Here is a 72,089-nt window from a genome sequence, read left to right as displayed (position 1 = left end):
GTGAAACTTAGCAAACAAGATTGTCCTGTGTCTGAGGAAGAACATGCTGAAATGGATAAGATTCCATATGCGTCTGCAGTGGGTAGTTTGATGTATGCAATGATTGCTACTCGCCCAGACATTGCATTTGCAGTGGGAGTAGTAAGTCGATACATGTCAAACCCAGGTAAGAAACATCGGGAGGCAGTAAAGGAATATTAAAATACCTGAAAGCTACAAAGAGTATGCGTATATGCTATGGGAGTCAGGAGCTAAGTGTAAAGGGTTTTACAGACTCAGATTATGCAGGTGACTTAGACAACCGAAGGTCTACATCAGGGTATGTCTTTACATTGGCTGGTGGAGCAATATCATGGCGTTCTAGATTACAAGATTGTGTTACTTAGTCTACTACAGAGGCTGAATATGTTGCAGCATCACAGGCATGCAAAGAATCAATTTGGCTTAATCGACTAGTAACAGATTTGGGAATCAAAGAAGAGATGCCTGTGTTATATTGTGATAGTCAAAGTGCTATACAATTGGCTCGCAATCCAGTTTATCACTCAAAGACAAAGCATGTGGATGTGAAGTATCATTTCATCAGGGAAATGCTCGAGGATAAGCAACTTCAGCTTGTCAAAGTTCACACCATAGAAAATCCTGTTGATCTACTTACAAAAGGACTTCCCTCAGAGAGCTTTGCGCATTTTCGCAAGCAGTTGGGTGTAGGGTAGTACATCACTTCTCTACATATCTTGTATATTAGCTTGTATATTAGCTTCTCTCACACTTAAAGTACCACATTGGACTTTGGCAGGGGAAGTTTGTCTAAGTCTTGGATTAGCATGAGGGAGCTTTGTAGGTGTTGCTTTTGGCAAAGTAGGATTGGATAGAGCTCAAAATGGAGCCAAATAGAGGATAATATAAACCTTGTCAATGCTTAAAATGATACCTTAAAGTAGATGCATTTTAAATGAACAATCTTTTTGTCTTATAAGACTCGTTCTCTTTCTTTTATTGTACACAAAATTTAAGAAGTATGCATGCTTAGGATCATGTTTGTGGTGACGACGTCTCCCAAACACCAAGTAGAACTTGTCACTCTACTTTGGAAGTATGATATAGACTAAAGAGCAGACATGCTTGCTGCAACTACGTCTCCCAAGTACCAAATGGATTAGTCATCCATCTTGGAATGATGTCATAGGGTAAAAATGGATCCTCTACCCGCTAAGAAACATGGACTAATGACTAGGCTTTATCTTCTCTACCTCATAGTCGATGACGAGTATGATTTCAAGAGAGAGGTAATGTCATAAAATCTAATATCTAGCTAACCGAAATGATTTTCTCATATTAAACTGATTATTTAATATAGGAGAATAAACATGAACAAGAGTTAGAATAGAGACATGTGCTTTTAGACCTATCTCAACAAGGGACCAAAATGAGAGATCTTTGTATATCAATAGGGGTCCAAAAGGAGATTGTCTACCACAGAACAATGTGTAATAAGTGCTTCTAGACTTATCTCAGTACGGGACCAAGAGGAGAGATGGTTACATCTCAATAGGGGTCCAAAAGGAGATTGTCTACCAAAGAGCAATGTAATAAGTGCTTCTAAACTTATCTCAGCGGGGGACCAAGAGGAGAGATGGTTACATCTCAATAGGGGTCCAAAAGGAGATAATCTATCAAAGAGCAACGTGCATCTAATGGAGCTTAAAAGACCTTAGGGTTAGCTTCATTAAAGACCTCCAAAGGTTAGTGTTAAAAGTCCTTAGACCTTAGGCAAGCTAGGGTTGTGCTTGAGGTGGGAACCCAGTGCAAGCTTGAGGTGCTTGTCATGCTTGATGAATAAGGTGCTTGAGGTGCTTGTCATGCTTGATGAATAAGGTACTTGAGGTGCTTGTCATGCTTGTTGACTAAGGTGCTTGAGGTGCTTGTCATGCTTGCTGAATAAGGTGCTTGTCATGCTTGATGAGGAAGGTGCTTGAGAAGTTTCCCATGCATGGGGGGTAAGGTGCTTAAGTCAAAAAGAGACCCTGCAAACGAGGGGAAAAGCCCCAAAGTTAGGGGAATCTTTGACTTAACCTCTCACTCACTCAAAGGGCACCCCCTTTCTCAAGGGGCACATGGACACGTGTCAAGATCTCCCTATGCTTAGCCACATGGTGTGCTTGAATCCTATTGGCTTGGCTAAAGAAGGGTCCAATGAGCTTCTAGTTCAATTCAGCAAATGTCTAGATATTTTCAAGCTCTCTCTCAAAGGGGTAAGGAGGATACTTGTCCAAAGGCTACCCATGCTGCTTGAAATGCATTGTGCATGTGATTGGCTAGGCTTAGAGGGGTCCAATGAGCTTCAAGCTTGAGCTACAAGGAGGGTTCAACCAAAGCAAGCAAGGGGTGTGCTTGGGGGTATACACTCTCTCACACATTCATTTTTCACACATTCTCACTCAGTGAAAGTGCAAGAACTCCATCTCCTTCTCCAAGCTTGTTGAGAAGTTGAGATCCTACACCAACACTCTTGGCTATGGAATGCAAATCCAACCAAGACCCATGCTTCAATGCTTCAGCTTGCCATCTTCTCCATCTTCATTACTATGCTATTTATGTATGCTAGCAAGAAGAGTGATGATAAGTGAGGAAATATTTCTTTCTCCTATGAATGATTCTTCTTCCTCTTCCCTACCCTCATTCCCCGCCGCTAGCTCTCTCCACCTTCAAAGGTGTTTGAGGCCTTGGGACTGAGGCCAGGGATGGTTAATTCTTTTACAAAGTTTATGTTATGCTCGTGATGCATGAAGCTTTCCATCTTCATAGCATCACCAAGGTCACAAGGAACACAAAGATTGTATTATACCAAGTTTCTCTTTATGGGAGAATCTATATTACAAAAGCCTATTAGAGGGGGGACCAACTCCACATAAATCTGGTCCTCAATTGTTGTCAAGTTCTCTAATTCTCTCTCTCTTACAAAAGTATTTTTCATGCCAAGTTAATTAAGTAATAATGGTTATGTTGTTACCTCTAATTAAATTCACCCTCTATGTTATCAAAGTAGTCTCACAAAAACGCTCTCTTTAATTCTCTTAATTCCGCTATTCTCGAAGTTCATTGGCCATTTCCATTACATAATTATAGTTTTAAGTTAATTTGATGTTAATTTGAAGTGCTTTTAAAAAGTGACATTGAGTATAAAAGAGACTTTCTAGGTTTTAAACTTCATTCTCACATTCACAAAACACTAGCTTTCAGCTCTCTTCCCATCTTCTTCGCGAACAAACCCATGGCAACATCTTCTGATGCACTTCTCACACAACTACAAAAGATAGGACTTGCAAATCGTGCACATGAACTAGTCAGTGTGTTTGAGGGGACGATCACATGCATGCCATTGTTAACCTTCATGTAGAGGGATTCCAAAGCTTTCTTGACTACATCATGGAGCACATGGAAGAATATGCAATAGTCTTTGAAGGATCCAACATGGCGTGGTTGCCAGTGGATTTTCTCAAACACCTCTATGCGGCCAACAAAAACTTTTGATATCGCTTGTTGAGGTTTATAAAAGGGCTTACTGAGCAGGATTGCAAAACAGAGGATGTGGATGACCTCATAGACTTGGGCATGGGGTGCATAGGCACCCAATTCATCTCTTGGGACATGGTTCTAATCTTGCTTATGCTCGAGGGGCATGGAGAAGGGAAAATCAAAGGAAAAGGCCACTCAAAAACCTCATGTGATCATCATGGAGGAATCCAATGAAGTTATTGAAGAGGTTGATGAGCAGGCTAAAGCATCTATGGAACTCGTCCTCCTGCAAGATCCCAGCTCCACTAGGGAGGAAGATCTGATGATAGAGGGAGACGAGGTGTTGGAGGAAGTTCCTGACCTCCAGATTCTAACTTTGCATGCAGTGGTGGTTGATGGTCGTCACTTTTTGTTCCTTGATGACATTGCAAGGACATTAGGACGCAGAGAAGATGAGTTGCTCTCAGTGCTTGCTATCTATGCGGGCATGAAAGATCTCAGTGGAAAGCAAGAGAAGGTCAACTTTCAAATTGACTTTGAAGACCAAGGTCTCCCAACAAGCCTCTTTCCTCCCTGGTGAAAACGGATAGAATTTGGTACAAACCATAGCAAATAAACTTATAGAAATCATTTTATAAAAGCATCCCGAAAAGCGCTTTTCATCCACACAAACCGCTGATCACTATAGGTGGAGAAGATCAGTCTAGCATCGACCTTACAAGGAAAACTCTTGAGGAGAGATGGATGAAGAAACTAAGGTAAGAACTTTTTAACATTGTCGATAGTCTATTGTACCCTATAGCAAGTATTGAAGTTGTTTAAAATGTTTTGCAGACCACATACCATGTTGATAAGTTTGCAATGCGTACTGGAGGTTTGCGCAACGTTCCTATTGTTAGAGATGGCGCTCTGTGGCACTACCTTGGCCATCTAGGGCCATCCATTCTTTGAGTTTCTCACACAGAGTTCTCCAAGCATGGTTCTACGGAGCTACTCAAGTGAAAACCATTAAGTGCCATCCTTGTTGAAGATTCGCTTACCCTTAATGCTCACAAGTGTATCTTGGTGGGCCGGCGGGAGGCGGCATTGTATGCCTTTACACAAGAAAGCACCATGGGTGAGTCCTCTCCCATGAGTCCTCTCCCATTGTGCCTTAAGCCTAGGTCAAGGGGTGACAAACCCAGAGGATATTGTAAAAACCCTTGGTGTCAAGTCTGTCATTCTTCTTATACCCACAGATGTAATTTACAAGAAAACCAACCAGCCATGATGTAATCTCCAAAGGAATATACAATAATTTTGTCCTTTGTTTTTTTTTTCACTTCTTGTACTTTCTTTTTATATTGCACATATTGGCCAATGATTTTTTTTTTTGCAATGCATCCACACCTCCTCGACCATCCAAGCACCCACCGGATATGGGACGCCTACCGGTGAACATTTTGTGAAACAGAGCCATTTTCGGTGCTCACGGAGGCCGTGGGACTACCAAAATGTACGACGACGCCCGATGGCGTCGCACTAGCCGTGCAGCATCGTCGGGCGTCGTCATGAAATTTGGTAGGCCCATGGCCCCCGTGCGCACCTGAAATGGCTCTATTTCGCAAAATGTTCACCAGTGGTTAACTATTACAGTTACACCGAATGGTAGAAAATCGACTCATTCATATTATATGGAAAGATTACAAACCTCATAAATAGAAGTTACATGGGGAAACTAATTCTTGTGGAAGCACCCTTCATTTCTCAGATTGATTGCTAGAGCTAGATTTGTATTTTTTAGTGTAGCTCGCTTAGCATAACCATACAAGAAATGTCATCTTGGAACAATTGCACCAAAATGTCATCGGCAGCATCCTGTAAGGCCAATAGAGTTGTACGCTTGATACGTGTAGAATCTGATGAATATTCATCCACTATTTCTCTCACCACCCGAGAGAAGGCTGCTTTTGGTATTATTGGCTCGGTGCTCTTCTGATATTTTTGGATCTCACGTAAAGCAACCGTGCCTGGCTTCCATCGTCGTTTCTTCTGCGCTGTTGGCGATGGTGGAGGAGCCGCTTGTCTAGCCCATTGAGGTGTGTCATTTTTACACTTTTTCCTCCTCTCCTCTTGGGCTTGTTGCTCTTCGGGTGTGAGCTTGTTCTTTTTCTTTTTTGCACATTGTTTTGCTCTCTAAGGAATTTTTGAAGATCTGGAGCTCCTAGCCTTTGCTTGTTGGGCGGCATGAGCTCTATCCTCTTCCGTTCTCCTCTCTGCCTCTGCTCGTGCTTGTAAATTAGCCAAGTGAGCTCTCTCAACCTCGGCTCTCTGCCATTCTTCTTGCTCTCTCTGCCTTCTTTGTTCTTCATGCAATCTCTGTGCTTCTCTATCATCTGTCTGTTTCTTTTCTATCTCTCTCATTCTCTTCCTCCTCTTGGCATCTCGTGCTTCTGAAACAGGATCACATGGTATTACTTTGATCACCCTTTGTTTAACCTGTGGGGGGAATTTTTGCGGCGTAGTCGTGGTTGCTTGAGCTTCAGGTGCAGTCGTTGTTTGAGCTCCAGGTGCTATCGTTGCTGGAGCTCCAGGTCTTGTCTCTTGTGTGGGTTTGTTTAGAGCTGACATTGGTTCGAGATCCGGTAGAGGTGTGTGATTCGTATGATGTAGTCGTTGGAGATCACCAAAAATCTGCTGCATGGTGTTCTGATCCTCTGGAGTCGAAGGCTGGGGGAGCGATTAGGTGTTTGGAGCTGGTTGTTGTGTTGGGTTATCCACTTGTGGTTGAGGATGTGGATTTGAAATGGTGGATTCTGTATGAGGTGTTGGTTTGCGGATTTTCAGTGTTACCAGTGGTAGTGGTGTCATTGTTGTGCGTAGTGGTGTGCTCTTGTGTATCGTCCATGTTGTGCAAGATATGAGTGTGTGTACGTTTGGACTCGAGTGGATCTTCTAAAATGTGCAAACAAGAAATGAACTTTAAGTTGTGAGTTTTGACTTATATAGTACTTAAAGTTTTTTTTTAAAATGAAAAACTCAATAAAATCATTCAAAATAAAAAAAAGACTCCAAAATAGACCAAACTTGACCCATGGGATTTATAATTGTGGCCTTAACAAATCACTTCGCATGAAAATGCATGTTTACAATAGAAATGGTTAGTGTCAAAAAAATAATAATTCAACCAACGTCTGTCATCACACTGCCTTGTCTCCAACCAGTGCCGTAATCGATCTTTTGCACTCAAAGCATGATATGATTGTGATCGCCTCAAGCTAACCGCTTTCCCTATTCTACATTTCAAACACCTTTGTTCTCTAGTCTTCTTTCTCTCTCTCCCTGCTAAAACTCTATAGAACCAATTGAACATCTCGTGAAGGGCACTCCTCTTTTTTCTTCCACCTCCATGTCGTGTATTTTTAAAATACATTGTTTTTGCTTGATAGTGTGAGCGCTCCATTCCTTGGCTGCTCTAGATGCCTAATGAACCATAAGTGTGAAGAAAAATACACTATGTGCAAAAAGAATGTATTGAAAAAAAAACCCAAACTTTATTTTCGCATACATATGTATTTTGTTTACAAAAATCAAATGTTCGACACACCATGTAATGTCTTATGTGTGTCTCCCCCCAAGTATCCACCATTTGTGTTGTAAAACTATTGATTACAAAATTTAAGGTGTATATCTCATCATCGGTTAGCTTTGCCTTTTTGAGAAGACAAAAAATATCATCAGTAGACTGCCACACACGAGCACGCTTAATTTCTAGGACTGCTTCATTACCTTTGTAGATGGTGATGTCACACACCTTTTTTTACAACTGAAACTCATTGAGACTTTGGGAGCCAGAATAGTTTGAAAGCAAATACCTAGCTTTACTACCACCCATACATACTTTATTAGGGCGATCCTGTGTACTTCCATACACCTTCTTGTCCTTTGATAGCTCAACTGCACCCCCATGTAGACCAACGCATGATAGAATAGATTTGAGTTCTCATATACACTCTTCTCTTCTTTCTACAGGCTCCATATTCGAAGCATAATTAATATGGAGCACAAGCAACTTGTCAAGAATTCGTAAACAGGCATGAAGGGTGCACACATACACATTTATCAGTGGTATTAGAAGAATAGGATCCCAATTTGGATCATCCATGTTTCGATTAGGGGGTACTTGCTGGTCAAAATTGAGGATACCTTGAAGCCATTGTTATAGTTCTTTACCCACTGCTTGTGTAGTGGGTACACCATTCGCAGAGTTGACTATAACTTTGCCACCCTTACCCTTCCCATCTTTCGACTTGCTAGACTTTGCACCCTTGCCCTCAGCTCCCATTGAGACTTTACTGTGGCAGCAATAAATGCATGGAAAGAGGGTCATTGCACCTTGCTTGCACCCTAACATACACTTGAGTGTTTTCAAGTCTCCTGCCAAATGCCACTCAACTTGGAACGTTACAAGACTTGAAACATGGAATCTTTGTCCTTCTTGTTGTTGTCGAATGACGTCAACGATTGCGATGTGATTGAAATACCATTTCAGAGGCTCGTGTGTCTCATGTGGGAGATGAAAAGCTACCAGCCACCAAATATTCTTTTTTGATTGAACACCTAAACATGTTTTCCCTTATCATTGGAATTTAGCTCGACATGAACACCCACCAAGGCCCTATTCATCAATGTAACGCTTACCCTCTCGAGCCGTTGACCTTTAACAACTTGGCACTCATCAAGCTTCATAACAAATATCACTTTGCCATCGCACTCTTCTTGTGTCAACCCATAATATCTTATCATTGACTCTTGGAGCTTCAACAAGTTAACATACACACTGTTGAACTCGTTGTAGTAGAAGAATTTGTTGTCTTCTAATAGCATGTCATCCTCCACATATTGAAATCCTCCCAACAAGCTTGCAACATCATTATTGGCGCACTTTTTTGCAACATTGACATTGTAAGGCATTGGCAGAAACCTAAACAAACCTTTTGTCCAATGACCAAGTGTGACACTTCTATACAAAGCTTCATAGGCCTTGAAACTTATTCATGCGTTGTCACACACCTCCATCATCTCTTGAGGCGACAGAATTCTCTTTAGCTCACTAAAATACTTCTGTCGCAAAACATTAGCAATGCTAGAATTGAACGGATCATCTAGTAGCTCAACCAACTCCTTTGGCTTGATTGCAGCAGAGCACGTCTTGTTGTTTGAGCGTCAGAATCGATTCCCGTCATCATTCGAGCCAAGTTTTTGCATATTGAATTAGCATTACACCAACCTGCAGAACATATAGGAAATCAGAATCTCGCATCCTTATTCTTACCGAGTTTTACGGACACGTTTCTTCGAGCTCCACCACTTGAGGATAGCAAGGACATCGCGTGTCTCTTGCGCTTACGAATGTGGTAGCCCAGGGAAACGTGTGTGAGATGATCGATTTGTCGATGCATATTCCGTGAAGTGTGTTGTAGTTTAACATGATCCTGCTCCTTTTTTTGTACTTTTTCATTGAGATTTGCCATCTCATCCTTCAGTTACTTTGTCTTCTTGTTGGCTTCCTCTCTAACTTGCTATAGATCTTTCGCGGACTTCTCTTGCAATGATGAATAGGCAACAAAGAGATGTTTACTTGCTTCCCTTTCATTGACAAAAGCTGAATACAATCTCCAACAGTAGCCAAATTGTCTGTCTCTTTCATCTCCAATAAAACGCAGAAGCTCAGTGACACTACGAAAGGGTAGTGGTGCATTGGTCATTGGATTACCAGGGTAAATGTGGCAATCAATCCATAAGTTGATTACCTTGCACCCAATGCTTCGTAGATGATCTGCAGCATTGGGATTCGATGTGCCAAGTCGCACCGTAGCATACTCCTGCTCCAAATCAACGTTTAATCGATATCGATTTGGCCTATTAGTAATGTCTTGCAATGGAGGGCAATTGAATGACATGTTTTCTAGTTAACCAAGAAAATTAGAGAGAGAATGTGTAATGGTTATTGCTGCAAGCAGGGAAAGTTGGCTATGGAGGGAAAAAGTGGAGAGTACTTAGAGATAGTAGAAAAGGATTATGTTGTGGAGGGAAGAAAGAAAGAGAGTGTAGCTCAATCTTCTTTGAATTCAAAATGTTGATCATAAGAGCTTTAGAAAGAGAAATGTTGTGGCACACAGAGGTAATGGAGTTTTCCATTGCTCTCACCTGGAGCTACAGTGTGAGAAGCATGAGAGAGAGAGAGAGAGAGAGGAGAGGGAGAGAGAAAGACATTAAAGGAAGAGAGTGGGAGAGAGAGTAGATCTGTAACCTTGGAGGATCTGCACTATTTGTCAGATGTAGGCATCATAGAATGTCCTCTTAATGATTGGGAGGTAGAAGTGACAAGAAAGAAAGGGGGGGGGAGGGGGGGGGAGAGGGGGGGGAAGAGAAAGAGCTGGCTCACGTATTAGAGAGAGAATGCAGTAAGAGAATATGCACAATCTGCTTTTTTGGCAGGGAGGAGCTGAAAAGTGCTTCTTTTAATGAGAACTAAGTGAGAAAAGAGTGTTTTATATGTTAGAGAGAGAGGAGAGAGATGGAAAAAAGACATTTTAAAATTCAGTTACCCACCTCTCTTTTGGGTTAAAATAGCCTATTTTCAAATGCAAAATATACAAATGGTATTTTTAAAAATCTCAGCATAGGCCTTTTTGCCCTCTCTTTTAGGCGTGGTAAAACTTGGCTTAAGCTTTAAGCATTTCCTTAAACTGCCAAATCAAGAGGCCCTCCTATATCCCATTCCCTTCCTAATGGAGGTTTTTTTTCCCGTACATTGTATATACTCCCATCATTCTAGGGCTAACTTATCTTTCCATTGTGCACTAAGAAATAAACTCTCTATTGTGTACCTTGACTTTCTTCATCTTCTTCAACAATTGGTATGAGAGCACGTTACGTCTTCCCGAGTATAGTCTCCAGCATCGCCAGCACACGCTGCTCACTTTCTCCGAGCTTTGGTGAGCGTCAACACATGGACAAATACTTTGGGTAAGCTCGAGGAGCTTGGTCTGCATAGAATTTCTATCGGGCTCATTGCAGCCTTCGTTTCCACTACAAGTAGTACTACACAGGTAATTTCGTCCTTTTGTGTATAATTTTTGTCAGTGCAATTTTCTACAGAGCAGGTCCCTTACATTCTTTTTTGGGTTGCGCCAGATAGCATGTGTTCATCCTATTTCATTTTTTCTTTTTCCTGACAGTTTTCACATCAAGTGTAGTCACTTGCATGGCTGACAACAACACAAATGTTTTCAAGATGTTCGCCTGCTGAGGATAACCAGGATGGGCATAATTACCCAGTGTGGGCTTGCATGATGCAACATGTTTTTGTTAAAGGACATTTAGAATGTTGTGCAACGCATTGATGAATGTTCGCCTTCTATGGATACAGGCTCTATTGAGGATGTTGTAGGTTTTGGTGGCAGGATTGTTCTTGCTAGAGTTGTTCTGCCGTAACTCATAACAAACAAAATCTGAAAGGAAATGAATCAGTACGTGTAAGAAGGCATACAATGGCATGTTTGAGCCTATGAAGAGGTCATGCACTTAAGTGCTTCTACTTGGAGAAGAAATATCTATATGTGTTTGAATATTGACTTTATAACATTTTTCTTCTTGGTGACATATTGGCAACCACCTCATTTTTGTTAATCGATGTAAACAAAACAAACAAAGAAGTATGGAATAAAAAAGCCAATAGAAAGTATGGAATAAAAAATAAAGCCATGAATCTATACACAAGCCAATAATTCAACTTATATTTAGCAATGTATTGAAGATACGGTTTGGAGGTGACCTTCATTCTCCGTGTGCTATGTATTTTCTGCTTCACTTTCAATACTCCCATTAGGTGTGAGAACATCATCCTCATGTTCCAAATCTTCCTCAAGATCTTCTTTCTCCTCATGTTTGTTATCCTTATATTTTCTTGATTATAGAGGGATTGAAGCATGCAATAAATCTTAAAATTACAATCTTAAACAAAAGAAACAATTATGAAAACATTGAAGCAAAAAATGAGAAGAGCGTCTTTTACCATCCTCTTGTATCCTTTTGCAATATTTGCTTCCATCTTCGCAATCCTAGATGGCATATTGCTCTCCCTCTTTGCCATTTCCTCTTACACATAATTAAAACATTTTAGCTTGCCTATGAGACCGTGACCCATAGCCAATTTGGGCTTTTGACTACTCTTAGGTCTCCCGCCACTCATTGATGATGAGACCATGATGCTTTTTTGATATGGTGGATAAGGTCAACACGTTTCTACATCTTCTATTCCATTGGAGACACCCTTCATCTACTTGACACTAGCAGATAAGCGCTCCATCTCTTTCCCTCAACTCCTCAATAAAAAGTTGCTTTGCCTACGATATTAACAAGCATTCTCATTTCCTCTCTCTCTCTCTCTCTCTCTCTCTCTCTCTCTCTCACACACACACACACACACACACACACACACACACACACACACACACAAAAAGGATCGATTGAATCACGCCCCATAGTTTTAATTTGCATGAAGTATTTCACTTGTTCTACTCTCTCTCTCTCTCTCTCTCTCTCTCTCTCTCACACACACACACACACACACACACACACACACAAAAAGGATCGATTGAATCACGCCCCATAGTTTTAATTTGCATGAAGTATTTCACTTGTTCTAGTCTCTCTCTCTCTCTCTCTCTCTCTCTCTCTCTCTCCAATGTACCATATATACACCCATACAAAGGTACATTTTTTTAAAAAAAGGAACGAGAGGTATGTTGATCATACCATGATTTTCATTCCTCATGCATCAGCATCTCCTTGTGAATGTGAAGAGGAGGATTCTTCTCTCTTTTTCGCGAGGTTCCATTTTGCTTTACCCCTTAGAACGCATTTTCATAACTCCTCTCATTGCGAACACTGATGCTTTTTGTGAGCCTAACCGTTGGGAAGTTGGCCGTCCAGTCATGTTGGTGCAAATTGCTTCGTCCATTGAGTGTGTGTGGGATGTTGACTCCTCCCTCTTTCTCTATGTTTTGAGGGCGACACGAGCCAAAATCAAGGCTAACCTGCGTGCAAACAGCAACCCTAACCCAATTGCTCTCCTCTCCTCTCTCGCGCACGCAGACCACCTAGTGCTTTGGCCCACAAGTTGAGGATGTTGATGCCTCCTCCGTGCACAAGAGGCTCGGCTCTACGTTGTTGTGCGCGTGCAAGCATGGGCTCGGCTTCCTGTTTCGACGACTCGATGACCCCCCGTTTGCCCTTTTCGGTGTCTCATTTCCAATCAACGGCACTAAAGCCCCCTCACTCTTGATTCCTTCCACAAGCTCATGTGTCATATAGAGACGAGGGGACTGTTGTGTAAGTAGTGTTTGGGAAAAGTATGTCTTAGCTTACATTCGTGCCGTTTTGGAATTCAGAAGTGCCGCTTGAAAGTAAGAGGAAAAGGAAAAGTCCCTCCTAGATTTTGATAAAAAACAAGTGAAAGGATCATGATGGCTTTCTAAAACAATAAGAAAGTGATCAAACCATTAAGTTTAGTTTAACTAGAACTATATGAAGTGAAGCAGTGTTCGAGAATGTCTCTTTTATTAAGTGATCAAGTGTCCTCCTCGCAAAGAAACAAACCAAAAATACTAGCAATTTTTTTGAAATTTGTAGGATTTTTGAATTAAGTTTTGACATCATTGCACCGATTTTTCTTCTCTTTACCATGGTTTGTTCATATATATATATATATATATATATATATATATATATATATATGTGTGTGTGTGTGTGTGTGTGTATGTGTGTATATAAATAGATAAATAAATAAATAAATTTACATATATAATAAAAAAACTCATTAACATATATTATATATTTACTTATTTATATTGTGTGTGTGTGTATGTATGTACATATATGTATGTATAGAAGTTACTAGAATTATGCAAAGTGAAGCTTCACTTTATCATTCTTAAAGAATAGAATGCAAGAGAAGTCAAGCCATGTGAGTAAGTGAAATGAAAGGTGAAATAAAAATATCCATTTAATACTTGAAAACCAAAATAACATTTAAGGTAAGTCTCCGTCATCACTAAAAACATTGAAAGTATGCCTAATCCAATACTTCTCTCAGGCTTCTTTTAAAGAGCCAATAATGTAAAAATAAAAAAAGGGTCAATTTTTCAAAATTTCTTTTAAAAGGAGGAATTGTGTAAGTACTAAGGTTCAAAAAATCCAACACTTGTGTAGACACGTCACTATGTGGCAAGAATCAGTGATGGAGCAAAGAGAGAGAGAGACAGAGAGAGAGAGAGAGATCCCGGTAAATAACCGGTCACCGAGCCCCTGAAACGCCTAAATCAAAGCCAGTCCACGCAAGCTGCAAGGTGGAAGCAGGCATCGAATTGCTTCAATGCCGTGTACGCTTCTTTTTTAGCACAGAGAAGATGTAAGTGAAAACTGTTGAGCATGATAGGGAGCTCTATCTGCTGCCATGGCGCTCGCTTTCCTCAATCCACTAGTATTACAATCGCCCATCCTTGATACTCGTGAGCTCCCATCATTTCAGTCCATACCCCTTCCCAAATCAAAGTTGATTGCATGGGATATCACACAAGAGCATGAACCTGTTGTTCAGTTAAGCATCCCCAGCGCCCCTCATGATGCCCTGGAGGACTCTTCCATGCTGCTGCCTTCCATCGATGACTGCATTTCCATCCTTCAAAAGTGCAGAAAATCAAAGAACTTGCTGCACGCAAGTAGTACACTCATGCACATTTATGGAAGTGGGCTCGATTATCATGAAGACGTCGGGAACTACCTTGTTCCAACGTTTGTAGAATGTGGAAAATTCCGCAATGCTTCGCAGGTTTTTTGCAGATTAGAACATCGGACCGAGCACTCTTGGACTTCTCTCATACAAGGCTCTATTGTGAATAATGAGTTGAATCTCGCGTTCACCCTTTTTGAAGAGATGCAGAAAGATAGTGTTGAGCCCAGCAAGCACACGTTTGTGGCCTTAGTGAATGGCTCTGCTAGATTTAAAAGCCTGGAAAGAGGGCAAGAACTTCATGCAGATATTGCCAGAGAGGGGTTTGACTTGTTTTCCTATGTGGGTAATGCCTTGGTGGACATGTATGCCAAGTGCGGCTCACTAGCAGAAGCTTCTGATGTGCACCAGACGATGGTCGACCGGGATGTAGTCTCTTGGACATCACTAATAAGTGGGTATACTGAGCAAGGTTTTGGTGAGGAGGCCTTGAAGTGCTTGCATGAAATGCAGGTGGAAGGTGTAAATCCGAACGACGTAACATTTCTTTGCAGTTTAAAAGCTTGCAGCACCATAGGGAACTTACACATGGGTCAACAGATTTTCACCAACTTGGTTATAGAAGAGTTTGAAACAAAGCCTTTCATTGAAAGTGCCTTAGTAGACCTGTATGCTAAGTGTGGCTTGCTTGTGGAAGCTCAAGAACTCTTTGATACAGCTGAAGGCCGAGATACAGTTTCTTGGAACACACTCATTGCAGGGTATGCGGAACATGGACTCGGCAAGGAAGCCTTAAAGTGCCTGGAAAAGATGGGATCCGAGGGTTTTCTTCCGGACACTACTACGTATGCATGCGGTTTGAAAGCTTGTGGCAGCATAGGAGCCATAGAAAAGGGTAGAGAATTGCATGCGGGAGCAATTGTTAAGGAGTTAGAGAGTGATGTGTATGTAGGAAGTACACTGGTGGGCATGTATGCCAAATGCGGGGCTATTGCTGAGGCACAAGATGTGCTTCAGGAGCTACCAACACGAGGGGTGGTGACATGGACTGCGCTCATTGCAGGTACTGCTGAGTGTGGGCTGCCAAAAGAGGCTTTAGAGAGCTTGAGGCAGATGCAAGCAGATGGTGTTTCTTCTGATGTCGTGGCTTGGAGTGCTGTAATCCTAAGCTTTGTTGAGCAAGGAGAGAATGAAGAAGCACTTGCATTGTTTTCTCATATGCAAGAGCAAGGCGTGGCACCCAACAGAGTGACCTACCTAAGTATATTGAAGGCAACTGGCAATCTTGCAGCCATACATTTCGGAAAAAGTCTTCATGCTAGAATAAGCAGTGTCCATGGATCTACCTCAAAACTCATGGCAACAGCAGTGATCGACATGTATGGAGACTGTGGAAGCATGGAAGATGCTGACAAGGTCTTCAATGCAATGCTTGTGAAAGACCAAGTGAGCTGGAATGCTTTCATAAGAGGGTACGCCCGCCAAGGAAACAGTAAAGCAGTGTTTTTCCTTACTGAGAGGTTGAAGCATTCAAGAATGAAAGTAGATGGAATAGCAGCAATTAATGTTCTTACTGTATGTGGTCATGCAGGCATGGTAGAGGAGGGGGAGGTCATCTTTGAGTCCCTGATTAACTTTCCAAACGTTCAGCAACAGAATATCATGGTCAATCTTTTCTGCCAAGCAGGCCAATTGGATCTGGTGGTGGCAATGTTGGAAATTGCTCCGTTGGAGCCCGATTTGGTTACTTGGGGAACATTGTTGGGTGCTTGCCAAAAATGGTGTCATATTAACCTGGGTGGTTGCATCTTTGAAGTAGCAATGAAAGCAGTGGGGGAGGAGGCCGTGTCCTTCATATCGCTGTCAAACATCTTTGTGGATGCACGCCATTGGTCTGATGAATAAGTAAGCAAATATCTCTACAAGGTCAAGGGGGTTCCTTGTTAGTATCTCGTCGTATTTATATTCTGATTGAAAAATGCAAAGAACGGTGAAGATTGGTCTGGACAAAAAAATCTTTTGTCATGGAGTCACTAGCGCAGAGCAATGAGGGCTCCAAGGGCAACGGGGATCCATGTCTTACATTCCTTAATGAGAAGACCAAATCCAGAATTACCCAGCGGCACGCTCGATCAAGCAGCTCCTGAATGTATGGCATGCTCAGTTCCACTAGCAAGAAGAGAGGCCTCAAGACAAGGGACTTTGATACTTGTGTAGGCCAAGCAGAGCCATAGATGTTCCACCTTGGGACAGAATTACAAGCCTGCACGTGAATTCATCATTCGGATTTTGTCGTTTGGCTTGTGTGGGAACTGCAAGAGCGTGCTTCTTGTCCTTCACATGGTCAGCATTGTATCGGCCAGATGCTGCTTGACAGATGAGGAACTTTCGAGTGAACAATTGAGGTATGTCACATGTAAATACAAAACATGACAAATACAAAATGGTACAATGTACACTTCAACTGATGACTCATTTAACTTGAGAAATGAAGCATTGATTGCAAGCTCGGTCTTCTTTAAGAGTTATAGTGCAGAGGAGAAGCGTTGGTTCAATGCCCATCTTCTGTGCTGCATAAAACTTGCTTTGTTTTTTTATCCAAGATACACTCATATACATTTGTCAGATGGTCTGAAGACGGGTGTGCAGCATTCATGAGTTTTAACACCTTCGTTCACACAGATATGGACCTTAGAGCTTAGCTTCAGAATGATGTGTTTTTCGGTTGATGTCACTTAAGAGTGAAAAGACGGAGAGCGAGTCAAGACAGAGTAGTAGTAGGCATGGTGGGAGACTGTTCCATCACCTCTGGAGGAGGGCTTTGGTCTCCTTCGAGAAAGAGAGAATGAATGCACAGCATAGTTGTCATCTTACAATCGTGCGGTAAAGTATGGTACAGGAAAATCCATTTAGCATCAACATAGGGACAATTCTGTAACATCACAAGGTGCTTGGGGAGGATATTGTCAAAGCTATAACTCGACCAAATTACAAGGTAGAGTTCTGTGGCTATAACCTTTTTTATCTAGTCATGAGCTACTTGTGCAATTTCAGAAGGTGATTCAATGCATAAGTAAAACAATGTCTAGGAAAATGTATTAGTTTCCCTTTAACTTTTAGCTGAGAGAAAGATGGCACTCCATATGATGGCAAGGTTTGTCAAAGGCAGCCTACAAATAGAGAGTATTCCTATGAGAGTGAGTGTTTGTCATTCATATAGTATGAGAAATAAAATCTTTACCTCTATAAGGTGTCAATTGGAGAGGTAGTCAATCCAAGGACTAGCTATGGCAAGTCCCCCATCCCTTTATGAACCATGGAGTACAAGAAACTGTATTGAACTGAGGGAAGTGGTGGCAGGTCATTTGACTACTACACAAGTAGCTTGGAACATGCTGATCAACTTTTCTATGGGTATTGCATGAATGTATGATCATGCATAGCCAGTCCAGTAAGGCAGAAGTACATAAGCTTACAAAGCAAATGATGGAAGCTGTGAAGTTGCAGTCCGATACACAAATGGAGGCCATTGCAGTCCGATACACAGAAGGAAATAGTTAAGAGGCAATGTGCTGACTTGGAGCACAAGTTGCAGAAGCAAGTGGAGAAGATAGATTAACTTGTAGATGAGAGTAGAATTTTGAATGCTCAATCAGCATGTAGGTGAGAAACTAGGATGATGCTAAAGAATATAAATAGAGGGAAGTGAAGATTATGAAGGATCGATGGAACTTGGACATATCAGAAGGAGAGTGCCAATGAAAACTTTGTTTACCATTATAATGTCAATATCATTGACAAGGATTGACAAACCAGATTCAATAAAAACAATTTAGAAATTTTTAGTAAACTGGCTCAAGTGCTTTTTTTGCCCACCCAAATTGCTGCATTATGAATACTTGAGAAGGAGTAGGGAAAGGTCACTAAAAACCTTTCCCCGTACCGTAATCATTGCGATTGCATGGCGACCGGCAAGAAGCTGGGATCCGTGTGGGAGCAGTGATTATGGAAGGGAAGGAGCAATGGATAAATATCGGCTAGCTAGCCACCGTGTAGGTGATGGTGACCGCCTATGCTTGTCACCTCACTTTTTCGAGGGCCAGCTCTTGCTTTCTGCCTATGTTCACTGCTCGCTACTTGCATTCAACTGCACACACAGGCGTAGTGGTAGAGCGACTGGTTCAAGGACGACCATCTCAAGTCCGTGTTGACATTTTGGTCAACTGCTTCTGGCCGGTTGCAGTTGACTGGAAACCGGCTCGGGTTACTTCACCACGATGGCAAGCAGCCCTATATCTAACCAACACCAAGGAAAGGTCAGTAAAGAACCTTTCCCGGTTGTCAAGGTCCAGGCACAAGAAGATTTAGAAATTTTCTCATGTAGGAAAACGGAGTCTGTTACAATGTTTTTCATACAATGCACAACATCATGAGCTTTTGCTTGAGAGGCACCGCATACCTAGCTAGGTACGATTGAGGGCAGGGGACTGCCGGCCCCCCCTCCGGGCCGGCGATCCCTTGCCCCCCAATCGTACCTAGCTAGGTATGCAGTGCCTCCCTCACCGAAGCTCATGATGTTGAGGTAAAGTCACAATGTGGGAATTATTGTGAGAATTTGTAACTTCTTGTGAGGGGAGGGGCGCCAAAGATTGGTCTTTGAGCACGAAGGTCTTTCTGTAGCAGCGCACAAAACCTCTCATTCAGCACAAGTACAATGCATTTTATTACGGCTGTTGATGTGTCAGCAGCATCGTGGGTGGCGGATTACGGATACTGATGTGTTGCACATCTGTGGACTGTCAGCCTAGATTCTGACAAGTCCAATCCAGTAGATGAAGGGCCAGGGTTTGTTGCCCCTTGATCCTGGAAGAAGGCTCAGCCTGTAGAGGAGTCGGTGAAAGTCTAGCACTGGCCATGCTACAACAAAAATATAAAACGTTTGTATAATCGCAGAGTTATTTTTAATTGGGTCAAATTGGAGGATCAATTCAAACAAAGATGTCAATTGAAGGGCACAGGCAGATCTATAGAGCGTTGATTCAGACAATCTAGAGCCTAAAGCTAGTTATTCTTGAGATAGTCTTGACATTAATACAGACAAACCTTTCTTGCAGTTGAAAGGATGTTTGCTGAGAAAGCTCTGAGAAACATATGTGTGTATGTATTCTGTCATTCAGGACATGCAAGGAGGATTGCAAACCACAGCTATTGCAAGGAGCATTATTAGGTGTAAACTCACCAAGCTATACCCTACCGATGGTCTGGGGGATTCACTAGGGTACTATGGAGGAGCTATAGAGGCATCACCTACATGCATCAAAACTGCCTTATTTACCCCTATATATACTCTCCTTTGTAAAATATACCTTTTTTTCTGTATAAAACCCTGTATTATTCACTCGCATGATACCCATACGATAACCCCTAGTGAATACCCCAAACTGATGGTTCCAAAATCACTTGTAACACAAAACAATGTGTGATTATGGCAAGATCAGACAACTGAAAGATCTATTTCTATCTATTAAAGTTTGGAGAGAATTATTAATGAAAACATTGGTGAACTTATGGAGCTACTTTTCCAGGCTATGATAATGAGCAACTAAGGTTCTATCCAGCTCATTGCCTGTGACTCCTAAACCCTTATTTTGTGCAATTTATGTGGCATTATGTGGGATGCCGAAGACTCGGAAAGATGAAACTATCCATAAACCAATCCTCTATAAAGTAAAATATGTATAAATATGTAGCACATGTATCACTAAGTAGTCTTATCATACCCATTCTTTGAAATATCGTGTGCGATTTTGTGACTGTAATCTCTATAGTCTCAAATCTTTTTCGTTAAGCTGAAAAGTTGAGGCACCAATTTTTTATGATTCCCTTTCATTTGCAACAGTTCTTGCTTAAGGTTGCCACTCCAAGCTGGAGATTGAGCTGCCCTGATCTTGATGAACTTAACTAAGGCCTTTTACCCACACTATCCCATGGACTGAGAGAGAGGCATTCATGCATGTCAATGAGCATATGAGTGGAAATTTACGAAGATCAAACAAATTACACGATCTCTGTTTATGTCTATTGTCTGATTACAGATTTGACCACATTCCTTTCTCAAACACCACATAATGCATAAGAACGTTATACAGGAAAGGTGGTTCAAAGTTAATGTAGGAAGAAGTATCGATAAAATGGGTTGCAAAGACATAATCACTCATAAACAGGGAGCTATACATGCAAACTGGTGGCATCCACCACTTCAAACTAAAGATTTCACTACAGGATTTTTGTAACAGGTTAACTACTTCGAACGTAGACTTCACACGAAATTCTTTCAAAAACGAGGACTTTCCTGAATGTCACAGCCAATCATCTTTTCTGATGGTTTTTTTATAATGTCCCTACAGAACAATCATAAGTCTACAAGGAAGCTTGACAAACCAAGTGCATTCTAAATAGCGACGACTTCGTGGATGACATGTTTCAAGCTAATGCCACCTTTATGCCAGACCCATTGCACCTTCAGGGCATTCAAGTGTGTGGGTGTGTAAAGCCTGATTCCCAGTGGCCATCGTCCTAAGATGATAAGATCAATCAGGTTGGGGGGGGGGGGGGGGGAGAGAGAGAGAGATTAATGAGGGAGAAAAATAAAACACACCTATAAAAATTTCAAGTTGTACAAGTGCTGAAACTCCCTCGGCATACACCCTCCTCCCTTTCCGTCGGGAGGAAGTGCCAACAAACTAATGCAGGCCACAACACAGTTATGTTTCATTTTTTTTCACATTTAGCTCAAAAAAAACCATAGCACAACAGAAACTTGACAAATTTTCTGGCTTATCAAAACACAAAGCGAACATGTTCTCCCCATCGCCCGTGTTGCTCACAAAATCTTGTCGGCTATACCAATATGCCACACAGCTGCTTTACAAAGATCCATCTCATGATTTATAAGAACAGTTGTATGGAAGTGCTCATTTGAATGCGAAGCTAAGATAGTCGAGATCATGGCCATTTTTCTGATCTGGCCGTAAGTAATCCTGTATTTGCTGAAGTCTATTTCAATTTCGACAAATGATGGTAAAATAAAGATGCCATCTCCATCTGTAATACACAACAATGCCTTGACAATTAGGCAAACTGAAGAAGCCTCATGCGTTAAGTATATTTATTCATCTTCTTTCAATCACCCATCAAGGTTCACCTCCAAAATTATGTTTAAGATTCAGCCAAATTGAGAGGCAAATTACTCACCGCTGTCACTGCGGCCTCTGCCCCTTTGTTTCCAGCTTTGCCTCCAGCTCTATGAAGCGCCTGCACACATGAAAATAGAACAACAACAATACCTCTACTTTTTGCAAATATGACACGGTTTGACAACCATGTCAAAAGTACACACTGATGTTTCAAGTAATCCAATGAACAAAAACAGATCATTGTATTCACAAAACAAATAGATTTAAAAGGGTACCAAAAGTGACCGACATGAAGAAACCTGACTAGTCAATCGCTCCAAATTTGGACATGCAATTTCTTTTAACAGCAATACTAGTCAATCACTGCAAATTTGGACATGCAATTTATTCCCATACCATGACACAAACCCTCACACTTAGCTCTCTTAAAGATCAGCCAAAAGATCCTTCAAATGTATAAAATGCTCAGCTACCAAGCAATCATGATCATATGCTCTCCTAGTCCATTTCCTTTATCATCTCCACAGTAAAGAAAGCGCAAGTGCGTGGGCATGCCTCAGGTGCATCTGGCAACGACTGCTGATTTGAGACAACGTAGAGAGTAGCAGCATACTCACCCCATATGTCTATAGATGTGATAGCTCGTGCTGGGGAGTGCTCACGAAACAATCTCCAAGCCTCACCTAAGTCCTAGCTCAAGAATAACCGATATAAATCTGTAATCACTTCCAGCAAGTGATCGGACGGAAACACAGAGATAACTGCAATCTACACAATTGGCGAAACTTAAGCAATTCGAAACACTTTAATAACTAAGAGAGAGAAAGAGAGAGTAGTCGACATGACAAGCAAAGTTCCAAGCCAAGACGCACTGGCCCTTTTCAGTATTTCTTCAATTCGCAGAGTACAACTCCTGAGGGTCCAACTCTCTTCAAGACTCTGCATTCAGATGCCCCTGAGAAGTGGCCCTCTAGGGCCCATAGTTACCGGGGAACACATTCCCTAGGCCTTGGAACGCCGGAACGCCGTTCCCTCCCCCCTTGCAAGGCCGGAACGCCGTTCCCTCCCCCCTTGCAAGGCCGGAACGTCCCGGAACGTTTTGCCGTTCCAGGTGACCAGTTGATACTGGAACGGCCGGCCGGAACGGCCCAGAACGGCCAACTCTCAAATGGGGAGAAATAGGCAGTTTTTTGCAAATTTGTAGTGAACATTAGGTGTTTTTTAGAGTGTGCAAGGACTCAAAATGCACCCCCTCACACCCATTCCCTTCTCAAGAAAATCCACATGCCCTCAACTTTCAAGGTCTAAGGCTTAAGCCTTAAGCTCTCTCGACTCAAGCCCTCCCCCTCTCACTCTCTCAAGCTCTCTCCCTATCTTGAGTCTCCCTCTCACTCTTAAGCACTCTCTCCCTCTCTCTCTCTCTCTCTCTCTCTCTCAAGCTCTCTTCCTCTCCCTCCCTCTTGAGTCTCTCCCTCTCCCTCTCACATCATCCATGGCCTAAGGGTCTTCAAATCGAGTTTTTTGTGAGTACTAGAGTCAAAGGACTCTAATACCACTTGTATTCAAATTTCAAACATGTAGAGCTAAAAATTGCATTATTTGGGAGTTTTTTATGCCTCCCGTTCCGGACCCCTGGCAGTTCCCCCGTTCCGCGGGGGTCCTCGTCGCCGTTCCCGTTCCGCATTCCGGGTAACTCTGCTCTAGGCACTTATAAACTTACAAGGGATGCCCAAGAGCAGAGCCCCAAAAGCATCAAATAAAAAGCACTTAATCCCAAAAGCATCTGCATCCAAAATCTGGCGCTGTAAACTGTTAAAAGCTGCCAGCACAATTTGCGGAAATCGGTATAGCAGTGCTGCATGGCAGGCCAGCGCGATTTGCAAAAATCAGCTCCACAGTTCAAGCTTTCAATTTTTGGGTTCTAGGCGCTTCGGCCAATGCTCCATAAGTTGGTAGAGGTTACGAATATTGATTCCTAACCCCTAAGTTTCTTTGGGCCACTCGGCAAGACTTTTTTAAGTTGGGATTTCTTCTGTTTCTTTGTTTCTTCTAGACCTTGGGCCTCTCAGCCGCTTCCTGCAAAACTCACTCAAGATAGTCCATGACCCGAAGGTCACACAGAAGATCCTAGCATCATGCAGATGTCTTTAGATGCAAATTCCACATAGAGAAAATTGCTCGTGGCACAGAGGATTCCCGCTTTGACCAAGAGATTGGCATGAACCGCTTGTCTAGGGGAAGTGAGTCTGAGGCGAGCCAAACAAATCACAGTAACACGAGACGAAGGGGGAGCCTGGAGACGCGGGACGCCCAATTCCGGGACGGGGACGGGGACGGGTTGGGGACAGGTGGGGACGGCCAAAAAATTGCCTGCCAAGTGGGAACGCAACCAAAACGTCCCAGGGACGGCAGTCACAAACAGTCAGTTTTTTTAAAATTTGAAAAACTGATCGTTTCTAACAGCTAGTTCCTCTCCAACAGCCATAATTTTGAGCTTTGAAGCACCCCAATGGCTATAAAAGCCACCCTTTGGGTCCTCATTTCTCGATGTTTTATTAGCACATTTGCATCTATATGAATCATGTTCTTTGGTCTATTTAGTGTAAATTTGTGATCAAAGTGATGCTTTATGTGTGTGGCATGTGTGTAGGTCAAAAAATGAGAAAAAAACTCTCCTTTTTTTTGCGGTTTCGACCCCCGTCCCCGTTCTTTAACTTTTACCGTCCCGTCCCCGTTTCCGACCCCGACCCACAGTTCCATGTTACTATGAAACAAATGCATTGATCCGATGCATCTATGACCTCGATGCAAAAACCCTATTAGGAGTGTCATTCCAGATTGGAACTCTTGATATCCTGGGTCGTTGACTTCCCAGAAAAATTTCATCCAATAAGGAGTCTCATTCCAGATCAAAACTCTTGATATCCCGGTCGTTGACTTTTCAAAAGTATCTAATCCAATAAGGAATATTCAGTGGTTGGCACATCACAATGCAACAAAAATGCTCACATATGCATGTTACAAAATACAACCAATAGCGCCACTGAGCACTCCCCCGAGACAAACAGTCTACGGTATGAAGCTACTCAACGACTACCTCGTCGCTCCCTCCGCAAATAACCTAAAAAGGTCCGGGCCATGAGCTCAGAGGACTGATACAACCAAACGCTCTCCAGCTCACAGTCTGCGTCGCTCGGAGGTTCAAGCATAAAATCAAACACTTTCGAGCATCCCGTCTGCAACGTTCGGAGGTTTTCTAGCATACAACGAAACGCTCCCCAGATATCCCGTCTGCGTCGTTCCAAGGTTCTGACAATACGACCCAGAGTAAATCACCAAGCAATGAAACCAGTATTGAAACCAGAGTCAAAAAATTCAAATTGGCACCAAGACAGGTTTAAAACAGATACCATCCATTTCAAACAAATTCCAAACACGATCACCATATAGATTCTCAAAGTTTAAACTTAAAAAGCAATCTCGACATTAGTCGAACTCGAAAAGACGATTGGCTTTCCATCCTGAAACCTGCACGAAGATTAGGGTTAGATTTCTTCCATAAGGTTGTAGCCGACCGCAACATGGTCCATAAGTGGTCCCAAGACATAATCACACCAGACCTCCAAGGTTTTCGGTTCGAGAAGAGACACTTGCTAAGAGATGTCGAGAAATTTCAAGTTATAATCTGCTAGGGTTTCCGTGGCAGCGTTTCAAGGTACCCCACTTTGCCAGAAGCTACAATCCGAAAAAAGATGTCTGAAGGCATATAACTTCGGGCAAAAAAAAAAATCTTGAAAGCTTGCCAAGTCCTTGGAGTGTGCGGCTGGTAGCTATAGACATCCACAAGTGCATGGTACTGCCTTTGAGAAACAAACAATGGCTCGAAAATAAAAATCCTTATCCTTCTCTTGCAAGCGATCTTTATGGCTTATGCCTATAAGACAGAGCGATGAAGACGGGAGCACACCCAATGCGCGATGTATGAAGGGTGGGAGTGGCTAATAAATCCCGGGTCCGGACACGAAGATACTTCAAAAAAAAAAATCCAATAGACTTTGGAAGCGCCGGTTTGCTCTATCTGCTCTTTGGTAGGACCGATATGCTTTCAGAAAAGCACACACTTGAAGCTCTGATACCACTGTCACGAGAGACATGCACCACGTGCCAACGGGAAAGAACAGACTGAACAACTTTAAGCACTTTAAATAACAACTGAACTGAAAGAGATAGAGACACGAGATGGGGAGTGCTGGAATTCCACCCTGAGAGAGAGAGAGAGAGAACTGGCCCCAAACCTTGGCGCCCCTTTCGGTATTTCTTTATATTGCTTGAACTCAGTACAAAGCCGGTACTCGCGCTGTCACGAGGACGTGGCAGCTGTTAACTATGTCACGAGGACATGGCAATTGCTAACCTTAGTTGTTGGTTTCTTTCCAATGATTTTTGTTTTATTTTTACGACCCTCTTTTTGAAGTTGCAAATGGTCATACATTGTATGGCCAATGTGAACGGTAGTTTCATCCGCAGATGGGAAGTTGGTCGGCACTGAAATTCGTATAGTAAGAGGATGCCCCCGTCGCACTTAGCAAGTTGGTGGATACTAGGACGTGAACTCAATAAAGGCATAAAGTCAAGGTGGGACTATCAACAGAAAGTATCTGACAATTGGGCCACATTGCATTTTTGGATGCGGTCCCAATGAGGATAGATGGTCAGATGACTAGTGGGAGCCCAACGGAAGCATCTCCTAAAAATTAGGGAACTGCTATTTTGGGCCGTGAAATGTGTTCGCGTCATTACTATATGACCAGGGGAACACTTTACAACTCTGTCACGAAGTCAACTGGGCAACCAGTCGGAAGATTTTTAGGCGGCAACCCCGAAACGGACAAATGCTTGTAAATGCACCAAGTGGCACATTTCTGTGCACTTTCCTCCTCCATCAAGAAGCGGCGCTGAAATTGAAGCTGGGAGAGGCCTCACTTTGCATTTTGTCACAGGTTAAGAGCTATGGAGTGCTTTCTTTCCCTCTCATGTACAATGTGGTGCTAGGAGTGATGCCCTGCACGCTACACACTACTCTCTCTCTCCCCTACGCGCAGTTATGTGATGCCCCACAAGAGGGCTCCTCATTTGACTGATGTACAGTTGTGTGGTCTCATGCTTTTGTGTTGAGGCAAGAGCCTCCTTGAGCAGGAACATGGGTAGCTAACTGCTACTCCAAAGCATTCATCGGTAAGGGTCATAACCTCACCGTACAAGTGCGAATTCAGCGCTGTGTATGCGCTGTAAATTGACTGTTTTTCAGCCATACGGATGCCAAAACCATTGGGAATCGTGCCCCACTGGCAGAGGACAGCTAGGGGACTGTTTGGGTCTGAAAACAGGGGCAAAAACCAGTAATTACAGCGTGCTGAATTTACTGTTCTTGGGCAGGAATCAGAGGGTATACGTCAGTGGAAGTGAGTTCGAGTAGGGGAATTGGTTTCGTGCAAGTTTTGGGGCTGTTATGCTGCCGAAATTTGGCCAAAACTGGTAGTATCTAACGGGATACATGTAAAGGATTCCTAGGACTCTACTTTGTAATTTACCCTCTCAAAGTATAAAGAAATACCAAAAGGGGTGCCAATTTTGGGGCCTACAGGTTGTCGGCGTCTGCTCGGAGCATTCTAGCTTTCGAGCCATGTGTGTGCTTAAGCGTTAATTCCCGTCGCAGGTTTCCTTTCCACGTTCTCTCTATGTGTGTCTAAAGTAAAGAATTTCGGGTGAAAGCCAAAGCCTACCGCCCCATGGGCCGGTTTCAAGGTTCCATTGCTGGTATATCAATCACTTTTTCCTCAAAGAGTGAGCCTCGGTTGTTTTGGGTAAAGACACAGAGTACAGGAACGCGGGATTACACCATGGCAGACAAAGGGAAGGGCATTATGGAAGAGGGTTCCTCTTGGAAGGACAGACAGGAAGTTCCTATGGTCTTCGAGATTGGCGAGAGCTCACGGCCACGATAGTCTGTACCTCCTGTCAATGTGACTCCCTCTTGTGGGGCATCACATAACTGCACGTAGGGGGGAGAGAGAGCAGTGTGTAGCGTGTAGGGCATCACTCCTAGCACCACACTGTACATGAGAGGGAAAGAAAGCACTCCATAGCTCTTAACCTGTGACAAAATGCAAAGTGAGGCCTCTCCCAGCTTAAATTTCAGCGCCACTTCTTGATGAAGGAGGAAAGTGCACAGAAATGTGTCACTTGGCGCATTTACAAGCATTTGCCCGTTTCGGGGTTGCCCCCTAAAAATCTCCCGACTGGTTGCCCAGTTGACTTCGCGGCAGAGTTGTAAAGTGTTCCCCTGGTCATACCGAAGGTAATGACGCGAACACATTTCACGGCCCAAAATAGCAGTTCTTTAATTTTTAGGAGATACTTCCGTTGGGCTCCCATTGGTCATCTGACCATCTATCCTAATTGGGACCGCATCCAAAAATGCAATGTGGCCCAACTATCGGATACTTTCTGTTGGTAGTCCCACCTTGACTTTATGTCTTTATTGTGTTCACGTCCTAGTATCACCAACTTGCTAAGTGCGACGGGGGGACCTACGTGACCTTGCACTGAGCCTAGACATCCTCTTACTATACAAATTCCAGTGCCGACCAACTTTCCGTCTGCGGCGGGTGAAACTACCGTTGACATTGGCCATACAATGTCCGACCATTTGCAACTTCAAAAAGTGGGTGTCAAAAATAAAACAAAAATCATTGGAAAGAAACCAACAACGAAGGTTAGCAGTTGCCACGTCCTCGTGACATAGTTAACAGCTGCCACGTCCTCGTGACATACCCCCCTCTTGAAATCGCAAACGTCCTCGATTGCATACCATAAATACACGCCACTGATGATCTTGTGTTGTTAGCACTCTTTTATCATCTCATGTATCCGCAAGAAAGGTCGTAACACATAGATACAAATGACTTAATGAGACATTTATACTTTTGTCATTTCCATCTATATGTACATTTGATGTGCTAGCTCTATCATTACCCCTCCTTTGCACACGTTGGGTTGGGGCATAGGTAGGCTGTAACCCTAAAGCTTCAAGGTAAAGCTGCAATACATTTGGTGACTCTGACAGTTCATGCTCTTCCATCCACTTTGCATCCATAGGCGGATAGTTCTTGAACTTCACCAAATAGCGTCTTGCAACCTGTCCTTTAACTTTTCTGTCTTTATGTGCCAGAACTTGCTCAGGTACTAGGATCTCATCAAGTTCCTCAACTTCTGGCTGATCCTCATCTGGCATATCTTCTGGCACATCACCCACGAAGGGTCTTAAAAGACTCAGGTGAAACGCATTATGAATCTTCCACGCATCAAGAAATTCAGCTTGTAAGCCACATCACTGATCTTGTCAAGCACTTGAAAAGGCCCATAGTAACGCATGCTGAGCTTAGGAAACAATTGTTCCTTGCCCTTCATCTTCTTTAACGTTGCCTTTTCGAACCTTAACAGAACCCAATCACCAGGTGATAACAGCAATTCACGACAGTGACGATCAGCAGCCTTTTTTTGCTTTGCCTGAGTCTTCTCCAAGGCAACTTTAATTTTCTTGTACATTTCATCCATGTTCTCAGCATATCGATCTGCCTCAAAGATCTTTTTCTTTGTATGCAAAATGGGAGGAACCTTTTTGCCGCCTTCAACAATCTCGAAAGGTGCTTTACCGGTTGACGAATGCACCGTATTATTGTACGCATACTCAAGCATAGGCAAATACTGTTCCCACTTGCCCTTATTATCTGACACATAGCATTTTCGCAGATCTAAGATAGTAGAATTAGCCTCTTTTGACTGCCCATCAGTTTGTGGATGAAACGAAGATGAGAACTTGAGTGTAGTGCCCATGTTCACAAGCTTCTTCTCTCTCAATCAAGCTTAAAATGGTACCGGATCAGCCAAATCCAAGCATCCAAGGTGGTCGTGTCACCAAGGGCCTTGATACCATGTCAAAGCCTAAAGGTGGCAGCGGAAGATGCAATGAAGAGGCTCGTGATCCGGTGGACACCTCGACTCCGATCTAGAACACCTCCAATGCCACACACATGAACAAAACCCAAGGTTAAACATGGCTAAACACAAGCCGACATGAGAAAACAACTGCACGCTGGCCGGGCACAGCCACAAAACAGCCCTCACTCATCCCTGGGAGAAACTGGGACCGACAGGACGAATCCAAAGAGATGCCTGAACTCTTAACACTTTGACTGGGTAAATGTGAAGATGGTCTCCACCAACACCATGGAAGAGGTTTGGGGTCACTCATCTACTAGTCTCCTTCTTTATGAACTTATCTCTAGAAGATCAATGTAAGAGATACACCATTGGGCCACGTTCACCGCTTCAAGAGTATTGCCTTTCTAAGCAAGTCCCACCATACATCAAGTTATGGAGTACACAGCACTTTGATAACTAATTATGAAAGAAAAACTTACCATCCTAAACAATATATCGACCCATGAAAGCATTCTTTCTCGACCCGCGTAGGACACACTTGTGGCTGAGTGGTCTAGACCCAGCTTAGCGATAGAAATTCTTTTTTGAAATCCGAAGGGTATTGTTGAGTTCGCTTGATTTTTTCAAACTCATGTTAAACATTCCACCAACCTGCCCTAAACGTTCTAACCGACGAAAGCATACTTTCTCGACCACTTAGAAAACACTTGTGGCTGGGTGATCTAGACCCGGCTTAGCGGTCATGTCATCTGAGGACTCGTTTCGACTTATGGATGCCATCCAATGACCCATTCTAATGGTCATACTCTCGACGACTTAATGATCGAATATCATGAACCTGTTTCGATTGTTGGATGTCATCCGAGGAACTGTTCTAATGGTCACATTGAACGGTCAGACACACCTTCTACATAACACTGAATGTTTTCTTAATCAGCGATTACATACACTGCATCTTTGGGTTGCAAAGCATACATTCCTAAACCAGTGACTGCTGATATGTTCACTTGAGTTTGGTTTTCAAAATGTAATAGAGGAAAATCATTCTTTTCAAAGGGGGGGTATGCCACAGCATGACGATGTAGCACCCTGATACCATATGGAAAGAGACTCAGACAGAGTCTCTTGAGACTCAGACAAGAGTCTCTTTCCATACATGGCGTCTACAGCTGACAATATGGTGTCTGTACGACAAATGACATGGCGCCTATACGACTGACAATGGGGAGTTGTGGACCACATGACGTAGCACCTATACTACTGATGATGTGGACCATATGACGTACCAAACTGGCTACGTCAGCTTTTACTGAGAGAATCCTATCTGGATTATTTTTGGGGCCAAGTTGTTTTGCCCATGTCAAGATATAGGTTTTATGGCTAAGAGCCTAGAGGCTAGGAGTCTACAGGAATGAAACTTAGAAGGGCTTCTATTCCAAGAGATGCACATGTGGAAACAGGTTCATATATTAGCCTTGACCTTATTCACACTCAATGCTAAGACAGCCTGATCAACGTGTCCCATGAACCCTGTGCGTGTATCCTTAGAAACACAAACAGTGAACCTCTCCTGTTGTTTCCCACTTGCAATTACTATATTTAGTCAACATCTCTTTAAGTATTTGATATTGGGACATTTCAATGGACAGCATTCTGTGTATGGAACCAAGCAAAGGCTCTATAAGCAAACCAAGTAAAGGCTCTGTAAGCCACACACAGTAAGTTATGCTTTTAACACCCCTCATCAAAAATTTAAATTGAAATCAAAACTCATACCTGTTCTAAATTCTCACATGTCAGTACACCAAAGATGCAAGGTACCCCTATAACAATGTCAACAAACAATGAGAATATTTAAATTTTTGAGGGAAATCACTGCCTCCACTGATGAAGTTTCAACTTCTTTTAATGAAACCATAATTATGTTTTACCCGAATTCAAGCCTGCTGATAAGACTCCTGAAGCAGCAGCATTGGCAACTGCATCATAGTGTGTAGTTTCCCCTCGTATCTTGCATGGACAAATTGTAGGCATGCGCACCCATGTGAACACACATGCACACAAGATCCCCACCACTTCAATGTTTTCTAACTACTATTTTCATAGCTGTAGGCACTAATTTTCCTAGGCAGAAAAAGAAAACGCATTCATCTTTGCACAACAAACTAAGGGAAAACCTACAATTGTTCCAATGCACAGCACTGCATGGTATTTTCCAGAGTTGGCCAAAGTCTGCGCAGTGATTGGGATTTCGAAAGATCCAGGTACCCAAACTATCTGCAGAAAAGCACAAATGGCACTAGCAGCTAGAATTCCAATTTTAGATAGGCGACGACCAAATCATAGATTATACTTAACAATACTCACATCAATGTCACTCTCCTTGACTTGATGTGTTTTGAAGGCCCTCAATGCACCATCCATTAGTGGTTTGGTGACAAACTCATTGAACTGTCCTACAACCTACAAGAAAGTTAACGATGATGTCAGCAAGGTGAGTCATAACATAGTTAGGAAAAGAGAAACGGTGTGTACAATGGCAAAACGAAGCCCTTCAACATTTGTAACTGATCCTGTCAACTCTCTCATAGCAGCTGAGACATGCATGCGGAATGCCTCCTTTGTCTGATAGCACGGTAGTGTTTGCAAAGCAATAGACTGCATGCCTACAGAAATTCAATCATTAAGCACACTAGGTATCACAAACATATCCTTAGATAACTTCAAAGTTCAACATCCTATATAATGGATTTTCTTGATCATGCAAGGTAGGTCCCTGTGTGAGACAATGTCGTATGGTGGCTCTTCAAGAAAAAGTAGAACAACAAATTTTCTTATACTAAGTGAACCTAAAATCTTAAAATGCAAAGAAACTGAGAAAATGTATGCAATCCAGACTCTGTTCAAACTAAACATATACTTCCCTCAGCAAACACCATAGTCAATGGCAAATTGTGCACATTTCAACAGAGAACACGGAAAAAGAGGGTGTGCATTGTGTACTTGTCACAATGTGTGCACATGAAGAAAGGAGGGGGGGGGGGGGGGGGGGCGGGTTTGGCCCCCTTTGTATATCTCTTTGCAATATTAAAGTCGTGATGGGTTCCTATGTTTTGGCCCAATGATCCTTCATAAATCACGGTACAAATAATGGCTATCTTAATGTCACATACACACTGCCTTTGTGTGCAAGGTGGACATGCTGAACCTATTCCCAAAGCCAAACAATATATATATATATATATATACCTTCATAAGTAGTCTATAGAGTCTAGGGAATTTTGTACCAGCAAGCGTATTCGCAAGACCTCCATGTCCTAACAAGTCCATTAGATTAAAGCTTTCGTCAGTCGCAACCCTCTTTACATAAATGGTTTGTACACGTGTTTTGACGGATGATGTTCCACTATGGTGGGCATCCAATGACGATACCAGAATGTAGCCTAGGATAGGGCAAGGTCGTGGTCCACATCCCGCAGAAAATGGATCACTAGGTTGGGAGATATTGAGCTCACACTACATCAATCTATGTATGTGCATATTGCACATTTAGAGCAAAGTTAGCAGCTATTAAACTTGAGGTGCTTTTACTCCTGTAATAGCAACCTATCCCTAGAGAAGCATCTGCAAATAGCCTCATCTCAGTCTGGCGTTTCTATCCCAGACCGCCCTCCACATCAATCCTTATATCTGGCATTTTGAAGGCAGCCATTTCCCCCTCACATCAGGCCATCTCTTGGCCATTGACAGCACTCTCTCTACTGCCGATTCTCACCCATCATCTCCCTCATCTCTCCCTGCATTTACAATCTGGATATGCTGCATTTTTGCAACCAGCCTTCAGCCCTTGAATCCTCTCACATCATGTCTGAAAATCAGCCCAAGATCCTCATCATGGTAGTCATATGCAGCTCACATAGAGTTGGTTCAGATTAGTGCAGCCACAAAGATTGAAGCGTGGATTATCATCTATTGTACATTCCATTAGCACAATGGAAAGGAGCTACAACTCTGGTAACAGGGTGGGAGGCCTTGAGAGGGTTGATTGCAACCGGGAAGGAGATTTTGGGTTCTTTTTTTTTTTTTTTTTTGGGGGGGGGGGGGGGGGGGGGGAGAGAGAGAGAGAGAGAATGAAATGAAATGAAATGTTATATTAACGTCTTCAAAAGGCCAAAGTCACCTATGAGACCAGAACGTTACAATGTGGTGGATCTGATACAAAGTCAGAGTAACAAAATGACAAAATAAAAAAATACTATGGAATCCTAAACTGGTAGGTGTGAACTAAGCAGCTAGCTGGGATAGCTAAATCACAAGAGATCCAACATCGGTTGCTGGCAGATCTCATCAATCTCCTCCATGGTCAGCAGTATCACATGCAAGAGAGGGTGTGTGTGTGTGTGTGTGTGTGTGTGTGTGTGTGTGTGTGTGTGTACTGGGCAGCCACCAGCTACATCACCAGTTTGTGACATTTGAGCGGAGTAACTCCCCTCTTGTGCATATCCACTGCACCAGATATCCGGCCAAGCTGAATTCGGGGTTCCGTTTGCAATAGACTATGCTAAACCAAAAGCTTCAAGGTAAAGTTTCACAATTTGAGGAGTATCTGCTAGGCCCTCCTCCTCCATCCACTTCGCATCCAATGCAGGATAGTTCTTGAATTTAACCAAGAGCTGCCTTTTCACTTTACCCTTAATCTTTCTGTCCATATGTGCCAATATCTTTTCTGGAACAAGGATCTCCTCGTTTTCTTCCACTTCGGGTTGCGCATCGGGCTCCCCATCTTCAGGCACATCACCTTTAAAAGGCTTCAGGAGACTCACATGAAAAGCATTGTGAATCCTCCAAGTTTCGGACAGCTTCAGTCGAAAGGAGACATCATTTATCTTTTCGGAGATCTGGAAAGGTCCGTAGTATCGCATACTAAGCTTTGGAAAAAGCCTCTCCTTTCCCTTTTTCTTTCTCAGGCGTGCCTTCTCAAAACGTAAGAGCACCCAATCGTTCTCCTTCAATTTCAAATCGCGACGATGGCGATCTGCTGCCTTTTTCTATCTTTCCTGAGATTTCGGCAAAGCCTCGCGGACCATGGCAAAAGCCGTGTCCAAGTCATGCGTGTACTCATCGGCTTCAAAAATCTTAGCTTTCGTGCTTAGGAAGGGTGGAACCTTCGTAGCACCTTCAATAATCTCATATGGCGCCTTCCCCATCGAAGAGTGTATCGTGTTGTTGTAGGCAAATTCCACCAAAGGTAAATACTTTTCCCATTGAGTCTTCTGATCCGAGATATAAGACTAAAATAAATCTAGTACAACTAAATTGGCAATCTTAGATTGCCCGTCAGTCTGCGGGTGGAAAGATGACGAGAACTGCAACCGCGTGCCAATGTTCTCCAAAATAGCCTTCCAAAACAAACTCATGAATATGGGGTCCTTGTCGGAGACAATCGTCTCAGGCATGCCATGTAATCTAAAGATCTGGGCCACAAACAATCTCGCTAAGTAATCCGGCTTGATTGTTTTCTTCACTGGAGTGAAATGAGCTTGCTTGCTAAATCTGTAAATAACAGTCCAGATACCATCGTGACCACTCTGTGTTCTCGGGAGATCAAAAATGATATCCATTGCAATACTTTCCCAGGGGCGGGTGGGTATGGGCAAAGGCTGTAACAATCCCTGTGCTTTATGCCTGTCGAACTTGACCTTCTGGCATACCAAGCAACTGCGCACAAACTCGTCCACATCCTTCTTGGGTCTCGGCCAAAAGACGTATCTCTCTACCCCTTTCAAGGTGGTAGCAATGCCGCGGTGACCCGTAAAAGGTGGACAGTGGCATTCGGTTATAACCTTTTTTTCTCAACGGCCGTGTAACGCACAACATGGTTTTCCTTATCAAGTAGCCATCCCGAATGGAATATCCCGCTACTGTCTCCCCATCCCGTATCCGTGTGAAAATGTCTGCAAAATCTGTATCTGTTGCATACTAATCAACCATCTCCTCGAAGCTCCTATGATGTATCGCAAGAATAGCCAGAACCAACGGCTTTGGAGACAAAGCATCTGCCACCAAGTTCTTTTGTCCCTGCACATGGACAATTTGGAAGTGAAACTGTGACAAGATGTTCACCCACCGCATTTGCTTTTCTGATAGCTGCTTTTGTGACAAGAAGTAGCGTAAACTCTGATGGTCTGTAAAGACAATAAAATCCACTCCGAGTAGGTAATGTCGCCACTGAGTAAGAGCATGGATAACCGCCAAAAACTCTCTCTCATAAATCTGTGCTGTCAATTCCGACCTTGAGAACAATCTGCTCTCGTAGGCAATGACATGGCCTTCTTGCATTAAGACCGCACCCAGACTACGACCACAAGCATCACAATATACTTCAAATGACTTCTGCAAGTCCGGCAAAGTCAAAACTAGTCTTGTAGTCAATTTCTCTTTCAAAGTCTGAAAGACAGTCACCTCTGTGGGTTCCCACGAGAAAGGGACTCCTTTCTGTGTCAAGATATGCAAAGGGGAAGCAACCTCTGCAAACTTTCTAATGAACCGCCTGTAGTACGAACACAAGCCCAAGAAGCTTCTAACTTCATGGACATTCTTCAAATCAGGCCAATCACGGATAATCTCTATCTTGGTCGTGTCCATCTGCACTCCTGCTGGTGCTGACACAATGTGTCCCGAAAAGTGTATCTCTTGTAGGAAAATTTCACTTTTCTTCGCATTACTCACTAACTTGTGATCTTGTAATGCCTGAAAGACCTGAAGCAGATGTTCTCTCTGTTCTGCCTCATCCTTGGAGAAAACAATGATGTCGTCAAAGAAAGTGCCAACAAATAGTCTGTACTCTCGAAAAATTATGTCCATCATCCGCTTAAATGTCGCAGGAGCATTGTTTAGGCCAAAAGGCATCAGCAAAACCTCAAATAACCCAAAAGTCGTTCGAAAGGCTCTCTAGTAGACATCTCCCGGCGCGATTCGGATCTGATGATATCCACTTTTTAAGTCGATCCTGCTAAAGCACGAGGATCCCTGTAGTCGGTCAAGTATATCATCGATCCTAGGAATCGGAAATCTGTTCTTGATGGTGATTTTGTTGAGAGCTCTATAATCGATGCACATTCTCCAAGATCCGTCTTTCTTCAAAGCCAACAACACACGAGAGCAGTACGGTGAAGTACTAGGCTGCACAAGACCCTTTTCCAAGAGGTCTTTCACTTGGTTCATAATTTCTTCGTTCTAGGCTCGGCTCACACGGTAAGGTGGCCGGTTCGGTGGTGTGCTTCCACGTATCGGATCAATGGTATGATCCTCAGGACGAGCAGGTGGTAACTCGCCTGGCAGGCCCTCTGAGAAGCAATCAGCATGAGTGTGGAGAAAATCTTGGCGTTCTTTATCAAGTTCAAATATACTTGTCCTATTCTCATCATTCATCTCTCTCAAGAAGATCGAGTAAACAAGCAGACTCGATTTGATTAATTTTGAAATGGCCGAAGCCGATACAATAGGGACAAACTCGCCCTTAAGTTTTACATAAAGTACAATGGTTCTGCCCTTCTCTGTAGTCAAAGTCGCTTTTCTCGCCCGATAGTCGACCATGGCGTTGTTCTTGTGGTACCAGGGAATTTCCAAGAGAACATCACAACCTTCCAAAGGCATTATGTAGAAGTCCTCATGCCCCAAATACCCCTGACAATGCAACCGAAGTTTGCCAATGGCAGGTGTAATGGCGACATCCGTGCCGGGTGCCGCTAGAACTGCGTTTGCTAGTGGTCCCATCCAATCGGGTGTGATCTCGAGCCGCGCCGCCAGTTCAGGTGAAATGAAGTTGGCCTTGGCTCCTCCATCAAAGAAGACCAGGGCTTCTTGGCCTTTCACCTTGCCCATGCTCGGCAAAGTTCTGTACTCTCATCCATCATGCTTGGGTCGGTACCCACGCAATCTGGAACCAGTCTTGTTTTCATCTTGCTTTTTCGTCCACGTTCCTCAGCTGCTCTCGAACCTTCAGGCCTGTCTTCATTCTTGTCATTCTGTTCTTTCGGTGCCTTCTTAGGGCACTTTGCGGAGATATGCCCAGTTTCCCCGCATCCAAAGCACTTCCCCTCTTTGATGTAAAGAGCTCTCTCTTGAAGAGTGAGTTTGGATCGTGCATCCTTTTCTTTCTTTTCTGGGTTGCTCTTCCTCTTTCTACTTTCATTTTTCGAAGTCTGTTCATTCCTTTGCGTCATGATTTCATCTGTGGGGTAGGTCAAACTGCCTGAGTGAATGGCAAAACCCCGTTTCGCATGACTCACCAATTTCTAAATGAAATCTGACTTCTGCTCGAAGCAGTGATCTCGGATCTCTGTAGGAAGACCCAAGGTAAACCGCTCAATGTATTCTTTGAATGAGATCTTCTTAAATGAAGAGGCTGGTAGAAAAGAGCTCCAGAATCTCTCGCAATATGCATCCAATGTATCCTTCTTGGTCATCCGAAGATGGTTCCAAGCATTTCGTATGTCGTGTTCATACTCTCGAGTTAGCCAAGAAGAAATAAAAAGCCTTTTAAATTTCAGTCATTTAACTAGCGCTGTCTTGTTTAATAGAAGCGTGGATCACCAAGTTCGAGCATTTCCCTTGAGGTAAGAGGCAACTCTCCGAATCTTGGAGTGCTCTGAGTAACGCCCTCCAAAGAAAGCTATGTCAAACTACTGTATGAAAGACAAAGCCTTCGAAGCGTCTCTATAACCAGAAAATGTGTCGAGTTTAATTGACTGTCCACCTTCCTTAAACTCTCGGACCTTCTTGCTTTTATCTTCCAGAAAGTCATATTGGTTGGCTTTATAAAAACTCTTCTTCTTTGCATAAAAGTTGTTGTCATCAGAGTCCGAACTATCCGAAGACGAGTCCTCTGTAGAACTGTCAACAACTGGGCGAGATTTAGACTTCTTTGCCTTTTTCTTGCCCTTTCCGAAGCTTTGCTTTTTGCTTCACTTTTTGCCTTTTCTGTCTTCTTCGCTTGAGTCAGAGGAACTAGAAGAACTCGAAGAAGAAGAAGAAGAAGAATTGGGTACTCCTTCAAATCGAACACACTTCTTCTGCTTTCTTGCAGACGCAAATGTAGACTGACAAATAACCCGGGAAGTCAAATGCTTTCTTCTGTTTTTTGTCATGCTTTTCTACTTTGTTCTGTGTCAAAAAGCTGAGCAATCGTGCATCAACCACCTCTTCTAATTCTTGCTCTGTATACATCCTTGGAGTAGGAGGTTTCTTCAGTGCCGGTTTGAGGGGTGGTTCTGTGGTCTGCCGCCATTGTGAATGCACCTCGTCGAAGGAGGTCTAGCTCACAAATTTTGCAAATTTCAGGTCCTTCGCAAAATTTAGCATCATTTTTGTTGCATCGCCGATCAATCGTCGACGCTCCATCTCCTCGAGCTCCGCCTGAGCTAGCCGAGGCGAGCCGTACTTGCGTGAATCTTCGTTGTGATCTCTTCCCGCATCTCCGGATGCAGAGGAAGTCGACTGATCTCTATCTGAAGCCATAAGTGCTGCGTAACAAGGATCGGATTTCCCGTAGAAGAGAAATCGGCCGTGCTCTGATACCATTGTAACAGACTTGGACAAAGTCAAGATTCTACCGCGACACCACAAGAATTCACTTCAAAACAGTTCACAGTTCACGATTGATTCGACACTGGCCCGGCGGAGTTCCGTGCCTAGAGATATTGGCCTTAAAGACTGGCGCCCCTTTCGGTATTTCTTTTTATATTAATCTGCAACTCAAAGTACAAGGGAGTGGTCAAGACTCACTCTCAGACTCTGCATCTGAGAAGTGAGGGCCCAAACCACTATTATATAGATTTACAAGGGATGCTAAAAGCAGAGCCCAAAAGCCTCCAAAATAAAGCAAAAGCACTCTGTCTCTCACAAGCTCTCTCTTGAGATAAAGCAGAGCTTTTAAAAAGTAAAGTTCTCTCTTTCTTCTTCTTGCATAGAATAAAGCAGTAGCCCCAAAAAGCTGGCGCTATTTTTTCCGTACAGCTACTGCCACAAAATCCGCCGCAAAACGCGGGCGTACGTACAACAAGCCACGTCAGCATTCGGCCCTTAATTTCCGGGAGCCCAGTCTGCTGCTAGCCGGGGGCGGGTGTGTTGTGTGTGTGTACTGTGCAGCCAACAGCCACGTCACCAGTTTGTGACACAATCTCCTCCATGGTCATCTCTGTATTACTTTGTACTGAAATCCCCAGAGATGGTACAAGAAGCATGTCTTGTGGGGTGTACAAAACTGTATACATGGGTATAAAAAAAAGCAGAAGACCAAGGCCATAATCACGCTATACATCAAGGTGGCTCATAGGTAAGTGTAGCAAGAAACACTGAGATGGAGCATACTGCCACCGTATCCGTTGTCACGTGACACATCCAACCCTATGTGTCCGTGGACAAGCTACAACATGATCAAGGTTCAGTTCAGTCAAGTCAGTCTAGAGTTAGAAGTGATCTGGCACTTTTGTGAGTCTGTTCGCAGACCGTGCATGACCTGACACTTAGTACAGATGCATATCCTCTAGTTGCACACAGCATGATCATAAGCATTCCCATCACAATCCATCAGAATCCATCAGGGAAATTTTCTAGTGCATTTAGCCTATTTTACCTATTTTTGATATTTTTCACTTATTATTTTTAAGTGACTTTTGTTGGAAAGTAGGTAGGGCAAATTGAGTAAGTTTGTATATAAGCAAACCTAGACTAGCACTAATTGGCAGAAGAGGCAGCAGGAGCACCTTGCTCAACAGGCAACTTCTCAGCAAGACCAACCCCCGCGACAACTCTGGCGTTTTTTCTCACCAGAAGGCCTAGCGTTTTTGCACCAGATCAGCCAGCGTTTTTGCAATTGCAGATTCCTGGTGACAGTAGACAGCAGATCAGCCCTAGCGTTAGCAAATTCCCACAGCAACACAGCAGATATCCTAGCGTTAGCAGATCTCCCCGCAAGGTCAGTTTTCAGCCCTAGCGTTTTTGGTTTGCAAATCAACCTCAACGTTTTTGCAGATCTTTGCGACAAAATCAGCCCATAGACCAGCGTTTTCACATTTCAGCAGTTAGACATCGCAGAAGAAGTCCTAAACCTCGCAGATCTCACCTTCCCGCAGCACATCCTTGCCGCACGGTCAGATCCAGCGAAGTCGCAGTTTCAGCCCAGAAAACGCAGATTCTGAAATCTGCGTTTTCAGCGCGTCGTCGCATCGTCGTCATCGACATCGTCACCGACATAGAGTCAGAATTCAGCAAATAAAGATTTGCAGATTTCAGCCCTTAGAGTTTTCAGATTTCAGCCCGTCTCGTCGTCGTCGACATCGTCGGCAAGTCCAAGCATTGTAAAGATTTGTGCAAGCATAAGTAGACCGCTCTCGCCATAGAGAGTGGGGCCTTTGGAGGAGGGTTTTACGTCTTTGGTTGTGATACAACAAAAGCTAGGAGCAGGGGAGTAAGAAAGAAGCAAAGAGCTGACACAGAAGCACGCCACCCAGACTTCGACAAGGAGGTCGAAACTTTAACCAACGATCTCCAATAGCCAACTCTTGGTCTCCAAGGCCGTAAGCAACGGTGCATCTGAGCAGAATAAGCACCACCACCGCCGAAGACTTTGCTTGAAAACTCCGAGAGAGAGATAGCCTCGCAACCATCCCTAGCAAGAATCTACAAGGCTATGACCTTCTGCAACTTGCATAAGCAAGAGCATTGAATGGAACAAGCTGAAGAAGAGGCTAAAGGTACTCGGTACAGACGGGAGCCACTTGAAGGCTCGACGAACAATTAAATCTCTATCATGTAAAAAATGCTTCTCATGTTGTAGAGAAGGAATGACAAAGAGAAGTTCCTTATTATGCAATGACTGATTCTTTTCTGGATTGTGGGACTCTGTACTAAGAGAGACTATGGGACTACGTGTTTTATCCTCTTTCAAAACATAAGAGTGAGAAATTAATGACAAAGATGTAATATTCTTCTCACAGTGAATAACCACGGGAGAGGCACCTTTTGAGAGAGAGAGAGAGAGAGAGAGAGAGAGAGAGAGAGAGAGAGAGTGTTTTCTTTCCAATTAACTTGTAGATCAAAAAATTTTAACCACTTCATGCCAAAAATCATACCACATCCAGACAGAGGAGAAACGACAAACTTGAGATAAAACCCTATGAACAGAGGAGGAGTGAAGAACAAGAGGAGAGGAGCCGCCATCTCTCTCTCTCTCTCTCTCTCTCTCTCTCTCTCTCTCTCTCTCTCTCTCTCTCTCTCTCACTCTCTCTCTCTCTCTCAAAAGAAGTGGGGCTTGATACCCTTTTATATTACTAATCAGAGTTACAGGCCAGAAGGCATTACGTCTACCTGTAGGCACACAGAATCGAACGAATCTGATAATGAAAAAACCCCTATAATGTTCAACATCCACAAACCATAGGGGAAGAACTACCAATGATACAAAGTTACAAAAGATGGGTGATACAACAAAAGCTAGGAGCAGGGGAGCAAAGAAAGAAGGAAGCAAAGAGCTGAAGCAGAAGCAAGCCACCCAAACTTCGACAAGGCCGTCATACACTTCAACCAAAGAATCTCCAATAGCCAACTCCTGGTCTCCAAGGGCGCAAGCAACAACGCATTTGAGTAGGATAAACACCACTACCGGCAAAGACTCTGCACAAAGGACCTTGCCATCCAACCAGTCAAAGCTATTGTAGGATTTGATGCCCATCTTCCCTTCTTAAGGCATTTTTTCAGTCGTATGGAGGTCAAAATTGTGAGAGTGCACGTGTGTGGAAGCGTGAGAGAAGAAGAGAGAGAGAGAGAGAGAGAGAGAGAGAGAGAGAGAGAGAGAGAGAGAGAGAGAGAGAAATGAAATGAAATGAAATGTTATATTAACGTCTTCAAAAGGCCAAAGTGACCTATGAGACCAGAAAGTTACAATGTGGTGGATCTGATACAAAGTTAACAAGATGACAAAATGACAGAATGACAAAATAAAATACTCTGGAATCCTAAACTGCTAGGTGTGGACTAAGCAGCTAAACAACTAGCTGGGATGGGTAAATCACAAGAGATCCAGCATCGGTCACTGGCGGATCTCATTAATCTCCTCCATGGTTAGTAGTCTGATCGGGCGTCGTGCATGTCGAGCCAAAGTGATCCGAATCCTCTGATGCAGCCTCCGTCGATGCTGTGTAGTCCTCCACAATTGTGGGCGTCTGGATCTCCCTAGCTCAGTCGCTCGGTCAATTAGTATGCCTCTGGTGTAAAGCGACGGGCTCTGCTGTGGTAGTAACTCCTCTGGGTGTCTAGTGGCAGCTCTAAAGAAGTCTGTGATCCATCTCTGAGACTGGCTAGCCTCTTGGCGAATGAGCTTGGTTACCTCGGACTGTGTAAGAGTCAGAGAGGGCGAAATCCAGTGAGTACTCGAAGGGGGGCAATCTGTCTATGCTGAACCCATGCATCTGAAACCATGATGTCATCTCCCCGTACCAGCATGCTGTATCTCCTTGCATGGCTAACTGTCGAGAGGACTCAAGTGCAAGGCGTGCATATCTGTCTTTGGGAAGTTCCCATATGCGGTGCATGAAGGAGACAGATCTGGTGAGCGCCTCAACCACCAGTGGGGGGGCAGCTAGCTTTGCTCGTACAATAGCACGTGGTACTAAAGCCTTGGCTCTAATGAGCCGCGAGATCATAGAGACCAGAGGCTTCTCCATCTCCCCCCATCCATCCCTGCAGCCCGTCCTCCCATGATGATCCAGTGAAGGTCCCCAAATCTCAGCTCCATAGAGCAATGCAGAAGCCACCAGAGTGTCAAAGAATGGGCTCTGGTCAATCTAGTCTCTGCTGCCCTCCTTAATGAAAATGCTGGCCCGGTGTCCAACCAGGTTTTCAGGGTGCCTATGGCCAGTTTCGAGTGCCTGGAACACAATTTGGTATGGCTGGTTTTTCGCAGCCATACGTACAAAATGCAGATATGACAGGGAAAACAGTTGATGCGAGTGCTGGAATGAACACTCATGGAGCACTACTGTTACAGGCACCTGTTTATGATAATGTGGCTCCTTTGAGTCAGCTGAAGGATTACAAGGAAGGTGGGCAGGGAGTGAAGTTTGAAACTTTCAGAGGAACTGAAGATCAATTGAAGGCTTTGACTTTCATACAGCAGTTCGATGCATCTTATGCTGGAGGCAACTTCATGGAATCTTCAAAGATACGCAAGGCTGCCACTTTCTTGAAAGGGAATGCGCTTCAATGGTGGACCGCATTGTTGAACCAAGGTCAAGCCCCAACAACGTGGGTCCAATTCAAACAACTTTTTGCGCCTGCATGGTTGACAAACACTTTTGAAGTGGATGTGATGACGGAATGGCACGAGTTGAATGCTAAACAGTGTGCAAATCTGGAAGAGTACAATAAACGGTTTTGGGCCGCACTGTTGCCAGTCACCTCTTACAGGTTTGTGCCTTTGTCAGAACAAATTGAGAAGTACTATTGCGGATTGCCCAAGAAAATCAGGGACTACTGCACAAAGACTACTGTCATGAATATGTTTCAATTGATAGAGAATGCAAGAGTGGCCAACAATCTGTCGAAGGGAGATTCCGATGGATTTAATAGCCACAAGAAAGGGGCCCAGGGCAAACAGTTTTCAGCCAAGGGCAATGTTGCAGCAAAGCCTTCTGAGCCTCCCACAAAGAAGCCCTCCATTGAAGAAGGTGATACGTCCAAGAAGCAGTCTAAGTCTTCTTCGGGACGAGGACAAGGACAAAAGAGGCATTTTTCTGGCAAAACTTTTGAAGAACGGAAAGCTCTTAGGGAGGCCAAGAAATGCTACATTTGTGAACAGGAAGGACATTTTGCAAATGAATGCCCACAGAAGAAGTCACAGGATAAGGATGACAAGTCAGACCATAAAGGGAAGAAGCCAAAGCCAAGTGCAGGACTTGTTCCAGATTTGGTGGGAAACAAGCCAAACACAGATGCCACGAAGCTGTGCAGAGCTTGGGGCAAAGTTAGAGACCAGACAGTGCTGGTTTTCTTTGATCCAGGAGCCCATGCAAATTTCATATCACCAGAATTGGCATCAAAGTTGGGCATTCGTGCAGAGGAGATGGGTATGACAGGGAAAGCAGGTTTGGCATGCCCAGGTCATTCAGAGCCCGTTACTCCCATTTTGGGAAAGCTTCGTCTGCACATTCAGAGCTATGTGGATGCGGAAGAATTTCATATTATGCCACTTGAGGGCTGTGATGTGTTATTGGGTATCCCATGGTGTTACAGGTTGCATGCTATGGTGGATACTTACAACAAAAAGATTACCCTTGTACATAGAGGAAAGACTCATGTCCTTGATGTAAAGCTTAAAGGCGAGTCTGTTCCAGTTGTTTCTGCTTCTGCTATTTCATCGGTAATAAAGAATCATCTTTCTACGTACTTGATCTTTGCAAAAGAAGTACCTCAAGTTGCATCTAATTTGTCTACCTTAGATAAAGACAGGTCAACTTTTTTGAGTGGTTTCAGTGATTGTTTTTCGGACTCTTTGCCAGGGGAGTTACCTCCTGAGAGACCTGAGGATCATACTATAGATCTTGTGCCAGGTTCTAGTCCACCGAATAGACCACCATACAGGGTTAGTGCAGCCCAACAGAAAGAGATTATGGGTCAGGTCAACGAGCTTTTAGAGAAGGGGCTGATTCAGCCCAGTTCATCCCCTTTTTGTTCGCCTGTACTCTTAGTGCAGAAGAAGGATGGTTCATGGCGCATGTGCATTGACTATCGCGCCTTGAATAAGAATACCATCAAGAACAGGTTCCCCATACCAAGGATAGATGACATTCTCGATCGGCTTGAGGGAGCGTCATTGTTTACAAGAATAGACCTAAAGAGTGGGTACCATCAGATACACATTAGGCCAGAAGATGTCCATAAGACTGCGTTCAGGACAACATTTGGTCTTTATGAGTTTCTTGTCATGCCATTTGGTCTCACAAATGCTCCTGCCACGTTTAATAGAATAATGGACAGAATTTTTAGACCACATAGAAACTTCGTGGGTACCTTCTTTGATGACATGATTGTCTATTCGAAGTCAGAAGAGGAGCATAGGGATCACTTGACTGCAGTTTTCAATGAGTTACGTAAGAACAGGCTACTCAATAATGCGAAGAAGAGTGAATTCTTTTTGCAAGAGATTCACTTCCTTGGGCACATTGTTTCAAAGGATGGGGTACGCATGGATCCCGCTAAAGTGGAAGCAATTAGGTCATGGCCAGACTTGAAGTCCGTACATGACATTCGAAGCTTTCTAGGCTTATGTTCCTATTACAGGAGGTTCATCCGAAATTTTGCTAAGATTGCTTCTCCACTCCATGCACTGCAAGGAAAAGGAGTTACTTTCAAGTGGACAGCCAAGGAAATTTTAGCGTTCAAACACTTGAAAGAGAAGCTGACTTCAGATCCGGTAATTATTTTGCCAAATCTTTCTAAACCTTTTGTGGTTCAGTGTGATGCATGTGTCCATAGTCTTGGTGCAGTTCTAATGCAGAATGGCCGAGTAGTCGCATATGAGAGCAGAATTCTTTTGAAGACTGAAAGGAACTTGCAAGTCTATGAGAAAGAATTGCTGGCAGTAATTCATGCTCTCACTAGTTGGAAACACTATTTGCTAGGGGCTGATTTTGTTGTCCAAACGAATCATCAAACCTTGCGATATTTTCTTACACAGACGAAGTTGTCATGAGAAGCACATGCAATGGGCAAACATCTTGTCAATGTTCCATTTTCAGATTGTGCATGGGCAAGGGAAAAAGAACGTGGTGGCTGATGCGTTGTCACGAAAGCCCCAAATTTCAACAGTGTCAATTCCGTACCATTGTGAACTAGACGAAACGAAGACACAATATGCTGAAGATTCAGATTTTGCAAGGATCTATGACCAGCTTGTTGATGGGCAACATCATGAGCACTATACGCTTAAGAATGACTTTCTCATGATGCATGGAAAGTTATGCGTTACTAAAAAGTTACGGCCAAAGATTTTGATGGAAAGTCATGCTCCACCTTATGCTGGGCATCGTGGAATTGATGCGACAGTGAAAGGGGTTGAGGCATTCTTCTATTGGCCAGCTTTGCGTCAAGATGTTGACACATTTGTAAGATCATGCTTAGTATGCCAAAAAGTCAAATTTGACAGACAAAAGCAATCGGGATTGTTGCAGCCATTGCCAATCCCTAATAGGCCATGGGAAAGTATAGCAATGGACTTTATCTTTGATCTTCCAAGGACGCAAACAGGAAATGATGGGATTTGGACTATCATTTGTAGGTTCAGTAAGCAGGCCCATTTCATTCCTGTTAGGAAGAAGATAAAGCCAGAACACATGGTCAAGATATTCATGAGCAATATCTTTAAATATCATGGGATGCCTCAGTCAATTGTTAGTGACAGGGATCCACGTATGACGAGTCTTTTCTGGAAGGCATTGTTTGAGAACATGGGCACTACGCTCAAGTTCTCTTCTTCGTTTCATCCGCAAACTGATGGACAGTCAGAAGAGGCAAATTCTACTGTCTTGGACCTGCTCAAATGTTATGTCTCAGAGCACAAGGCAACTTGGGAACACCATCTCCCATTGGTTGAATATGCTTACAATAACACTGTGCATACGTCAACAGGTAAGGCACCATTTGAGATAGTGGAAGGAGGAAAGAAAGTCCCGCCCATTTTGCAGACTAAGGACAAGATATTTGAGGCAGACAAGTATGTGCAAGATATGGATGAAACATACAGGAAGATAAAGATTGCTCTTGAGAAGACTCAGGCTAAGCAAAAGAAAGCTGCTGATCGTCACCGTCGTGAACTTGTATTTTCACTTGGTGATTGGGTACTTTTGCGCTTTGAAAAGGCCAGGTTAAGGAAAAGGAAAGGCAAGGAACGCTTGTTTCCTAAGCTCAGTATGCGATATTATGGTCCTTTTCAGATTTCAGAAAAGATCAGCGATGTAGCTTACAGGTTAAAGCTACCAGAAGGCTGGAAAATACATAATGCTTTTCATGTTAGCCTTCTAAGGCCCTTTGTTGGTGATGTGCCAAAGAATATGTTTGATGAGGAACAACCCGAAGTGGAAGAATTGGATGAAATCCTTGTTCCTGAACAGATATTGGCACATACAGAAAGAAAGGTTAGAGGAAAAGTTGCAAGACGCTATTTGGTGAAGTTCAAGAACTATCCATCGTTAGATGCCAAATGGATAGAAGAGTCTGAATTGGTTGATTCACCTCAGCTATTGCAATTGTATCTTGAAGCCTTTCAGATGGAACCCACAATGACTTGATGTAGACTTTTTGGAGCAAGGCAAGAGCATGGTTCATGATGCTCAAGAGAGTAGTTAAGCAATTGTATCTACTCTTTCCATACAGAATTTAGCTAGAGAAGTTTGTGCTTGAGAGTACACTAGAAGACTTCTATGCTTGATATATGTGTCGTAGCCAGGTTGGTGGGATTGTTTAGTCGTCCAACGCTACATTTCCGGAAGCATGTATATCTTGGATTCCCATCATAGAATATATGTGATATCAGGAGATACTGCATGTATTACTGGCACGCAAGCGAGGTCGCTTGCAGTATTTCAAGGGTGGGGTGTGTCACTAGGAGGTGTATTTTTCCTGTTGCCTTCCGTAAATAAGTATTAGATATATTTATTTTATTTTTACTTGTTTGTCCCAAAACCCTTGAAAAGGTGCAAGTGGACATTGCATGGCCAGTGTGAAACGGCTGCAGCCAAATGGGTTTCTCACATCGGGGATCTAGGTCGGTCAGACAGGGACTGCCCGGGCCAGTTAGCACTGAATTCTGATGAGTATGGAAGCTCGTGTGCGCCAAACTGGAATTTGGGCCACTCGTCAAGTCACTGCAACTTTATAAGTTGAAAGGGGCCAGTAAATTAACCCACATTGTAGATGTTGGTCAAATGGTAGTCTTCAATGATGGTCAGGAGACCGATAGGGACGCCATGGAAGCATCTCCTAAAATTTAGGGAACTGCTATTTTTGACCGGAAAATATGTTCGCGTCATTAGCTCTGGAATGACAAGGGAAACATTTTATTGCTCTGCTGCCAAGTCAACTGGTGCACCAATTGAGATATTTTTAGCAAGGAAAGCCCAAACTCGGAAACTGGGCGACGTGTCAGCCTGTGAGCGATTATGCCACTCTTGGAGGCAAAAACGAGCTGCATATCAACAAAGGGGGCGCCATTTTCAGCCCCAGGTGGATTGTAGCAGGTACAGAAGCTATGGAATGCTTACCTTGCCCTCTATGCACAGTATGGTGACGGGAGTGATGCCCCGCACGCTACATACTGCTCTCTTTCTCCCTTACGTATAGTATGTTATGCCCAACTAGTGGGCTTCTCATTTGACCTATGTACAGCTGTGGGGAAATATGCTTTCGTGCCGAGGCAAGAGCCTCTTTGCACAGGAACCGGTGTAGCTAGCTGCTGCACCAAAGCAGGTCCACGAGAGGGTGATAACTTCTCGATTGCGCAGTAAATTCAGCACTGTTTGCTTGCTGTTTTTACTCTGTTTTGAGACTGTTTTGTGCCCGGTATGCTTCTAGAATCAAGGGGCACCAAGCCCAAGGTGCAGGGAACAGTGTAGGGACCGTCGTGTGCCCAAATCAGGTCAAAAATAGGACTGAACCAGAAATTACAGCGACCTGGAATTTACTGTTTTGTGCTCCCGACTGTGGGATAACGCCAGTGGGATAGAGTCCTGAGCTTGGAAACTCATTAGGGTTAATTTCGGTACCGTTATGCTGCCGAAATTTTGCCGAATCTGGAGCGTACTAGCTGGATGCAGGTGTTATCTTCCAAGGACTCTCTTTTTTGTAATTCTCTCTCTCTAAATTAAAGAAATACCGAAAGGGGCGCCAGTCTTTGGGGCCTACAGGGTGTTGGTCTCGTGTGCGCAGTGACATTCTAGTCGCTGGACGCAACTGTGTTCTCTTCCCTTCTCAGTGCTCTGTGTAAAGTTAACAGGTAATTGAAATAGTACCGCCCTATACGTTGTACAGGCCGGTTATAGAACCACCGCTCAAACCGGCTCTCAAGAAACCTCCTACTCCCAGGATGTACACAGAGCAAGAATTAGAAGAGGTGGTTGATGCACAAATTGCTCAGTTTTTTGACGCGCAAAACAAAGCTAAAAAGCACGACAAAAAGCACAAGAAAGGCGCTGACTTCCCAGGTTATTTGGGTCGTCGGTCTACATTTGAATCGCAAGAAAGTAGAAGAAGCGTGTTCGATTTGAAGGAGTACCCAGTTCTTCTTCTTCTTCTTCTGACAGTTCTTCTAGCTCATCTGACTCGAGCGAAGAAGACAGAAAAGGCAAAAAGCGAAGCAAAAAGTAAAGCTTCAGAAAGGGCAAGAAAAAGGCAAAGAAGCCTAAATCTCGCCCCGTGGTTGACAGTTCTACAGAGGACTCGTCTTCAGATAGTTCAGACTGACGACAGCAGCTTTTATGCAAAGAAGAAGAATTTTTATAAAGCCAACCAGTATGACTTTCTGGAAGACAAAAGCAAGAAAGTCCGAGAGTTGAAGGAAGGTGGACAGTCAATTAAATTTGACACGTTTTCTGGTTATAGAGATGCTTCGAAGTCTTTGTTTTTTATACAGCAGTTTGACATAGCTTTCTCAGGAGGGCGTTAGTCAGAGCACTCTAAGATTCGGAGGGCTGCCTCTTATTTTAAGGAGAATGCTCGAACTTGATGGTCCACGCTTCTCTTAAACAAGACAGCGCCAGCTAAATGGCTGAATTTCAAAAGGCTTTTTATTTCTTCTTGGCTGACTCGAGAGTATGAACGCGACATACGAACTGCTTGGAACCATCTTCGGATGACCAAGAAGGATACAGTGGATTCTTATTGCAAGAGATTCTAGAGCTCTTTTCTACCTGCCTCTTCATTTAAGAAGATCTTGTTCAAGGAACAGATTGAGTGGTTCACCTTGGGTCTTCCTATAGAGATCTGAGATCACTGCTTAGAACAAACGTCAGCTTCCATTCAGGAGTTGATGAGTCATGCGAAACGGGGTTTCGCGATTCACTCGGGCGGTTTGACCTACCCCGCAAATGAAATCATGACACAAAGAGACGAACAGACTTCGACAAATAAAAGTAGAAAGAGGAAGAGCAATCCGGAAAAGAAAGAAAAGGATGCATGACCCAAGCTCACTCCTCAAGAGAGAGCTCGCTACATCAAGGAGGGGAAGTGCTTTGGATGCGGGGAAACTGGGCATATCTCCACGAAGTGCCCTAAAAAGACACAGAAAGAACAGAACGACAAGGACGACGAAAGGCCTGAGAGTTCGAGAGCAACTGAGGATCGTGGAAGAAAAGGCAAAATGAAAACAGGACTAGTTCCAGATTGCATGGGTACTGATCCCAGCACGATGGACGAGAGTACAGAACTTTGTCGAGCTTGGGGCAAAGTAAAAGACCAAGAAGCCCTGATCTTCTTTGATGGAGGAGCCAAGGCCAACTTCATTTCACCGGAATTGGCGGCGTGGCTCAAGATCACACCCGATCGGATGGGACCACTTGCAGAGGCAGTTCTAGCGGCACCCGACAGGGACGTAGCCATTACACTTGTCATTGGCAAACTTCGGTTGCATTGTCAAGGGTATTTGGGGCATTAGGACTTTAACATAATGCCTTTGGAAGGTTGTGATGTCCTCTTGAGAATTCCCTGGTACCACAAGAACAACGCCATGGTCAACTATCGGCCAGGAAAGCGACTTTGACCACAGAGAAGGGCAGAACCATTGTACTCAATGTAAAACTTAAGGGTGAGTCTATCCCTCTTGTATCGGCTTCGGCCATTTCTAAATTAATGAAATCTAGTCAGTTTGTTTACTCGATATTTTTGAAAGAGTTGAGTGATGAGGATAGGACAAATATACCTGAGGTAAAAAACGCCAAGATTTTCTCCACTCTCATGCCGATTGCTTCTCAGAGGGCCTCCCAGGCGAGTTACCACCCGCTCGTCCTGAAGATCATACCATTGATTTGATACCTGGAAGCACACCACCGAACCGGCCACCTTTCTGTGTGAGCCGAGCCCAAAACGAACAAATTATGAACCAAGTGAAAGACCTCTTGGAAAAGGGTCTTGTCCAGCCTAGTACTTCACCGTATTGCTCTCGAGTGTTGTTGGTTTTGAAGAAAGACGGAATGTGCATCGATTATAGAGCTCTCAACAAAATCACCATCAAGACCAGATTTCCGATTCCTAGAATCGATGATATACTTGACCGACTTTAGTCGTGCTTTAGCAGGATCGACTATTTGAGTTTTTGGTGATGCCTTTTGGCCTAACCAATGCTCCTGCGACATTTAACTGGATGATGGACAAGATTTTTTGAGAGTATCGACTATTTGTTGGCACTTTCTTTGACGACATCATTGTTTTCTCCAAGGATGAGGCAGAGCATAGAGAACATCTGCTTCAAGTCTTTCAGGCATTACAAGATCACAAGTTAGTGATTAATGCAAAGAAAAGTGAATTTTTCCTACCAGAGATACACTTTTTGGGACACATTGTGTCAGCAGGAGCAGGAGTGCAGATGGATCTGGCCAAGATAGAGACTATCCGCGATTGGCCCGATTTAAAGAACGTCCATGAAGTTAGAAGCTTCTTGGGATTGTGTTCGTACTACAGGCAGTTCATTAGAAAGTTTGCTGAGGTTGCTTCCCCTTTGCATATCTTGACACAGAAAGGAGTCCCTTTCTCGTGGGGACCCACAGAGGTGACTGCCTTTCAGACATTGAAAGAGAAATTGACTATGGGACCAGTTTTGACTTTGCCGGACTTGCATAAGTCATTTGAAGTATATTGTGATGCTTGTGGTCATAGTCTAGGTGCGGTCTTAAAGCAAGAAGGCCATGTCATTGCTTACGAGAGCCGATTGTTCTCAAGGCCGGTATTGTCAGCATAGATTTATGAGAAAGAGCTTTTGGCGGTTATCCATGCTCTTACTCAGTGACGACATTACCTACTCAGAGCGGATTTTACTATCTTTACAGACCATCAGAGTTTACGCTGCTACTTGTCACAGAAGCAGCTATCGGAAAAGCAGATGCGGTGGGCGAACATCTTGTCACAGTTTCACTTCCAGATTGTCCATGTGCAGGGACAGAAGAATTTGGTGGCAGATGCTTTGTCTCGGAAGCCGTTGGTTCTGGCTATTTCCGCGATACACCATAGGAGCTTCAAGGATATGGTCGGTCAGTATGCCACCGATACAGATTTTGCAGACATTTTCACACGGATACGGGATGGGGAATCAATAGCGAGATATTCCATTCGAGATGGCTACTTGATGAGGAAAACCATGTTGTGCGTTACACAGCCATTGAGGGAAAAGGTTATGACCGAATGCCACTGCCCGCCTTTTACGGGTCACCCCGGCATTTCACACCACCTTGAAAGCGGTAGAGAGATACTTCTTTTGGCCGAGACTCAAGAAGGAAGTGGACGAGTTTGTGCGCACTTGCTTGGTATGCCAGAAGGTCAAGTTTGACAGGCATAAAGCAGAGGGATTGTTACAGCCTTTGCCCATACCCACCTGCCCCTAGGAAAGTATTGCAATGGATTTCATTTTTGATCTCCCGAGAACACAGAGTGGTCACGATGGTATCTGGACTTATTATTGACAGATTTAGCGAGCAGGCTCATTTCATCCTAGTGAAGAAAACATTCAAGCTGGATCACTTAGCGAGACTATTTGTGGCCCAGATTTTCACATTACATGGCATGCCCAAGCCGATTGTCTCTGACAGGGACCCTAGATTCACGAGTTTGTTTTGGAAGGCAATTTGGGAGAACATTGCACGCGGTTGCAGTTCTCGTCATCTTTCCACCTGCAGACTGACGGGCAATCTGAGATTGCCAATTCAGTGGTTTTAGATTTATTGAAGTCTTACATCTCGGATCAGAAGACTCAATGGGAAAAGTATGTACCTTTGGTGGAATTTGCCTACAACAACACGATACACTCTTCGACGGGGAAAGCGCCATTTGAGATCATTGAAGGTGCTATGAAGGTTCCACCCTTCCTAAGCACAAAAGATAAGATTTTTGAAGCCGATGAGTACACGCGCAACTTGGACACAGCTTTTGTCAAGATCCGCGAGGCTTTTGCAGAAATCTCAGGAAAGACAGAAAAAGGCAACAGATCGTCATCGTCGCGATTTGAAATTGAAGGAGAATGATTGGGTGCTCTTATGTTTTGAGAAGGCACGCCTGAGAAAGAAAAAGGGAAAGGAGAGGCTTTTTCCAAAGCTTAGTATGCGATACTACGGACCTTTCCAGATCTCCGAAAAGATCAATGATGTCTCCTTCCAACTGAAACTGCCTGACACTTGGAGGATTCACAATGCATTTCATGTGAGTCTCTTGAAACCTTTTAAAGGTGACGTGCCCGAAGATGGGGAACCTGATGAGCAACCCGAAGTGGAAGAAAACGAGGAGATCCTTGTTCCTGAACAGATTTTGGCACATAAGGACAGAAAGAATAAGGGTAAATTAAGAAGGCGGTTCTTGGTTAAATTCAAGAACTATCCTGCATTGGATGCGAATTGGATGGAGGAGGAGGACCTAGCAAATACTCCTCAGATTGTGAAACTTTACCTTGAAGCTTTTGGTTTAGCATAGTCTACTCCAAATGGAACCTCGAATTTAGCTTGGCCGGAGATCTCGTGCAGTGGGTTTGCACGAGAGGGGAGTTACTCCGCTCCTTTGTCAACAGATGCCTTGATTTTTATACTACAATCACAAATGTTTCTTTGAGCTTCAAGGATACTGAGAGCTAACAGTATTTTGTTGTATGAAAATATGAAACTGATTTGTTCTTGACTTGTTTAAGTGCAGGAACTGATAGACGAAATGACTGCAGCATTTTGGTTTGAATGATCTCGATAGACATGGTTGCAATAGGGATTAGTCAATCGGGCATCTATGAGGTCCTGAGTGGATCTAGATGCGATTGCTAATTGCATTGCTGATAAATCATGGTCTGAGATCCGAATAAATGTTGAATGTGATTTGTCATGTGATGTCCTGTGATGTCAAGTGATGTCCTGTGATGTCGTGCGATGTGACTGTCGATTGGTACATGTGCTAGATGTGTGTTCCTAGTGCGTCGGTAATAACAGTCAGTGTCTGCTAAGACAGTTTGCTTCTATCTGTTTTGCAGGCGTAATCGAGGGCGATTACAATGCTTGCAAGAGGGAGGTATGTCACAAATTGGTGATGTGGCTGCCCAATACACACTCACATACACACCCCTTTTGGCATGAACAATCCCGCGGAGAAAATTGGCTGAATTGCTGACACATGGCATGACTGTACGGACTGCCAGAATTCGCGGCGCATTTCACGGGCTGACATGTGGCAGGCGTACATCCCTTTTGGCATGAACAATCCCGCGGAGAAGATTGGCTGAATTGCTGACACGTGGCATGACTGTACGGACTGCCGAAATTTGCGGCGCATTTCACGGCTGACATGTGGCAGGCTGTATGGACGTCCGCATTTTGCGGCAGCAGAAAAAAGCAAGCTGCAGATTTTGGGGATTGCTTTTGCTGCTTTATTTTACGCAAAGAGATAGAGAGAGAGAGAGCTTTAATATTTAAAAGCTTTGCTTTATCTCGCCAAGTATGGAGAGAGAGCGAGAGAGAGATTGTACATGCTTTATTTTACCAAGCTTTTGATTTTCAGCTTTTGGGGCTCTACTTTTAGCATCCCTTGTAAACCTTTATATTGGTAGTTTGGGCTCTCACTGCTCAGAGCATCTGGACGCAAAGTCTAAGAGTGAGTCCCAGCTACTCGCTTGTACTTTGAGTTGCAGATTAATACAAAAAGAAATACCGAAAGGGGCGCCAGTCTTTGGGGCCAATATCTCTAGGCACGGAACTCCGCCGGGCCAGTGTCGAATCAATTGTGAATTGTGAACTGTTTTGAAGTGATTATTTGTGGTGTCGCGGTAGATTCTCGACTTGGAGTGATTAAGTCTATTACACAGTCTGCACTACAGAAGATACCATAAGCTACAACAGTCACCGGGAGATCGCACGGACCACCACCGGATGGTGTCCTATCAGTAGGTAAGGTAATCCAAGATGAGGGGAAAGCCAAACTCAGCAGTCTGCGTTGTGAAGGCCTCTGAGAAGAGGTGTGGTCAGACCAAGCTGTCTGCACCGCCTTGCCTGTATCTCCTGCCTCCAATCCTCCGGTGTCAACCAAAACAGAATCTGCACCAACAACGCCACCAAACCGCATCTCGGTGTGGCTCTCAATGTGAATGAGCTGGGAGTGGCCTACTGCCCAAGTCGGGAGATAATTCTGTTGTAAGGTTACGGAGAGTGAGTGTAAGCAACTTTGAAGGTAGCAATCCAATGATCAGGGGTGTAGCAGAGCAACTGCACTACCATCCAAGCCAAGCTCCAGGTGACTCTCGATGTAGTCGCGTAATGATGCCCGATCTCCCGCATCTCGCGGGTAAACTCTCCAAGAGAGTCCAAAGCATTGAAGTCCCGCTCCAGTCTGTAGATCCAAGCAATGAACCTGTCCAAGAAGAGATCCAAGATCCTCTCCCTGAGTCCGCAAGTGATCTAACGCGTCGCGGTCAAGTGATAAGTGTCTGTCCACCAAAGATGGTGGTGTCTTCTCTGGGAATGTCGTGATCCCATATGCCATGAGCATGGCCATATCTCGTGTTGTGTCCATAGCAAACCACAAGTCACCACCCCCTCTGGAGTGCGCAACCGCCGTATGATGGCTGGAATGAATGGATCTCCCAAGGTTCCTACGCACGTAGATGATCAAGCCGATGTCGAAGATACCGTGTACTGCAGCAGTCACTGAGAGACCGCATGGACCACCACCAGATGGTGTCCCGGCAGGAGGTAACTTCATGCTCTCTAAAAAACACAAGCCATGTGTCTGCTGTCCACCAAAAACGCAACTGCGAGGTGATGAAAACGCTGTTGTCCAGCGATTTTCAGCATGCTCGTACGCTCCTGGCATGGTCCGGAGTGATGCAGAGGGTCTGGGGAGGATGGTGAAGCACAACCCCAAGTGGGCTGAAAACAGAGAAAACAGCATGTGAACCTGGCTGTAATCTATAGCAAATGAAGAGGATTGTTGTTGGCAAGGCATCGGATGCCGAGCCGTGTACGAATAGCAATATCCAATGGGCAAGGCTCAGCATTGCCTCCCTCTTCTAAAAACGCTGACCTGCTGTCCAGGAAACGCTAGCAATTCAGCCCCAAAAACGCAAGTGCTACTGTCCAAAAAAATGCAGATCTGCTGGCTGAAAACGCAGGTAGAGGGAGGGGTGTTCCAGCAAGGAAACAACCTGAGAAGGATAGCGCTTGCAACCAGAAGGTGATCGCCATGTGGATCTGCAGAAAACGCGGATGGAGACTGAGTTCTCCGCGACAGAGGTGCTTCAAAATCCATCGCTTGTCTGGCTGATGCAAAAAACGCTGGCAGATCTGATCTTGGGAGAGAAACCTAATGCGGAGATGCGCCTTGGACATAAAGAGCCTGAAGCTCTGATACCATGTGAGAGTGGGCGTGTGTGAAAACGAGAGAGAGAGAGAGAGAGAGAGAGAGAGAGAGAGAGAGACCACAAACGCTAGATGTAGGAAGAGGGGGCGATCAGTCCCCCCATGACTACCAAAACAAAAAGACCTGCAATACAATCGTGTCAAACTGACTGAGAAGTGGGTATCCCCATGGCCCCATATATAGGTGCCCAAGGAGAGGTAGGGCAATGCAAGGAAAAAAACCCCACGACCCAACAAGAAAAAAATAGGGATATAGAGGGCACCCGGACAAGGTGGACGGCCGGACAATGCAGCCTATATGCATATGCAAAAGGTGGCCAGCCCGGAGGCACACTAGCCATACATGTATGCAACAAAGTGGTGTAAGTCTAACAAAAAATTTCATGAATATGTCATCAGAAGGGCTTCATTAACAATTGCCTTTCTAAAGGAAAGGGGAGTAAAATAGGGTATCCGCTAATGGAAGGGGAGTACATTAAGTTGCCCATCTAATTTAGAGAACACGCACATGCTATAGGGTAAAATAATACGTAAAATAAGAGTGTCTTCTAGTCTTTATGTATTTCCAAAAGTCTAGTGGAGAATGCTTTGACCTACATAAAAGCTTATAAATAGAAATTCTACAATATACCTCACCAAACACACTGCCTTCTTGCATTCTTTTAACAAACATGTTGCTTAATTGACTTGTAATTTTTGGGATATTTCTTCATTAGAAGGGCTAAATGAAATTATGCCCTTCCATAGGAAAAGGTACTACTTCCCACTGCCCTGATTCCCAATATACGAGGCCACCCTATTTAGAGGATTGGTCGCTATTCTGCCAGGCGATTGTGCAATCCAATCAGTCGAGGCTAAGGCCAATCACTACAAAACAGCTTGCTGGCTGTCACTTGGCTTGCGTCTTCCAGAAGACAAGATGCATCTCTCTCTCTCTCTCTCTCTCTCTCTCTCTCTCTCTCTCTCTCTCTCTAACCTGGAAGAAGGGCAGAATTGAAGCGGACTTGAGATATCGAGTTGTGATTGCATCGGAAAATGCGGTCGCTGGTTCTATCGAGAATGCCGCGTGTAGAGGGGTTGATAGCAGCCATAGCTTCGCCCTTCGACCAGCTAGCCGGTTGTTCAACAATTTACAAGAGAGTACACTAGCAAGTAACAGTTCACGATTACTATAGAGAGAGAGAGAGAGAGAGAGAGAGAGAGAGAAGTCCACAATTTTCATTAACAATTCAAGACAACAAAACGCAAGGCTCAAGGGTTTGGGGCTACGTTGACCCCAAAGTCTACATTTAAATGGCACACAGTGATGAGGGTCTACGATGACAGGCAATCTCAGCCATTGGATCAAGTTGGTGATCTACAAGCGTAAGACTATAGTGGCATGAGTCTCAAGTGGGGTGGAACTAGCTCACTTCACCCCTATATCACCAACTTGATCCAATGGTGATGATTGCTCAAGATCCACAACACCAATTCCAACCATAGAGGCCCCATGCAAGATCCCTCTACCAAATAGTGATAAGAGTTGCCTCCACCTCATGCAATGTAAGGTCAAACTCGATAAATTTGGTGATGGGCATTCACATCTAGCAACAACGTCCTAAAAGGAAAAGATGAAACCTTGATTAGATTTAGCTTGCTTTAGGCATAGACTGACCTTACCATAAGTTACATTTTTGGGTGCATAACCAAGCATGAGCTAGTTATTCCCGATTAAGTTAACACTACTTTTTTCTCCCTTTTCATAAATAATGACTTTGAATTTCTAGGAGAATGTGGAAGTCCAAAGACAGGGAGTGTCAACTTGGGGAGTTAGCCCTTTTGGGTTTTTGAAGAGGCGCACGAATGTTTCAAGGCCCATGCCCATCCACATGCCCTTTAGTTGTATTTTGCCATTTTGACTTTCGTAAAATTAGAAAAAAAATCATGCACTTATAAAGTGGCATTCATCTTTGGCAATTCCTTAGCTATGAATGCACTTCCTCGCATGCCTCAGTGTCCTTCGACATGTGCTTTCTCTCTCTAGTATAGTCATTTTGGTCCAATAAAAAATGGGTACTAACCATTATACAATTTTCTAAGCACTTATGGAGGTAGCGTCAACCTTTTGGAACCATAAGGTCCTATGATGCACCTTTTTTCCATAATCTTAGTTTTACCCTTCCACTTTATCTTATTTTCTTCTCTCATTAGAATGAAAATTCTAGTGAGGGAAAATCAATTTAATACAAATAGGCCAAAACTTAAATTTTATGGCACAAGATACATTTTCTCTCGATGTGAGAACTTACTTCTACATATTTAGCATTTTTTTAAGGCCAAGAACATAGAGCCACAGAAATCGTTTGATGTGTTGAAATGATGAGACTTAGGTTGTACTAACCCTAAACATGACCAAGACCTTGGCAATGTTTCACGTGGGTATGTCTTTTGTGCTTCCTAAAATTGTCCCTCTACTCACAATCCCCAATCTATTATATTGAAACTCCACACTTATGGAGTGAGATGGTCAAATCGGAGCAAAAATCCTTGTTCTTGTCAGTTCTTGAGTACATCTCCCACTTAATTCATTCATGCATAGGGCGGAGAGAATCATTCTTAATAGTGTTTGCATTACATACATGTGTGTGTCATAGCAATCAACCCAATTTGAGTGTGATTAAGCATGTAAATCTGGCAGTAATTACCCCTATGGTAAAACAATTCAGGATGTATAGCACCACTTAAGTACCAAAACCCACTTCACAATCTTCCAATGACCCACTTTTAGTCTGATTAAGCATGTAAATCTATCATAAACTATAATATCTAACTTTACCAAATGATTTTCTCATATTAAACTGATCATTTAATGTGGAATCAACGGGAACAAGAGTTACAATAGAGACATGTGCTTCTAGACCTATCTCAACACGGGACCAAAAGGAGAGATGGTTGCATCTCAATAGGTGTCCAAAAGGAGATGGTCTATCAAAGAGCAATGTGCAATAAGTGCTTCTAGACTTACCTCAGCAAGGGACCAAGAGGAGAGCTGGTTACATCTCAATAAGGGTCCAAAAGGAGGTAGTTTATCAAAGAGCAATGTGCATCTAATGGAGCTTAAAAGACCTTAGGGTTAGCTTTATTAAAGACCTCCAATGGTTAGTGTTAAAATTCCTTTGACCTTAGGCAAGCTAGGGCTGAGCTTGAGGTGGGAACCCGACCTAAGTTTGAGGTGCTTCTCGTGCTTGATGACTAAGGTCCCTGCTTGATGACTAAGGTGTCTGAGGCCTTGGGACTGAGGCTTGGGATAGTTAATGCTTTCTACAAAGTTTATGTTATGTTTGTGATGCATGAACTTTCCATCTTCATTGCATCACCTAGGTCACAAGGAACACAAAGATTGTATTGTACCAAGTCTCTCTTGATGGGAGAAATCATAATACAAATGCCTATTGGAGGGAGGCTCCGTATGAATCCGGTCCTCAACTATTGTCATGTTCTCTAAACTCTCTCTCTTGCAAAATTATTGTTCATGCCAAGTTAACTAAGTACCATATTTATGTTGCTACCATCAATTAAGTTCACCCACTATGCTCACAAAGTAATCTCACAAAAGTGCTTCACCTAATTTCCTAATTCCTCTACTCTCAAAGTTCATAGGCCATTTCCATTACATTGGTATCAGAGCATTTGGTTTCTCTTTTCTTGCTTAAGAAGAGAGGTCCTTAAGTAGCCTATTAATGGTTGTTTTTGTTAATTATATTAGGGTAAGTGGGACTGGGATCTATTATCGGTTTTGTTGAGCCCACTATGTGGGATATGGTGCACACCTCGGGAGCTTTGGTCTTAATAGTGGAGTCTTCTTAGACTTGCCTACGGTTTTACCATTATTGAGCCATAAGAAGTCCGAAAAGCTATCCCTCGGCAACTTCGCTACGTTAGACCCACTCCACTACTCTCTATAATTAACCAATTCGAGGCGTGGGTGTAGATACTTAAGTGCCTATTTTCAAAGGCTAAGAGCACAACTAAGGTTTTGAATTGCCCAAGTATACACTAAATAAACACATAAGTTTAATTAACAATGCTGCCAATAACCAAGAGAGTAGAATGAACATCGATAACTTTGATTTTGCACATGAAGGTGCTAATGATGCCCCCATGTTTGTTAATTATATTATTACTAGGTTGCAACAAGCTATGGGCAACCCCGCTTTGCAAGCCGAAGTTACTCAACAACGTCGTGCTTATGGGATTTCCTTTCCTCTCCAAGAGGAGAGAGAGCTTAGGAGACCTCTTGATGAGACCCCCAAAAGAAGACTCTCTCCCATACGAGAGAAGGAATCCAAAGATCAAGAAAGTAATGAATCCCTAAGTTCCTCGGAATATGTGGCTCCACGAAGAAGGCGGACTAAACGATCACCAACTCCTACCAAGAGGAAACGGTTAACCCGTAGTCCTTCTCCTTGTCACTCCAAAAGGGAAGAGAGGAAATCAAGGAAGAAAAGGGCAAGAAAGAGGTCACCCTCTTCTCCTTCTTCTTCACCTTCCTCCTCTAATGATGAAAGCTATGGCTATTCTCCTAGAGAATACAAGAGGGGAGGACATCACAAATCTTACCCTGCATGGCGAAGGTCACAAAAGCTAAAGAGGGAGGAAAGAGTATCTCTTTTCTCACCTATGATGGCACCTTTGGTGCTACCGACAAATTATTGGCCTTCATCCAACAATTTGATGCGGCCTTTGGAGATGAGGGCTTCACGGAGTCCTCCAAGCTACACTATGTAGCTATGCACTTCCAAAAATCGGTTCGTCAATGGTGGGCTAGCCGTCGTGGAAACGACGAAGCCCCAAAGACACGGAAAACTCTACGAGTTTCCATCATAAAGCAATTCCTTGCAAGTGATACAAAGGACAAAGTGCTTACGAAATGGTGAAGTTTAAAGCTTCTCTCACATGAGTCGATCCACAAATATGTGGATAAGTTTTGGGATTTATATCTCAAGGCTATTGTCTTTCAAAAGATAGAATTTTCCAAGCAAAAGAAACAATTCTGTGCGGGATTACCCAAAGAGATGGCCGAGTATGTCAACTCTCAACGGCTTGGTTCTATCACTGAATTAATGCACCACACCATGGTTGCTTCGTGCATCAATTTCCAACAAGGGGCTAGATGGAATGTCAAGCCCATGGAAAATAAAGACAAAGGTGATGCCAAGAGGAAAACCAACGCCCAAAATTCTTACCAAAGCTATTCCAACAACAACAACAATCGATCCAAGGAGAAGGGAGTCTACAAAGGTAAATATAAACTCTCTCCTAAAGAGCTAGAAGCTTTTAGTAAGGACCATAGATATTTTAAGTGTGGGGAACAAGGCCATGGTTATCATCCTTGCCCCAAGAGAATTGCCCGCAATGAGACTCCTAGAGCCTCTATGTTTGAAGCTCCAAAAGAGGATGCTCATTGCCAAGGATTTCTCCTCTTCCTATGCTTGGGGAAAGATGCAAGAGCATGATGCCTTTATTTTTTTTGACCCTAGTTCAACTCACAACTTCATAACCACGGAGTTGACCACTAAGCTAGGCATACAAGCCCACAAGATAGGAGATGCATTGAAAGCCAATGGAGCTATCAAGGGACAAGACGTCTCAGTTACTTCTTTCATTGGAAAATAAGGCTTCATGTCCAAAGCTATGTGGACAAAAAGTATTTCTTCATCTCCCCTCTCAAACATGAGAATGATATCGTTGGGGCACCATGGTTTAACCGCATGGCTTCCAACATGAATTCCCTGAAAGGAGAGTCTACTTCACCTACAGGGAAGAGAGCATGTACATAGATGCTAATGAGTCAGGAAACACCATATCCTTGCAATAAAGGGAATCAAGAGGAATTAGAGTTGTCTAATTTCCTAAATGGATCCCAAGATGTTTTCATTGATGACATCCCTAGTGAGCTATCTCTAAAATGAGGGATGATGACCATGCAATTGAGCTCCTACCAGGAAGCTCACTGCCTAACAAGCCTCCTTATCGACTTTCACAAGCTCAACAAGAGGAGATCATGAGGCACGTGCATGAATTGGTGGAAAAAGGGATGGTGAGGTCTAGCTCCTCTCCATTTTGTTCACTATTGCTTTTAGTGCAAAAGAAAGACGACACATATCACATGTGTGTCGATTATAGTGCACTAAATAAGATTATTATCAAAAATAGATTTTTCGTGCCATGGGTAGAAGATCTATTTGATAATCTACAAGTTTTGTTCTGACAAATGCTCTAGACTCATTCAAACTCATGATTAACAAAAATCTTCAAGCCATTCAAATTCTCTTGAGGACTACAAGCGACACCTCCAAGTAATCTTTCGCGTTATGAGAGAGAATAAGCTTTTCATTAATTAAAAGAAAAGTGAATAAGTTTCTCTCAAGGTGTGCTCACACTACTAGATCTCTCAAAGCCATTTGAGGTCCAATATGATACTTGTGGTAATTGCCTTGGAGCTATTTTGCTTCAAGAAGGGCATGCCATAGCATATGAGAGTCAAAGACTCAACTTTGATAAGTGAGTATTGGGCAAATACAAAAAAGAGCTACTAGCTATTCTATATGCCCTAAACACATGGAAACACTATCTCTTGGGGACTCCATTCATCCTACAAATGGATCACAAAGCCACAACAACGTCACGACGCAAACCAAGCTCTCCGACAAACAAATGAGGTAGGCAAATTTTCTTTTTCAATTTAATTTTCATATCGCTCACATTGTTGGCAAGCACAATCAAGTGGTCGATGCACTTTCACAACGACCAAGGGTAAATGTGGTGTCTATAGCAACTCACAATGATCTATCTTTTATGATAGATGAGTATGCTGCTGACCGAGACTTTAAGTATGTAATTATAGCCTTTGCATTAGGGAAGAAAAAAAAACCATTCATCTTGAAGGATGGTTATCTTCCAAACGGCAATAGGCTATATGTTACTCACCCATACAATAAGAAAGTCATGTATGAATCCCATACTTCTCCTTATGCGGGGCAAAGAGGGAATCCATAATCTACTCTTCAAGGAGTAGAAATGTATTTCTATTGGTCTACCATGAAAAGTAAACATGCAAGCGTATGTTTCAAAATGCGTGGTATACCAAAAGTTGAAATTTGATCGAGGGAAGCAACTTGGATTATTTCGATCGACATGCTTAACAAGAAAGTACACTCTATGCCTGTCAAAAAGACTATTAAAGCACATCAAATGGAAACCCTCTTTAGATCTCAAATTTTCAAGCATCATGGATTTCCAACATCCATAGTGTCGGACAAAGATCCTAGAATGACCAGTAAGATTTAGAAGGGTCTCTTTGAGAATCTAAGTAGTAGATTCCTCTTTTGGCCTATCATCCACAAACGGATGACCAAAGTGAAATAACTAATCTAACGATTCTTGATCTACTAAAAGCCTATGTCATGGAAGTAGATCAACATTCTCAATGAGAGAAAAACCTACCTCTTATAGAGTATTTGTACAATGACATTGTACATACTTCTATGGGAAAAGCACTTTTCGAAGTTAAAGAGGTAAGATAAAAAAGTCCCTTACTTAAAGTACATGGGAAGATCTTCGCTACTACTGAATATAGCCGAGACTCACGAGAATCTTTTCCAAAGATTAAAGAGGTTATATTGATCTCAAAGCAAAGGCAAAAAGGGATGCTACTAATAAGCACAGAAGAGCCTTAGCCTTTAAGAAAAATGATTGGGTCTTGCTAAAGTTTCTCAAGGCTCGTCTAAGGCATACTACAGGCAAGAGTCCTACGGACCACCAAGAGTATGATGCTAAACTAGCAAAAAGATACTATGGTCCTTAAAATTCTTAAGCCAATCAATGAGATGGCTTATCAATTGAAGTTTCCCAACCATCGGCTCATGCACAATGTTTTCCGTGAGAACCTACATAAGCCTTACAAAGGAGCACCACCAAAAGAAGCAATAGTTGTAGACCCTCCAAAAATCGAAGATCACTTCAACTTGAGTCCATCCTATGACATGAAGACAAGGTATTAAGAAATGGTAAGATTATCTGACTATATCTTATTAAGTTTAAGAATTATTATTTTAAAGATGTTAGATGGATGCAAAGAACCTAGCTTAAGGATAATATGAACCTTGTCAATGCTTACAATGTTGTACTAGAGTAAGCATATGAAAATGCATTTTAAATGAAAAATATTTTTGTCTTATAAGACTAGTTCTCTTTTTATTGTGCACAAATTTAAGAAGTATGCATGCTTAAAATCATGTTTGTGGTGATGACATCTCCCAAACACCAAGTAGAACTTGTCACTCTACTTTGGAAGTATGATATGGACTAAAGAGCACACATGCTTGCGGCAGCTACGTCTCCCAAGCACCAAATAAATTATTCATCCATCTTGGAATGATGTCGAAGGGTAAAAACGGATCCTCTACCCGCTAAGTAACATGGACTAATGACTAGGCTTTATCTTCTCTATCTCATAGTCGAGGACGACTATGATTTCAAGAGAGAGGTAATGTCATAAACTATAATATCTAACTTTACCAAATGATTTTCTCATATTAAAATGATCATTTAATGTGGGAGAATAAACGGGAACAAGAGTTAGAATAGAGACATGTGCTTCTAGATCTATCTCAACACGGGACCAAAAGGAGAGATGGTTGCATCTCAATAGGTGTCCAAAAGGAGATGGTCTATCAAAGAGCAATGTGCAATAAGTGCTTCTAGACTTACCTCAGCAGGGGACCAAGAGGAGAGATGGTTACATCTCAATAAGGGTCCAAAAAAAGGTAGTCTATCAAAGAGCAATGTGCATCTAATGGAGCTTAAAAGACCTTAGGGTTAGCTTCATTAAAGACCTCCAATGGTTAGTGCTAAAATTCCTTTGACCTTAGGCAAAAGCTAGGGCTGAGCTTGAGGTGGGAACCCGACCTAAGCTTGAGGTGCTTCTCGTGCTTGATGACTAAGGTGCGTGCTTGATGACTAAGGTGTTTGAGGCCTTGGGACTGAGGCTTGGGATAGTTAATGCTTTCTACAAAGTTTATGCTATGTTTGTGATGCATGAAGCTTTCCATCTTCATTGCATCACCTAGGTCACAAGGAACACAAAGATTGTATTGTACCAAGTCTCTCTTGATGGGAGAAACTATAATACAAATGCCTATTGGAGGGGGGACACCGGCTCCGTATGAATGCACTCCTCAACTATTGTCATGTTCTCTAAACTCTCTCTTGCAAAATTATTGTTCATGCCAAGTTAACTAAGTACCATATTTATGTTGCTACCATCAATTAAGTTCACCCGCTATGCTCACAAAGGAATCTCACAAAAGTGCTTCACCTGATTTCCTAATTTCGCTACTCTCAAAGTTCATAGGCCATTTCCATTACGAAATCTGATAGTAATTATCCCTATGGTTAAAAAATTCAAGATATATAGCGCCACTTAAGAACCAAAAATTCACTTCACAATCTTCCAATGATATGCCCCACACTATGCATAAATTTTCTCATTCTTGAGACTGCATATTAAATGTCCAGCCTCATAATGCACACATAAATTAGGAAATTAACATTATATTTTCTTTTGTTAGTAGAGAGTGACACCATAAAGTGCAATTTTGGGATCACATTTGGATTCCCATTTTGCTTGATTTTGAGGTTTACAATCTTCACACACGATTTACACTCCATCAAATATTCAATGCAAAACTGACAATTATGAGTGCATGCACAATCAATTGTATGAATAAAAATGTCAAAATTAATGTACACATGCACCAGGCTTAGCATACATGCTCCAAAATTCTAGTATTCTCGATCCTAATTATGTGCATACACACAATAGCATGAGGATTTTTCATCGTAGGATCTAACATTTAGAAAAATTTAAGAGTAACACTTATAAGCCTTGGTTCAAATCCAAAAACTAATTCATCATGAATAAAAAACGTTTTGTTTTATGGGGAACATTTGATCAATGTTAAGTGGCACGAGCTGACAAAACCACATGCATGATCTACCCCCACTACTTGCATGGCATGGTCTTCCTCCATTTTCACCCCCATCACCCCACTCCTTGAAGCAGAGAAATTGCCATCGTGTGACTGAAGCCTACAAGAAATGGACCCACCTATGTTATGCTATTTAAACGCTCGAGTATGGAATCCGTAGAGGTTAAGGCTAGAAGATATATTATTTGGCCCTTACTTATCCAACAAGAGCTTCCCAGATATGGCTAATTAGGTCCTCGTAGAGCCTATAGTCCAAGCTATGTTGACATCAATAACAAGTGCATTGTTTCAAAGACACCTACACTCCATAAAATAAATACTAGTCAAAGTTTTTGGTTTATGATGGATGAAGGTAACACGGACAATGCTTGCATAGAATGGCACTTTGGTTGTTAAAAAAAGGGAAATTAACCAACATCACCACGGGGATCATAAACAATTGTATCATATGCCTTGATAATAATTTGGATCTTGTCGCTTCCTCCATAAATATGAATTGTCTTTTAATGTGGTCATTTTTTGTCTACTGCTTGCGCGCGTGCACACACACACACACACAATTCTGGCAAATTAGTATGATAAAACACTTCCTATAAGTCCTCAAGGAAAATTCTATCAGAAAAGGTTTCAATATGCCTTGTTTCACACAAAGCCATACCTCCAACAAATGCTTGAATTGTATGTCTCTATAAAATGATGTAAGAGTCTCAAGGGTGATATTTGTAAAGAAGCACTCAAACAATCTGTAGTCAAGTGAGCAACATTTCATCTAACATAGGGAGCAACGCTTAAAAGTACATCCTCCATATGATTTACATACAATGTGGTCTCGATTAGACTATTCTAGAAACCATGTGCAACCAAATAACCATGTCGCATACCCAACATAAGGAGCTTGATTCAACCCATACAAAATCTTTTCAATCTATGCACTTTGTATTTAACCTTGAGGTTGTGTTACATACACTATCTCATAAAATTCAGCATTCAAAAATGTGATCTTTATGTATGATTGGTGTAATTCCAACCATTATGAGCTGCCAATACACCATTTCTATAAATGGTAGTGAGTTAACAAGTGGTAGCAAAAGTCTCATCAAAATCAATGCCTTTTTCTAGATGATAACCTATTGACATAAGTCTAGCCGTATAGCCGACGATGGTATCATATGGTACAAAGTACCAGCTGTGACACTTGTATTAGCTAAATTGCAATCATGAACTGTACAATTGTCATTCACAAATTTAACAACAATGCCAAGTCTCACAAGGGCAAAGGCATACCTTGATTCCAAACACATACAATGCAACAAAATGTGTGAAAGACGAGACTTGCAGTAGTAAGCACAATTTTACCAGCTCCCTGACTAGATAAGAGCATTGCTACCACATGTGAAAATATTCCCATTAGAGATAAAGTCAACAAAAGTGCTCAGACCATGATGAGATGTAATGTGCTTTGTAGCTCATGTTTTGACCCCATATATGCATCTACGGTCTCCCCCATTCGTGCACCATGAATAGAAGGGGTCCTAGTTGTTAAAGTTTATGCATCTCAAGTGAATGGCCCAATGTGAGCCCATTGGTTATTTTCTCTTTAGGTATTTATTTTACTTATGACATGATTTTGGGTGGGGAAATTTTGTGGGGGCTACTTAAGGACCTTACGCTAGAATTTAAGAGCATCTGGAGTCCCCCATTGCATTATAATTAACTCATTGCCCAGTTGGTTTGTTCAGCAAGCTCTCTCTCTCTCTCTCTTTCTCTCTCTCTCTCTCTCTCTCTCTCTCTCTCTCTCTCTCTCTCTCTCTCTCTCTCGTGTGTGTGTGCATTCTCTCCCTCAGTGTACGCTTTCATGTAGTCGACCTTGACATCGTATCTGAGCCATTGTGTAACATTTAATGGCCTAAAAACTTGTGTGTAGCGGAAATTAGCATGAACATAGTGGGCATTTCATTAGAATAGATTCCTAATGAGAATTACAAGAGTGCTTGGGTGGATAGAGCAACAAAAATCATAACACCTAGTTAGATAGCATGAACAATACTTTCAAAAGAGAGAGAAATTAAGCTATTGACAACAGTTGAGGACCGGATTTGCATGGAGCCGGCGGTCCCCCCTCCAAAAGGCTTTGTATTATGGTTTCTCCCATGAAGAGAGACATTGTACAATACAATTCTTTGTGTTCCTTCAAGACTAGCTAGTGCAATGAAGATGAAAGCTTCATGCACTAAGAAAAACACTTAGCAAACACAACATCAATTATCCCCGGTCTCAGACCCAAGACCTCACACACCTTCGAAGATGGTGAGAGCTAGCAGGGTATGAGAGTAGATTGAGAGGAAAAAGGAGTATCTTACGAGAAAGATGTACATCTCCTCACACAATCACTCATATTAGCATAGCTTAGCTTAGTAATTAGCATGGTAGAGGAGATGAGCATGCATTGAAGCTTGGCTCTTGGTTGGATTTGCATCCACATGCCAAGAGTGTGTCAATGTAGGCCTCTATCTCACAAGCTTGGAGGAGGTGATGAGCTCTCCATTAAAGCTTGGGAAGAGATAGTCTTCTCTTTCTTTACACATGAGATTGTGTGAGTGTGTGTGTGTGTGTGATAATGCCTTGCAAAAATCAGCCCCCTCTCTCTCTTGGGCGAGCCCTCTTGCTATTTGCTCTTGCTTTTCCCCCATTGGACCTCCCCAAGTCAAGCCAATGGCTATTAAGCAGCATAAGTGATAGCCTTCTGACATGTGTCCCCCTTTCCCCTTTTGTGAGAGCTTAATCAATTAAACTTAATTGATTTAAATGAATTAAATCCCCATTGGACCTTTCCCCATTCTGACCAATAGGAATTAAGTAGCCCATTAGGCTGCTCTATTCCTATTGGACCCTTTCACGGGCTGTCCAATAATCATCCAGGAGACTTAATTTTCATTGGTTCTTTTTATTAAGTGTTTTAAAATTAATTAGGCTAAATTTACTCTAGCCTAATTCTCATTGGTCCACTTCAAGGGTCATCCAAAAGGAATTGAGCACACTTTGGGAGCAACTAGCTTAGGCATCTGACATGTGTCCTTCATTCCCTTTGTGTAAAGGGGGCTTGTGTGTGTGTGTGTGTGTGTGGATTTCTCTCTCATCCCCTACTTGCTAGGCTCGCCCCCTCCTATGTAGGGATATGCAGGACTTTTTTGGTCACACACAAAGCATCCAATTCCTTAAGGTTGACCTTTGGACATAACCTTTGAATTTTGGAACCTTAGCATTTTGGAAGTCTTAATGGGCTGAACCTTAGGGTCTTTTTAGCCCATTGTTGCACATGGCTCTTTTGCAGATGGCCCCCCGTTTGGATCCCTATTTTCCCTCCTTTGGATCCCTATTGTGGCCGGTCTGCTAGCTTAACCAATATTCTAGCTTTTTCTCCCCTGGTACTTCCCGATATTAAATGATCAGTTTAACATGAGAAAATCATTTAGGAGAATTAGATATTGATTATTATGACACATTGGGTCAATGATCATGGGAGTAAGTGTGACAGAGAAGAGCAAAGGAGTGGTTGAAGGTGGTTGAAATCAGCATGATGTGCTGGAAGTTGGCATTTTTAATGCCATGTAGACAAAGGTACCTCTGGGTAGCGTTTGTTTTCCTAGCATTTTAAACTTAGGGAGAAACTGGCTCCATCAACATTTTGAAATGGCTGGTCTTTTAGCAACACCAAGGATGAGGTGGTGCCTTTGAGTAGCATTCTAAAATGCTTTGCATTTTTCCACCGACAAGTAGGACTTCTACGTTCTAGTGTTGTAGCATTTTGTGATACAACAGGCAGGCAACTAGTAAGGGCCAAGGCTTGTTTGCAACCATTTAAAATGCTACAGTAAAAGGTGCATGCCAAGATGATTCAAGGTCCATAATTTTCAAATAGTAGCGTTGTTTCGTGGCCTATTGTGTAGAGGATCTAGAAATGCTATTTGCAAAGCTCTCTTCCCTCGAGCACGTGGAGTCCATGGTGTCTTGAGATGTAGTGGGGACAACTTCCCTGTAGTTTTCTTGAAATTTTGGTGATGTGGAGATCACCTGAGCCAGTAGTCTTGCCAGATGGCAAGTGAGGTTGTACAATGCTTCGATTGGGTTGGCAGTATAGTGATGTGTGCACGGCAAAAAAGGGTGCCTTTGTCCACATCATTTTGAAATGCCCAATGTTGGCTTTGAGGTGCCAAGTTTTGAAGGGTAGTAAAAGAAAGGATTTTGTTGATGAGCAGGAACAACAACACATTAGGAAGTACAAATGCATTGTCAATCAAGAGTCTCGAAGAAGATCTCACTCACAACAAAGAGTGCATATTGTCAATATTGAGGATGGCGCCCATGAAGTAAGAAAGAAGGATACAATTGTTGAGTTTCAGCACATTGTGAAGAGGTTGAATAGTTATGACAAAGAGGACCAGATTGACATAATGAAAGCAGTGCTACAGGACCCAACCATCTCACGGTGCACAGGCGGGACAAGCAACCATTTTGTGAGCCTTGCCAATGCTTTAAGATGCTCCCTTCAAATGCTTAAAATCCCCAAAAACAACCATGAGTTGTTTCTAAAGTGGAGCCCTCTTACCATGCTTGTGAATGGCCTAATGCGTGTCAATGGAACTACTGATAAGGAAGTAAGTCTTTCCCAGATATCAAAATCTCTAAATGTTTATTTGAGAAATCTCTATGTTGCTATGGATCGAGTTTAGGCTGATGAAGGCTCATTCAACTTGCTTGCATTGGATTCATGTAAAAGAAAGTTCACCTATAGCTGGTTATCACCAGAGGTAAAGGCAACTGTGATAAAATTTTGGACAGAACACACCAAAGTATCACCAAACAAGAAAGACATTATCCAGTGTCAAATTGGCTACAGACATTATGAGGAGCATCCCCAATC

The 72,089-nt window shown here is 43.0% G+C and overlaps 2 protein-coding genes across 5 annotated transcripts; one reads left to right on the top strand and one right to left on the bottom strand.

Annotated features, from left to right (window-relative positions):
* Positions 1-13,793: 13,793 nt before the first annotated feature.
* Positions 13,794-18,145, top strand: LOC147465604 (pentatricopeptide repeat-containing protein At4g18520, chloroplastic-like). Of its 2 annotated transcripts, XM_086520840.1 has the most exons (2): positions 13,794-15,768; positions 15,888-16,063. In XM_086520840.1, the coding sequence occupies exons 1-2, from the start codon at positions 14,021-14,023 to the stop codon at positions 15,916-15,918; spliced, it is 1,779 nt and encodes a 592-aa protein (XP_086376966.1). In that variant the 5' UTR covers positions 13,794-14,020; the 3' UTR covers positions 15,919-16,063. The 2 variants fall into 2 exon arrangements, with proteins under 2 accessions (XP_086376966.1, XP_086376961.1); XM_086520835.1 differs by having other exon boundaries at positions 13,796-18,145.
* Positions 18,146-21,060: 2,915 nt separating this feature from the next.
* Positions 21,061-58,307, bottom strand: LOC147465603 (uncharacterized). 3 transcript variants are annotated; one of them, XM_086520830.1, is made up of 8 exons: positions 58,111-58,307; positions 32,065-32,162; positions 31,864-31,959; positions 31,678-31,773; positions 31,428-31,506; positions 31,273-31,319; positions 21,551-21,610; positions 21,061-21,400 (listed from the first exon to the last, which is right to left on the bottom strand). In XM_086520830.1, exons 1-8 carry the CDS (start codon positions 58,223-58,225, stop codon positions 21,353-21,355), a joined length of 639 nt encoding a protein of 212 aa, XP_086376956.1. In that variant the 5' UTR covers positions 58,226-58,307; the 3' UTR covers positions 21,061-21,352. The 3 variants fall into 3 exon arrangements, with proteins under 3 accessions (XP_086376956.1, XP_086376952.1, XP_086376959.1); XM_086520826.1 differs by having other exon boundaries at positions 21,117-21,400; positions 32,032-32,162; positions 58,111-58,300; XM_086520833.1 differs by lacking the exons at positions 21,061-21,400; positions 21,551-21,610 and adding an exon at positions 21,833-21,855 and having other exon boundaries at positions 32,032-32,162; positions 58,111-58,305.
* Between the last annotated feature and the right edge of the window lie 13,782 nt (positions 58,308-72,089).

The sequence above is a fragment of the Adiantum capillus-veneris genome, chromosome 1 (genome assembly GCF_014529385.1).
Source record: "Adiantum capillus-veneris isolate H3 chromosome 1, ASM1452938v2, whole genome shotgun sequence".
NCBI lineage: Eukaryota > Viridiplantae > Streptophyta > Polypodiopsida > Polypodiales > Pteridaceae > Adiantum > Adiantum capillus-veneris.
The sequence above is the reverse complement of the archived record's forward strand: the minus strand, read 5'-3'. Positions and strand labels throughout refer to the sequence as shown.

Bases quoted from the DNA above. Each gene is read 5' to 3' on its own strand.
- LOC147465604 (XM_086520835.1), top strand. From the start codon at position 14,021: ATGGCGCTCGCTTTCCTCAATCCACTAGTATTACAATCGCCCATCCTT.
- LOC147465603 (XM_086520826.1), bottom strand. From the start codon at position 58,225: ATGGCTGCTATCAACCCCTCTACACGCGGCATTCTCGATAGAACCAGC. The intron at 31,507-31,677 runs GTAGGTTTTCCC...TGTCCATGCAAG, and splicing joins TGCTGTGCATTGGAACAATT to ATACGAGGGGAAACTACACA. The intron at 21,611-31,272 runs GTATGAGTTTTG...TCATGTGTGCAG, and splicing joins CATGTGAGAATTTAGAACAG to GCGCTTCATAGAGCTGGAGG.